The 61,057-nt window shown below is 34.4% G+C and overlaps 2 protein-coding genes across 2 annotated transcripts; both read left to right on the top strand.

Moving 5' to 3' along the window:
- Window positions 1–640: 640 nt before the first annotated feature.
- On the top strand, window positions 641–4,395 carry LOC141845620 (toMV susceptible protein tm-1(GCR26)-like). The gene is made up of 4 exons (XM_074733682.1): window positions 641–967; window positions 1,156–1,334; window positions 1,498–1,751; window positions 4,077–4,395. The coding sequence occupies exons 1-4, from the start codon at window positions 725–727 to the stop codon at window positions 4,232–4,234; spliced, it is 834 nt and encodes a 277-aa protein (XP_074589783.1). The 5' UTR covers window positions 641–724; the 3' UTR covers window positions 4,235–4,395.
- A 30,829-nt stretch (window positions 4,396–35,224) lies between these two features.
- On the top strand, window positions 35,225–36,564 carry LOC141844659 (DNA polymerase epsilon catalytic subunit A-like). The gene is made up of 2 exons (XM_074732663.1): window positions 35,225–35,970; window positions 36,194–36,564. Exons 1-2 carry the CDS (start codon window positions 35,478–35,480, stop codon window positions 36,262–36,264), a joined length of 564 nt encoding a protein of 187 aa, XP_074588764.1. The 5' UTR covers window positions 35,225–35,477; the 3' UTR covers window positions 36,265–36,564.
- Window positions 36,565–61,057: the final 24,493 nt, after the last annotated feature.

Genomic DNA, 61,057 nt, shown 5'->3' with positions numbered 1-61,057 from the left:
ACCTCTATTGCTTTGCTAGTTAGCGTTCTTAGATTCTATATTCCAAATTTAAAATAATGCATATTCTTCTTCTTCTTCTTCTACAACTTATGGTTTGAGAACTCTTATATATTTAATACTATAACCGAGTTCTCATGGAGATAGAGATGCAGCAATTTTTGTCGAGATAGACCTCTAACGTGATTCTTCCGGAGACCAACTTAGCATTAGTATAATAGTTTGATAGATCCATATATACATTTGCTTTTATTTGAAGTTGGTTGACAATATAAAATAACCCTTCTTTATCTGGGCTCGAGACCATGGCAGAGTGTATTTTGCCAAGGGCAAAGTTAAATTTATTAAATATATTAATTTAAATATCAATTATAGTTATAATGAGATAATATTTTAATTGTAGCTATATTAAATTAATATTAATATTTATATAAACATTATAAGTGTTGTGTTGAATGCATGTATTGTAATAGTATGTAAGTAAAATTATTTTAACAATGTGTCACCATACCTATATGTACAGAATTTGATCCTTGTTTTCTAAGTCCTTATATCCTTATTTGGATAAATAACAGTATGTTATGTAGACCCATACTTGTACCAGATACTCATGCTCATTAGAATACCATAGTTTTATGTTGTCGGAGCGTGGACAATGGTTTTTGGCTTACATGATTCAGCTTAAACATCTTGATGTTATCTGTTTCTTATCATTGTTTCAGAGACCATGAAAAGGACACTGAGATTATTGGACAATTTGAAGCAACAGATCATTAAAGGTATACCTATCATAGGAGCAGGTGCAGGGACGGGAATATCTGCCAAGTTTGAAGAAGCTGGTGGAGTGGATCTTATAGTCTTGTACAACTCTGGGCGTTTTCGAATGGCTGGAAGAGGGTCATTGGCTGGGTTATTGCCATTTGCTGATGCAAATGCAGTTGTTCTTGACATGGCCAATGAAGTGCTACCAGTGAGTTCCTTAGTCCTTTGAGAAGTTTGAGAAAACAGTTCACAATTTTAACTGTTTTGAGCATCATAATACTATGGTCGCTAACAATTATACATCAAACATAATAAGAAGAAAACAAAGCTACCATTTCCTAATGATGAAAACCACTGTTGATTTTTTACAGTAATCCAATCTTTATTGCAATGTAGGTGGTGAAAGGAGTACCAGTTCTTGCTGGAGTATGTGCCACGGATCCATTCCGCAGAATGGACTATTTTCTAAGACAGGTAGAAGCAACAGGATTTGTTGGTGTTCAGAACTTTCCAACAGTCGGACTCTTTGATGGTAATTTCCGCCAAAACTTGGAAGAAACAGGAATGGGCTATGGGTATGTTTCTCAGATGCTTTAAAATTAGATGTTATTTTGTTAATATCTCCAGGATCTGTAGGGTGAGATGAATCAACAACCACTTCCAATGACAATATGGCAATAGAAATATCCAACGTAGTCCTTTTTTGACTAAATTGAAGTGTACATGTTGCTTTACCAGGTTGGAGGTTGAGATGATTAACAAAGCTCACAAATTAGGGTTATTAACAACCCCATATGCATTCAATCCAGATGAAGCTGTTTCTATGGCCAAGGCTGGTGCCAACATCATCGTAGCGCATATGGGTCTAACAACATCAGGATCTATTGGTGCCAAGACAGCGATAACTCTTGATGGTAGTGTTGGACGTGTTCAAGCAATTGCAGATGCTGCAATAGGAATTAATTCTGAAATCATTGTTCTTTGCCATGGAGGTACTTCTTTACTCATAGTAAAAGCAGAAATAAATGGCATGCTACCAACATATATTTCAGTATTTGCAAATGGTAGTTTTTTCCTAGATAAAGCAAAAGACTAATAGCTAACGAACCTTGTTAACTATCTTCTTTCAACTCTCCCTATAAGGAACAAAGCCCTAGTAGTTGGTTGACACCCATTGCTAAGTTATATACATATCCATGGTCATATCACAATGATTAATTGTTTAGTGAGTAGAGTAACACTAACCTATAAAATAGTGTAATAGCTCCACTATTTGTGCGCTAGTGCTGATGATAAAAATAGGTAAGCGAGTGAAGAAGGGGAGAATTCTCTTTCCAAGTCTGACTCTCCCACTCTAGTTGCTTGTCTTTCATCTGAACAACTAGTAGATCCTTTCTAAGAATATAGGGATCAGTTGAAGGGCTGAGACATTTCATTTGCCATTCACCAAAAATATAAAATTACTTTATTTTGATATACCAACCTCAAAGTACAAATGATAGTTTTCCTAGTTCTTTTAACTTCAAGATAAAAGGTTCAATTTTCTTATCTATTGGATAGTCCCCCACTAAATATAATTCAAGTGAGTTCCAGATGAATTTAGCCTAAAGAGATACTTTTTTTATGGGAGTCCTATTTGGTTTCATTTCTTTTCTAGGTAAGTTCTGACACACATGAAAAGAACAACTACAGTGTTTAAAATAAATAAAATTATCAAACTCTGCCAATAAAAAGGGTTTTAAGGTTTTGAAACACTCACAAGTGAATAGAAATGATCCATATTGCATCTTTATCTGAATAGCCCTATCAAGTCCCTTAAGAAATAACTTCAAAGAAAAAAAGGTTTTCATTGGTTGAATATATTATTAAGGTGAACCAACTCTAGCATCTTAATGGCCATGCACATCAAAGGAGAAGCTCGATCAAGGTTCTTTTTCAATTTATTTGTTAGCATCCCACTTGCCTAATGATCCTTAATATTGTGAACTCCTGGGTGTTATCCATTGATCAGCTTTTAGCAACTGATTGACACCTTTCCATTCTACACCACAGATCTCCAAGGTCAACTTTCATCCTGCTTAACTAGTGGATCCCACAGTCAAACCCCCTTTTGCCTTTGCACTCAAGCGCCATTCTCCATCCTATCCAAGACAATCTATCAAGGATAACTAGTTGCCCCTCATTTCTAAACAAATGGATCCTATGCACCGTGTGTAACTCATTCAATACATGTTACTTCCTGTAACTGAACAACGTTGTTTGTCCATATCTGTAAATTAAATTGGACACTAAGTTAATCATATTACATATAGAATTGAGAAATCACTCACATCTTTGCATAAAATATAACTAAAAGGAACACAAGACTTGTAACCTAACCATCTAACATTTTTAGATAAAAATGACAAAAGGCAGTTTCTTCCCTTACAAAACTTGTTGATTTCTATGTTTACCACATCAAATATGAATTTAGCATATGAATTCCTACCAAATAGTAATTGTATGTGATTAGCAAAATTTTCAATTAAGATTAGTATATATGCAAATGAGTATAGGATTACCCTTATAATTTGAGCAAATAAATTGTATCTATTCCAGTTATTAGATAAGATGTGCAAAAGATTTCTTTCTTTCAACTTAGCCTTTACTTATCAATTATCAGTAAAAATGACTATTGGCATTAAGATACATGCAAATAATGCACATCATTCAAACAAAGTTAATTGTTTTTGGGCAAATGTATAATTAGTGGCAAGTGTGAAAGAAAAAAGTTATAGGAATATACCTAAAAATTAAACTATTATAATCCAAAATGGACAACATGGAAAACAACTGTCCCTCGCTGCTTTGTGTCTGAGAGGAAGAAGACAGTTTATGTATTTAATCACATCTAAGAGCATATTTTGTGATTCAACAGAAACTGATAGTCATTGAAGATCAGTAAAGGATAATGAAAGTGAAAGGTTTAGGACTTAAAGATTGCTCACAACAATATGAACCCTAAACCCTACAGCTTTTATTGATTGAGAGTAGCATCTTTTTAAATCCAGAGATATTGTTTGTATATTACCTGGAAGAAGAAAGAACAAATGACGAATGAAACTTCAGTCAATATATTATTTTTGGTGCCATTTATATCTTGATCAGATAATGGCACCATCAATAATTATTTTTTTTAATTTGTTGAATATCTAACATTTACAAGAGGCAGGATGATGGAATCCTAGATACCGATATATATTCAGCATTTCTTTTGCAATGAAATCTCACCAATAAGAGTCATGCCAAATTTAATTTTGGTTAAAAATTCTACACAGGTCCTATTTCGGGTCCAAAAGAAGCTGAGTTCATACTCAAAAGTACAAAGGGAGTTCATGGGTTTTATGGTGCATCAAGCATGGAGAGGCTTCCAGTTGAACAAGCTATTACAAATAATGTAAAGGAGTACAAAAGCATCTGCATCAAGAGAGACTAAAAGCTCTCAATATATTATCCTACGTGTTACTTATACTATGGCCGATTACACTTCTTTGCTGTTGGGATTTTGTCTTAAATTCTGCAACAAGAGTTGTTTGTTTGAGCACAATGTAATGTCTTCCATCTTTTTATTTATTTATTTATTTATATTTCCTCCCATTAATTTCGGAAGAGGGTAGCACCAATTATTGTTGTTAACTGGCAAGAATATTTTTACAATGGAGATTATCTTTCATTTGTTCGAGGTCAATGAGGTAGATCTTCCTAGATGAAGGATCCTAAGTCATTTATAATTGTTATACCCTTAAAGTTCGTACTTCAACTAAGTATCGAATAGCTTACGGCAAATTGATGATGTGTTCAATCAAAGTGAAGATCTGTTCAATCAAAATAACTATCTAAATCTTGATGATTGATCAAAATCTAAATCTAATAATATTAATTAAAAGGATAATTCAATTAATAATTTAATTAATCAAGATGACTATCATTTAATTAATTCAAATCTGATTAATAATTTAAATCTAAAGAAAAATTCAAATAATTTGAAATTAATGATAATGTAATTTTAATTGAAGATAATAAGAAATTTTCAAATTATAAAAATAGTCTTTAAATTTTAAAAATCCAAAAAAATAGGTTTTAAAATTTTAAAATTTAAAAAATCAGAAACTAATTTTCAAAAATAAAATTTATAATTTCAAGAATTTTAAAAATCAGAATTTGAATTTTAACAATAAATAAAATAAATTTTCCAAATTTTAAAAATCCTAATTTGAATTTTAAAAATGTTAAAAATCCAAATTTGATTTTCAAAAATCAGTTTTTGAATATTAGAAATTTTAAAAATCAATCATTGAATTTAAAACTTCAAAAGATAAGGTTTTAAAGTTCAAAAATTCAGAAAATATAATTTTTAAAAAATTATAAAAATAAAAAAATATTTTGAAAAATAAAAATAATAAGTTAGAAAAAAATATTAATTTTAGAAACTGTCAAATTATAGACTTGGGTTCCAAGTCGAAGTTAAATCAAAATTAAAAAATTAAAATTCATAAATCAATTTATAGTAAGTACTCTATAACTTTGAAACAAATTAACAAAATCATATCCAGGAAAGCAATAAAAAATATAAAATATAAAATATATCAAAGTAGATTGGTACATTTAAGGATTAACACAAAATGTATTAAATCAAAATTTTGATATATTATTATAAACTAATTTTCCAATTATGATATGATTGATATGAATTGTCATGATCGTCTTAAACTAATTGTTATATGTCATGTTATGCATTCTATCCACGTACTTAAAATTTATTTTAGAACGGATAGATAAGTCGATTATAGGAAAAAGGGATATAATCTTGATCAAAGCTATTGGATATGGTTGAGATGATAGTAGGCTAAGGAAGCTCTATTGATGCATGTCTAGGTTAAATCATGAGTATTCTATCTGGTGCAATTAACTTAATGGATCTAGCTGAAGCTATCTCAGTTTAATCTGAACTAGTTATACTAAGACTTTATATTAAATCTCTTGGGTGAGATATTTTGGAACAACTTTATCTAAGGCCCGTTGTTACTTTAATGATGTTCTTGGTGATTCACTACAGTTTGAAAGTTTATTTTAAAAATACTTGCTTGGTGCCAAAGCTAAATTTGAATCTAACACAAGATCAAACTATGTTCAAATCTAACAAGACGAACTATCAAAAAATTTAATTACACAATTAAAATTAAAAGATTCATCACACAACAATATATAAATTATCATATATTATGTGTACTAAAACACAAAATAGGTGAGATGCTAGGAAAAATAAATTGGAAAATTATTTTGGAAATGGATTTTGAAATTCTATAGAATTATTTTCTTAAAAGTATTTTCAAAATAGTGATTCACATAATAATATTTAATAATTTCATTGATTGAGTGTAATTATATATAATATTTTGAAAATTTATACACCTTTGAAAATGGAAATTGTTGACCAACACCTAAGCTTATAGCATCCTTATGTCAATCCATAATCTCCTAATCCCCATATATGTAGGTATGTGTTTCTTGTGGTTAATAAAAATGTCATAAGGAAGTGTTAGATTAAGAGAAATGTCTCATTGAAAGACCAAGTTTTACAAATTTGTAAAAGAAGAGTTTTCAAAATTAAATATTAACAAGATTTTAAAAAAAATTATTTTTAAAAAATTTTGAAAATATATTTTGAAAATATCTTTTAAAACTTCTTCAACAAAGGTTTCAAAATATTTTAAATATCTTCAAAATTATTTTGATAGAAAATTATTTTGAAAATAGATTTTAAATCTTTTTAACATATTTTTTTAAAAGACTTGGAAAGTTATTTTTGAAAAAGACTTTTCAAAATAATCTTGAATATGAGTTTGAAAAGGTTTTAAAAAAATCTTAGAAATAAATACTTGTAAAAATATTTTTTTCAAAATGATTTTAAAAATATTCAAAAATTAAGTGGTGGTTTTCAGATGGATATGTTGAAAATTTAATGGTCTTTCAAAAACGAAAGATATTTTGACTAAGGATTACCTCATAAATATTATCAAAAAAGTCCTTAAGATTTAAGACATCAAAAAGTAATTAGTATTCTTTTTCATATATGTTAAAAGGGAAGAAGATTCTTTTAATTTTGGCATAAGACCTGAGAAGTCAGGTAACAATAGGTTTAATTTAATCCGATTGTAAATAGGTTCACTTAATTAAAGGTTGGTTTAAATCAATAGATTAATTCCTCCAATTAATTAGATGGTTTGAATGTTTAATTGAGGAACGGATGAATGGATTTAATTAGGTTAATTATCTTAATTTATTAATTGCGTAATTAATAATGTGATTAGAAGTGATAGAAGCTGATTAATTAATTAAATGGTTATTGATTAGGATATGTATTGATAAGTGCAGATTTATTAATTGTTTAATTTAGTGCATTAACCTATTTAATTAATGTTAATAAGTAATAAATTGATTACAGATTTAATTACTAGTTGATAAACTTAAAAGAGTTTTTTTGGAAAATAAATTCCAACCTTTATAGGGCCTTTGCACTTGAGAATTCCAACCCTACTAATAACGTATTGTTTTACGGCTTGAGTAAGCTATTCGATTGCTTTTGAATTTTGAGAAGACTTTTTCAATGCTGCCCATTTGTCAAAGCTACCCATCAGTACAAAAATTTCCATTGCTCGCTTCCAAAACCTGAAATCATCTATCATGTACGGTGGTTGTTCGTAGATGTTCTGACTGACCTTTTCTTCGTGCTCTATTTTATACACTTTTGTATGAACAAAAATAATAATAAAATAAATAACAACACCTCTAGCTTGCTCCTAAGACAGTTAGTCTAGTGAAGAGCCTACCTGGACTCTGGTACCAATTGAAGGACTGAAAATACCATTAGAGAGGAAGGGTGAATAATGCTCACACTTTTCTTGTTCTTTCATGTTAGTTTTTCTCTACCAAACTAGTATGCAATGAAAATATAAACTAAATAGAAAATAAAGAAAGGCAAGTACAAAATAGATTTACTTGGTTCACACCACCAGGTGCTACTCTAAAGTCTATGCATAAGAGATGTCTGTTCCTTTTCGGATACCATCCTGTGGCGGACAATCTCTTATAGATTTTAATTAAAAACAAGCACAGTTAAAATTAAAAGCATCTATCAATAACAATATAACAAAATCGATGATCTGATGCGGAAGCCCTGATTGGAGCAGCACTTCTCCTAGCACTTCTTGGATAGTGTGAGCAAGGCTTTGTAAACTATTTTAAGGATTGAATGAGAGAATTGTTTGTTATTGAGATATAGAACCTTGAGCCTTCATCTCCCTTTTATAGAGCTTGATTCACCCTTTTTCAATTGATTGAAAAACCTATGCGATCAACTAAAAACTCGATTAAACTCTATCCAGAGATTGAGCTTCGCAATAATGGCGTTATCTAAGTTTTTAGGTCGACTAGAACTTTTTTGATCGATCATAAAATTTTTAGGTTAACTGAAAACTTTCGATCGCCCATATCCATGTCTAATCTCCAATCTTGATATGTCATCTAGCTCCAGCTTCCTACAACACAAACATGCAAAACAAACCTTACTAATTAACCAACCTAGTCCTTAGTCTACCTGACCTACTTACTTCTTGCTTGGTGTTCACTCCTCCAAGACTTTCCTTTGTTCAGAGTTTACTCATCTGAGTCTTCTTACTACCTAGGATTCACTTCTTTATGAGTTTTCCCTTTGTCAACATCCGATGACTCATAACCTGCTTAGGCTTTTCACATACTAGACATTCGGTTAACATTGACCTTCTTATATTTTTCCCTTACCAAGTCTTCGATCACCCTTGACTTGTTTGGAATTTTTCCTTGTCAAATATTTGATCATCATTGGCTTGCTTGGTCTTTCCGCTAGTCATCCAGTTAACCTTGACTTGATTGGAGTTTTCCTTTGCCTAGGTCAACTTTGACCTATCAAGATTTCTCACTTGCTTGCCTAGATCAGCCTTGACCAGTCAAGATTTCTTCCCAAACTACTAAGCTTTCGAAGAATCTTGACCTGTTTAGATTTACTACTTAGTCAACCTTAATTTACTTGGATTCTTTTACCAACTTGGTCAACCTTGACCAACTTACTTTGCCAATCTTGACCATATTCCGATTAAACATATTGCTTGTCAAACATTAAAACCCTAAAGGGTGCGTTTGGTTGAGGGTAATCTGTGATTACCTTGGTTATCCATCTAAAGTTATCAACCAAAACCTTGTTTGGTTTAGGTAATCGGTGATTCCCAAGTAATGTTTCATGCCTGACACGTTAGCATACGTCAGCAAAAAAGGGCATCTAACCCGGAATCAGAAAACCAAGGAAAATCAAGGTTTTTCTTGATTCCGGGGTTAAGGTAATTTTCTTTCCAAAATTACCCCGCAAGCCTTCCTCTCCGCGAGCGACACCAGAATCGTCGGCTCCAGCCTCTACGACATTCTTCCCCTCTCCGACACCCCCGCCGGTCCATGGAAGGTCTACGACGTCTCCCGCCGCCCTCCGCGGCAATCCTTCCTCTCCCCCAACCTCATCGACGTCGTCGCCCTCCCCGTCAAGCACGTCCATGGAAGGTGATTGCACCAACACATTGCACCATTAATGTCTTGAATTTCTAAACATTTAGGAAATTCTAATGTTTATGTTCCAACGTTTAACGATCCCTCTTCAAAATATTTTGAAAACTATCCTTTTTGAAAGAATTTAAAAAGCCTTCCAAAAAGTCATACTCCCCTAACTCTAATACTTCCCTTTTTTTTTTTTCAAAATAAGGGTTAGGAACACTTACATTCTTAATATTATACACCATAATTAAATATTTATTTATTTACTTATACTTAGGAGAAAATATTTATCGAATTAATAAATTTAAACTTTATTTAATTATAATATAAAAGAAAATTCATAATAAATAGAGAAATAAATATAAAAGAATATATATGATTTTATTAGAATTTCATCAGAATTTTCAAATTTAAAATAAATTTTTAATATATATTAATGGGGTAATTCGACTAGGGTTTAGAAAACATTGTTTAGGTTTTCCTATTTAAGATGGGAGTTGATTGACAATAAACTTAGCTTCTCGTTAATCAAACCCTAAGTTTTGGTTACAATCCTCTCCGCCGCCCGTACCCTCTCCTTCCGTAGTTGTTCTCCCAATCCCCCGCGCATAACGCAAATACGCCGCGTCTGTGTTGCCCCGCTGCTACATTGGGCACCAGCTCTCCTTCCCCATCGTCGCCACCGATTTCCTGTTCATGCAGCGATGGTCACTCACCGCCGTTGCCACGCACGCCTTTACCGCACCCCACCGCAGTTGTGACCTTACTACCGCTACCACTGCTCGTTGGACATCGAATGCAGGACGCAAGACGTCGTATCGTTCCCCCTCTCGACAGTGCGACGCCGCGGCTGTAGGACGCTAGGTCGCCGATCGAGAGCTACCGCTAGAGAAGAGGCTGCCGATTAGGGATTCACAAACACTTTGACTCGAACATACGACGATCTAATATAAAGGTTATACGGTAGAGGAGGATATGTCATGTCACTTACACTCTGTTTGGATGAGGTGAGGGAAGGTTCATTAACGAAAGGAAGGAAGGGGAAGGAAGGGAAAGGAAGGGAGAAGGGAGGTATTTATATTTTTCTTATTTGGGAGGAAGGGAAGGTTCATTAACCTACCTTGTTTGGGAGGAAGGGGAAGGAAATCGAAGGTTAAATATATAAAATTACAAAAATATCCTTACTTGTTAAAATAGATCTATAATAATTTAGAAATAATTGTTCGTTAGGTATTTTATTTTATCTAATGCCTTATAACTATTCGTTCAATGAATTCGTCAATCGAAATTATAAATTAAATATATAAAATTATAAAAATATCTTTATTTTTTAAAATAAATCTATATGTAAAAAATATATATATAGCTCATAAGATTAACAAAAATCAATATTTACAACTTAAATAAATAAAAAATTTTAAAAATAATAAGTAGATATATAAAAAATATGTGAAATACAGAATTTATACATTTTTGTACGATAAAAGATAAATCAATATTTTTATATATATTTTATAAAAATTTACTTTATATATATATTTTTATAAAAATTTATTGATGTAAAAATTTACGACGAAGGTTAACATTGAGGAGTGCGAGTGACGACTACGTTATGTGACGAGGAGTAACGGTGCAAAAATCTAATAGATAAGTTATTCCACGCTCCTCTCAGCACACTTATTATCCTCCTGTTGCAGCTCAGTCTCCGCTGTCTTTTTACCTGAAAATCAAGTGCGATAAACTGCCACAATACAAAGCCAAACCTTGACTCTCCCTGTTCTTCATTCGAGTTCAAACTTCATCTGCAAACTCATAGGTGTATTAGCAAAACCAGTATCAGAGTATCAGAAACAGAAATGAGCAGAATCAGAAATGGGCAGAAGCCCTGAACACGATCAGAAAAAGGCTTAATCGATCAGACCATCGATTAAACGTCACAATTTATTTCTCTGTAAACCGTGTAATCGATCAAGACTAAGCAGTGATCGATTAACACATAGCTTAATCGATCCGCTGATCGATTAAGACATGGTAATCGATCAGGTGATTGATTACCGATCGCTAATTCCATTCTCGTTAAAGCGTGTAGTCGATCAACAGATCGATTACCATTGGACATAATCGATTACCCAATCGATTATGGTGTGTTCTGTCGGTTTTCCAAATTCTTACAGAATGCTCTGTAATCGATCATCAGGTCGACTAACTAACTAACCTTTGGTTAATCGATTCACCCATCGATTACACTAAAGTGAATTTGAAACCTATGCAATCTGATCACTTGGTTAACTTAGGTCTCACTCGAGCCAACTGTAATACCCGCAATTTTCCTTCAATAATTCCTTGATATTAATGAATGATAGCTTAGAGAAAATTTAGTAGAAATACTAAATGGGCCTTGATGTTAAATAGGTTTCTACCTTTGATAGGCCATTAGTAGGATTTTTCCTAATGGGCTCTATGGTTTAATGTTTTTCATAATGGGTTTTTCTCTTATATGGGCTAGCTAATGACAAAAAGAAATGAAATTGGGTCTTAAGTAATGGATAAGTTAAATGGGCTTATCTCATGTGGGCTTTGCCTAAAATAAAAAGAAAAAGAATGGAGGAGCCAAGGATTGATCCTTGGACCTCAAGGAAATGGAAAGCCTAGGAGAAGCATGGGTAACCACTTGGTCTAGCAAGTTTTTCTTATGAAAATGATAGGGGAATTTCTACTTAAGGTTGAAAGCACATGAAAGGACACATGAACAAGTGAAGAGACACTTTGTTAGCCTTTACTTCATGATTAAAGGAAGTTCATGGAGGAGTTTCAAGAGGGAAGTGTAACTCCCTTCCCCACTCTTCCTTTTAATCCCTTCCTCACCGAATTCACTCTTTTTCCTCCACTTTTCTCACCGAAGCAAACCTCTCTTCCTCTCTTGTTCATCTTGGCCGAGAGCTTCTTGGAAGATTTCACCATCAACCAAGCTAAGAAAGCAAGGGAAGGGATCTAGGAGGGCTAGGAGAATCTAGGGGAAACAAGGAAGGATTAAGGGCTTCATCTTCTCTTCTCTCACTACAAAAAAATAGGTATTTTGCGACGAACTTTTGGGACGAAAATATTTCGTCACCAATTAGCAACGAAATTTGGGACAAATCCATATTTCGTTGCTAATCTGCAACAAATTTTGCGACGAATCCAATATTAGTCGCTAATTTAGAAACTCAATCAATTCGTTGCAGAGTTCATTGCAAAAAAAATAAATCGTCGCTAAATTAGTCGCAATTTGGCGACGAACCTGATTTTCGTTGCCAAATTGGCGATGAAAATCTTGTTCGTCGCCAAATCGACGACGAATATGATTGTTCATCGCCAATTTGGCGACGAAAATCAGGTTCGTCGCCAAATTGGCGACGAACAATCATATTCGTCACCAATTTTGGCGACGAATTTGATTGTTCGTCGCCAATTTGGCAATAAATGCTGGATTCATCCCAAAATTAGGGACGAATCCAGAATTCGTTGCGAAATTTTGGGACGAATTCTAGATTCGTCCCTAATTTTGGGACAAATTTAGGGACAAATCTATAATTCGTCGTAAAAATTAGGGACGAATTCTAGATTCGTCCCAATTTGGCAGTTAGGGATGCTATAATTTAGCGACCGAACGCCGGTTCGATCGCTAAATTAGCGACCGAATTCCAGTCGATCGCTAAATTAGCGACCGAACTCCGATTCGGTCGCTAAATTAGCGACTGAACTCCGATTCGGTCGCTAAATTATAATTTAAAAAATTGAATTATAGGGATGAAATTTTGCGACGAACGGAGAATTCGTCGCCAAATTGGCGACGAAACTCGTTGTTCGTCGCTAATTGGCGACGAATTTTGCGACGAACTATGTTTTGTCGGAAAAAACCCTACAGCCGAATAATTTTTCTCATTCCACGCTAAGTTGGCGACGAACATCGTATTCGTCGCCAATTGGCGAAGAATTTGGCGACGAACTGTGTTTTGTCGCAAAAACCCTACAGTCGAACAATTTTTTCCTAATTCCACGCTAAGTTGGCGACGAACATTGTATTCGTCGCCAAATTGGCGACGAATATGCAAATTCGTCGCCAAATTGGCGACGAATAAGCTGTTCGTCGCCAATTTGGCGACGAATCAGTTTTCGTCGCAAAAAACTTAATTAAACCCTAGATCCAAACTTTCCTTTTCTTCTCCCACGCGAAGTTTCTGCTGCCGAAGTCTCTCTCGCCGAATCTCGCTCGCCGGATCTCTCCCTCTCTCCCTCGCCTGATCTTTCCCTCGCCGGAGCTCTCTTCCTCGCCGGAGTTCTTCCTCGCTGGTTCTCTCCCTCACCGTAGCTCTCCCTCGCCGCCGGATCTCGCTGATTTCGCCGGATCTATCCCTCGCCGAAGTTCTCCCTCGCCGGATCTCCCTGATTTGTCGCTGAGATCTCTCCGAAAGCTTTCCTCCTCATGTGGTAACCTTCCTCCTTCCTTTTTCCTCTTTTCTTCTGTGTTTTTCGCCGCTGACGCCGTTGGAGGGACATCGCCGGACGTCGGGCGGCGCTGCCTGTCCCTTGACTTGTGTAGTCATTGACCTTATGGTACCAGTTTAGGTCATGTTTTACTGCTACCATTTCAATTGATCCTCCATAATCCTTGCTATTGTCATGGCTTTGGTATACTATTGCCTCAACAATGAACTTAGAACTGCCACTATCTTTCCTACATATCAAGTAGTATGTATTGTCATATTGATCACATTGATTCTTGAATACATTGCAGTTTTATTCGGCTTCTTTTACAGAAGATATTCATCAGGTTGTTACTCATGTTTCAACTTGTTATCCTAAATCAAAGTTGTATTCTATTGGCTGGTCTCTTGGTGCAAATATCCTTGTTCGCTATCTTGGTCAGGTATGAGCTCTTGTTAGTTGTCAATAATCATTGTTCATGAGTTTTTTAAAAATTATTATTAATATTGTATAATATTGTTGTTATTATTATGATTATTAAAAATAGCCTCTGTAATAAGATCCATGGAAAAATCACTAAAATATGAAGTCACTTTCTCTGATCACAGAAATCTCAAAATTGCCTTCTTTCTGGAGCAGTATCGTTGTGTAATCCTTTTAACTTAGTAATTGCAGATGAAGATTTCCACAAAGGTTTCAATAATGTATATGATAAAGCTCTTGCAAGAGGTTTACGAAAAATTTTCAAAAAGTAAAAACTTTTATATTTTTGTTTTATGTCGGTAAGTAATATTTACAAATTCAATCAATGTTTACTTAACAGAGATGTTCTCCTTGGATTTTAGGCATGCACTTTTATTCGAAGGTTAATTTTTCCTTGTATAGGTTAATTTTCATGTTAAAAAAATTTTCCTAGGTTAATTTTCTTGATGCTTATCAAAGATAGTTTCTACCTCATATGCTTAGAAATGTTATGGTTGGTATTAGATTTTTGGTAGAATACATAATATTTTTATTGTGCTAATGTTGCTATTTAGATTGCAATAAATGTGGTAGGGCAAGTTGTGTATTAATTAATTTTTTTCATAATTAGTATTGCTTTAATTTTTTTAATTTATAAATATTTTATTTTTTATAGATTAATATTGTACTTTTATTTTGAACAGGGTTGATGAAACCAAGGATGGCTAAGAAGTAAGTTTTTACATTTTATACTTGTACAAAATAAAGTTATAATATTTTTGTTTTCTTATGTAGAAAAAGAAAAAAAAACTACGATGAAGAAGAAAGTGATGCAGAAAGTATTATCCGAGGCCGATGCCGTGGACGGTGATACTTTTTGTTTCTTATCATTTTGATACTTTATTATGAATGGATGTTATGTTTGGATGATGTTATGAATTGTTTGATACTTGGGAGTAATTGTTATGTTGTTATGGATACTTTTGTTATGTTAGATACTTTGGATACTTTTTGTTTATTGTATATATGATGTTATGGATTGTTATGATAATTAGAATGTGTTTAAATGTTGATATGTGAGTAATTGTAATATAGGATATGATAGGATGTGAATTATGTGATGTTTATAATTTGGAATGTTTGTATATGTAAACAGGATCCATATTTTGAAGAAATAAATTGAAACTATGATTTTTTTTTTAATTTAGCGACGAATTTTGTGACGAATCATGAATTCGTTGCAAATATATCGAAAAACACTTTATATCGTAATTTGGCGATGAAAAACTAAAATTCGTCGCCAATTGGCGACGAAAAGTAGTTTTTCGTCGCCAATTGGCGACAAATTTTAGTTTTTCGTCGCCAAATTAATTCTGATTTTCGTCCCCAAATTGGCGATGAATTCTGATTTTCGTCCCAAAATTTGGCGACGAATTTTTATTTTCGTCCCCAAATTGGCGACAAATTCTGATTTTCGTCCCCAAATTTGGCGATGAATTCTGATTTTCGTCCCAAAATTTGGCGACGAATTCTGATTTTCGTCCGTAAATTTGGCGACGAATTCTGATTTTCGTCCCAAAATTTGGCGACGAATTCTGATTTTCGTCCCCAAATTGGTGACGAATTTGGGGACGAAAATATTTTCGTCGCCAAATTTGTAACGAATTCTGATTTTCGTCCCCAAATTTAGCGACGAATTCTGATTTTCGTCCCCAAATTGGCGACGAATTTGGCGACGAAAGATATTTTCGTCGCCAAATTTGCAACGAATTTATAATTTTTCGTCGCCGAGAGTTGCGACGCGCCATTTGCAACGAAAAAAAATTCGTCGCAAATTTCGTTGTAAAAAAATTTGGCGACGAAAATTTTTGATTTTTTCGTCGCCAAATTCGTCGCAAAATGCCTATATTTTTGTAGTTCTCTAGGGTCTAAAATTCTCTAAGGAACCAAGAGTAAGACTCTCCTCACCTTGCAACATAATAGCTATGATGAAGTTTTCCATGAATTTCTAATGTTTTATATGTTGTTGTTGAAAGAGCATGAGAAACCTTGTTTTTAAAGTTTCGGCCATGTTGATGTTAGGGTTTCTAAAAACATGTTTTTGAAGAAGCTATGTTACATATGATTCATGATGATGTTTAAGAATAAACTTGGTTGTTTTCATGTGGTTAAAGTTAGGGTTTCATGTTGTAAACTTTTAGAGTTTCGGCTATGGCATGTTTAGGGTTTCAAAGTGATGTTTTTGACCATGCTATGTTTGCAAAAGAATCATGATGATGTGTTATGAGGGTTTAGGTTTTTCCATGTGGATAAATCTAGAGTTCCATGCTAAATTAGGGTTTCGGCCATGTAAGGAAAACCTAGGGTTTTTAAGTTATGCTTTTAACCTAATGGTTGTACATGTTATGTGATGCTTTAACATGGTTTTGGGGCTCATATGGTTGGATCTATTCCATGCTATTTGCCTTTAAAGTTTCGGCCAGATCATGTGTAAGAGAGTTAGGTTAGGGTTCAAACTTAATTATGGTTGCAAATGCTATGTAATGGATTCTTAACATGATTTAAGGTTTCATGAGGTTAGATTTAAAGCTAATCAAGGGTTTCATGTTGAGATAGGTTTCGGCCAACCATGAAACAAGGAACCTAGGTGATGTTCTAAACCTAATAAATGGCTTCAAATGTTAGAGAAACTTTAACATGACTTAGGGTGTCATGAGGTTAAGCCTAACCTAGGGTTTCAAGCCCATGAGGTTTCGGCCAAGCCTTGTAGGGAGCTCAAGTGGTGTATAAAAATCTAGCTAATGGTTTTAAATATCACTTGATGTTCTTTTATAATGATATAATGGATTAGGGTTATGATTGAGTTGAGAATCTAAAGGAACTCTAAGATGATTCGGCCAACCTTAAGAAATTAGGGTTTTGGTTGGGTCTAGGGTTTCGTATATGATCAACCATGAAATGGATAACTATGATTAAACTTGTTTAAGTTTCAAGTAGTAAGAACTTGCAAGATCCTAAGGAAAGGAAACCTATAAGTTTTGACTAACCCTAAGGAAAGGTTAGGGTTTAGGTCAAATTAGGGTTTCAATAATGTTATCCATGATGTATGTTTATCTCATGCCAAGGTTATGAAATGAGATCATGTTATGTTATATCATGCTACATGAAATGATGTCTGAATGTTCACCATGTTAAATGGATGATGAAATGATAAGGAACATTCATGATAAAAAGGAAATGAAAGCATGTACATTAATTTACTTTAATGAAAGGCTTGTACCGGAACCTGAAAGGGATCCAAGGGATGGGCACCTAAGAACGCCCCTAGGTCGAAAGACAGAAGACCTAGTTACCAAGTAGTCGAGACTAGCTATCTCGTACTTACTTGAAGGAAGGCGCGCAAAGAATGAATGGGTACAAGCCGGGGACCCCAAATAATGATGATGATGATTATGTTTATCTATTATGATAATAAGTTTTCAAAGGCATTTTCATCATTTTATATGCATATGATTTCAATGTTAAGGTGAAGGAATGTTTATGTGCTTTATGCAATGATAATGTGCTTTTATGCTTATGTGTTTATCATATGATGTAAATGTTATGCTTGAAGTGACGATTGGTTTTTGGTGAGTAGGAAAGGAGCTTACTAAGCCTTGTGCTTATAGTTTTCTTTCTTATGTTGCAGAGCCAAACAGAAGTCACTAAGCAATGGGAGGCAGCAGGAAAGGGCTGACTGTGATGTGTGTGGTAGTGACGTGACAGAGTTCCTGGCAATATGAAATCTTATATTTGCATGTTGATTGTCTGGATTGTTTATGTTGAATGTTTTGGTTTAAAAAAAACTGATCTGCTAAGTTGTTTAATTAGAACCTAATATCTAGACATTACATGCATATTATGTTTTTATTTATCATATATGAAATCCCTGTCATGTTATATATTTTATGTTTTTCCGCTGTAAAGTTTTGGGATTTTCGTATGTGGTATTAGTATGAATGAATGAAAACAAACTGTAGCGTCCGTCAAGGCCTATGTAAGGGCGGGCGTTACACTATGCATAAAAGAAATAATATGCAATTACATAAACATAAGGGATATAATAAAAATAGCATAAAGAATAAGCAATAAAAATATGGAAAAATAATTTTCCAACTATTATGGCCTTTTTCAATATCCGCCGTTCTTCAAGAAGCCTCCCTTTGACGTAGTCGCGTCTTCCTTGTTCCGCTGCGCATCCGGTTCTCACCACGCAAGAAGAAGTCGCAACAATTATAGAAAAATTTTACATCTTTTCGATCCTATACTCCACAAAGGAGTTTACAAAAATTCTAGATCGAACAGTAAAATAAATCTATACAGCGTCCCGCTGTGCTTAAATTATTACAACAAAATACAACCTCGACAAACCCGAGGGATCCAAACACACACATCACATCATAAAATTTTCTAGGCCATAATAGTTGGAACCTAGGATGCCTGCAACCAAAGAGTTATTCTACTGCACATCCTACTATTATTTTGCCTAATTTTATAAAAGTGCATGTAAAAACTGAAACCAAACACACAGAGCCCTAACCAATGCTCTGATACCATTGATGGGAAAGTCTTGAAAAACCGTTCCGGTGAATTCTTGCAGAACAAAAATTTTCTGGAAACGATTTCAAGTTGCCCTCATAGTTAATCAAACCAAGGTTTGATCAACGCATTTAGATCATTGGGCTCTTGTGTTTGGTTTACAGGATCCGAGATAAAAGGAATAATTTAATTATAGCGGAAACATTAAATTATACCTCTTCTTAACGGGATGTCTAGAAGGAGTTGAAGACCTCTCGATCTTCTGCTGTATATCCTCTCCTCTTCTCGAACGTTGTGTGGACAACGATCCTTCGAGATGATTCCACCAAGTCTCTTCTCTCCGATGGCAAGAATGCAAGCAATGAAGCAAGCTCTTCTTCCTTCTAGTTTTCTCTTCTCCTCCTTCTTGTTGTTGGCCGCCGGCCCTAAAGGAAGGGAGGGCTTGGATTGCCGGCCACAAAAGAAGAGAAGAGAAGAAGGAGGGTGGGCGGCGGAAGGCAAGAAAAAAATTTGCTTTGATTCTCCTTGGCCGGCCCTAGAGGGGAGGAGAAACCTTTTGTTGTGTGTTCTTTTGCCTCCCCTAAACCCCTCTTTATATAGTTATGTCATCTCACAAAATTTGGTATGATTATAATCAAATCAAATCTTCTTATCCAGATTTGATTAGAAAAATCATAACCAATTTTGTCTGCGGAAGAGATAAAATTATGATTCTAATCAAATCAAATCTCATCCAGATTTGATTAGAAAATTCATAATTAATTTTGTCTGCAAAGAAATAAAATTATGATTCTAATCAAATCAAATCTCATCCAGATTTGATTAGAAAAATCATAATTAATTTTCTCTGCGGAAGAAAATTAATAATTTCGTAACGAAAATTTTAATCAGAATTTCTTAACAAAATTTTTCTCCAAAAAAATAATTTCAGAAATTCTTAAAATTTCCTATCCGAAATTTCATATAATTTTCTTAGGTGGATACGAGGTTTTATCCAGAGGCTACAGCAGGGACCTAGAGGAGAAATTGGTTTTGGCCTCCTGATGGACTTGGGCTTCCTGTGTTCTCCCTGAACACCCAACTTCAAGCCCATCAATAATAACTCATTCCACTAGAGAGTTATTATTGCACTACCGCACCAATCCCATATTATAGTATGGGCTCCTTCTTACTATAAGTACATTAATCTCCCTGTGTTTAAGATATCGTATGTCCGTTAATTAAATGAGTTACTGACAACTCGAATTTAATTAACTTCTGATTCCGAGAGTAGTACCACTCATCCTTTGTTATCATGCGGATCTGAGTCCACCTGCAGGGTTTACATGATAATCCTTTATGAGCTCCTCAAGGGGACATCATCAGCCTAGATTATAGGACACAGTTTCCTTCTATAATCAACAACACACCATGTACATAATACTACTTCCCAACTCATCGGGCCTTTTGATCTATCGCTCTAAATCTCACCCTTTGATGAATCAAGGAAGTATATACTAAGTACATGTGCTTGTTATTATATAGGGATTAAGAGCATGTACATTCATAGCAACAGAGGTTTAGTTCGATTATATAGTCAGTATAAATCGAACAATCCTCAGATGGTCCTGCTCAATACACACTGAGTGTACTAGTGTAATTCTATAGTCAAGACAGACTAAGACCAAATTACACTACAACCAATCCAATGGTTTGTCCAATTCATCTTGGTTGTGAACACTGTTTATAATCTATAAGGAACTGATAACATGGTCTTCTGTGTGTGACTCCGCACACCATGTTTATCTACAATATAGATTAAATGGACACTTGCATAAAAACTAAATGCAAACATTGACCAAATGTGATTCTTATTTCAGAATGTTTATTTACATAGATAGCTAGGATTCTGGTATACATCCCAACATTAGAATTTATAATCGAAAACCCTTAGCTCACAAAACAAATGTAATATAGGGGTCACGAGTCATAATTTCCAAGGACAAGTAGAAGATTTGTATGAATCAAGCTAAGATGTCGTTCTTTTTTTTGGGTTTTTCTATAAAAATGGGGGTTTGGTGTTTTTCAAATAAAATATAAATTTAAAATCAGTAAATGAAATAGAATGCAAGCATAAATGCAATTCATGAAATAAATGGCTATGGACCTAAGTGCAAGCATAAAAGTTTAACAAGGCAATGAAATCAACAGTTAAAGAAAATGCAATTCATGAGACAAAGAAAGAAATGAAACTAGGCTAAGGCAATGTAATCCAACTAGCAAATGTATTTAACTAGCAACAACACCAATTCTTTAGCTAAACATGACACAATTTGATTCTAGAACTCCAACACTGATACGAAACAGTGCTAAATTCTAAAACATCACAAGTGCAGATTTAATCTAATGAATTCAAATATAATGAACCCTTCATTACAATGGAATCAATCACTTTCCCATAAAATTCAAATCAATTGCGGGAAATCAGAATTCAACACATGATTCATGAATTCAATATACACATGATTAAGCTTCTAAACAAGTCTGATACAGAATTTCAGAATTTACACAAATCAGAAACTGTAAACTCAATTCTGATTCAAGATCCCTGATACGTAACAGTACCCTATGCTGAAACGAGTAAATTTGTAAACCTAAGAATTAGGGAATGCAATTAATCTTTAACAGATGAATTAACCAAATGAAAATGAACTCGATGAAACTTTAACAGATCTGTTTATCAATAAAAATCAGAATTGAAATGAAATCAGTTACTGAAACAGAAATAACAAAACAAACTCATTTCCTTCCCTTCCAAATCCATCTCCAACTTGCCGTCACACACGTTCTGATAAAATCATCAGAAATCCCACTAGAATATCACTAAGCTTAGCTCAGAAACCTTTGAATCGAATCAGATCTGATGCGACACCGAAACCCTCAGCAGAAACACAGAACAGAGCCGATCCATCTTGAAACTTGATTTGATGCTAATCCTTGAAACCGAACTGGATTGTTTGTGATTTTATCTCAGAAATAACTCAGATAACTTAAAGAACCCCTTCAATTTCTCCAGATTTCTCCGATTCTCTTGAATTCCAGATCCGTATCAAGAAGTCGCGTCATAGGCAAATCAGCTGAAGAAACCCTCATCTAGCAGATCTTCCTTCGAAATGATAGTTGAACATTACTCGTGATCTTCCTTAGAGATCTGGAAATCAAATTTGAAAGGAAATGAACTAAGGATCGCTGCGCGAGATTGAAAACAGGGGAAGAAATGGCGATAACGAAGCTATCTACAGTGTCCGTGACAAATGCTACAGTGATCTTTCTCGTTATAACTTGGATTTGAAATCATTGTACTGAGCCGGGTTTATTTGTGGTTTAGCGCCGGTTCAGCTCCAAATCAAGCCCAATTCAGCTCCAATTCGACTTCGGTTCGACCCATTCAACTTAAATCTTGATCATAAAGTTTGGTTCAATAGGTTTGATCAATCTTGGCTTGATTTGATCCCAATTGGCTCGAATCATGATTCCATTCGAGTCCTACAAAAATTAAAATCAATTAATACCAAATTAACCATCAAAATCACAGAAATTATATCAATCATCCAATTATATCACATACCATAAATACAATCCAATTATGTTGATTAAACATTTAATTATCCACACTAAAACCCAAAATGAATCAACAAAATACCGTAAAATTCTAGCTCATCAAATTCCCCCACACTTAGTCTTGTGCGTCCCGCTCAAGCCAAAATAATAAAACTAAGAAAAACTCCTACCATCGTACCCCCCTAGATCATCCTCAATCATAATTAGAAACAATTGAAAGAGAATTACCTAAAGTTGTAGAATCTCAAAAGCTAAAGTCCATAAACTAAACTCTTGTACTTGGTTAACCACCTAGCAAGTTTCATCCTTCATGACTAATCAAGATAAATGCACTACACTCAGTCTCACAAGGTTGTTTTCAATAGATAAATCAGTGGCTCTCACCCTAATTCTAATTCATGTTCAAGTAAAGTAGGGCTCACTCAAGCAACTTAAGTTTCATGCACTTCCATAGGCTTGCTTGTTTTCTACTCTCCACTAGCATTCTTGATTGGTATCCACACCTATTAAGGATTATTGAAGACAATAGGAAATTATGAACTGATATCAATGAAATGAATAATTTTTAAGAAAGAAAAGTTTAAAACAAAATGCTTAAAGGAAATTCAAATGTAGTGGTAAACATGGATACAATTAAATGCTAATCAATGATTTCTTGCCCTCTTTTCTATTTCCTTTCTTTTGTAACATATTTGTTTTTGTTTGTTCTTCAATTCCATGAAACAAATCTGATATAAATCCATATAATACTTCTCCTTGATACATTCTCCTCTTTCCTTCTCCACTTTGCTTCAATGTTGCCACATATGTGCCATCCTTTCGTTTTCCTTTTTAAAACAAGCCCAATTCCTTCACATTTAATTTTCAAAAGAGCTAATAAATAGCAATCAATCATCAGCCATCAAAATTCACTGCACATGAAACCATAATCTCAATGTATCAATGGCACATTAAAACCAAAAACCATTAAAAATCAAAATGATACTTTCTTTGTTCTCTCCATTTTCTCACTGTTTTTATCCATTCTTTTTCCTTCATGAAAAATGATTACTAATGCTCATCATACTACAATTTTCCTGCAATTAGAGTGCATATCAGTAGCTCAAACAATTCTCAAAACAACATAAAAAAATTCAAAACAGAATTCTATTTTTTTCTGATTTTCTGGATTTTTTTCTTTTCTATTTCTTTTCTTTTCTTTCTGCCATCAACAAATCTGATTATATTCCCAACTTGTTGTCCAATAAGTGCTTGAATTTCATCAAATTTCACACGAATTTATCACCTTATCAATGCTTTTGGTACACTCCTATCTCTTTGTAACAATTTCTGAAACTCTGTTTATTTTTTTTCATTCTGTTCTGCTTTTTGATGAGCGTAGATCATATATGATATTTAGCCTTGTTTTAACGCTCATCTACTTATATTTCATTGCATATACTACACTTTGTCACTCCTTATTCTTTTACAATTGGATATTTGTACTCTTTTGCTCGGAGATATGCTTTTTGTATATTTTGCTTAACAGGATGTGATTTAGAGCCAAAACGATGCATTATTGATGGTGGAACAAATAGTGGAAAAAAGAGGCTCGCACTGGCCGTGCTCGCTGTCACGGGTTAGTCACGGCCGTGCCTCACATACCCACGGCCTAGACACGGCCGTGTCCCTCCAACAGAGCGACGACAGAAGGGGTCGTGCCTATCAGGCACGGCCGTGCCCACTTCTTCAGCCTGATCCAGCAGCAGCCAGGACATGGCCGTGCCTCACAGGCACGGCCGTGCCTCCCAACAGAGCCGCGACCTTGTGAGACCGTGCCTGGCAACAGAAGCGCGCCCTCACCAGGCCGTGCCTCAAAGGCACGACCATGCCTGCCCAACAGAGCAGCGGCTGCACATGGCCGTGCCTCCTAGGCACGGCCGTGTGACGGGAGCGTACTGGGGCGTGTCTACCTAACATTCTGGATAGTTCTGTAGATTTAAAATAAAACGGGCATAACTTTCATCTCCGATTGAACCACAGGCCGTGCCACCCCTCAAAATGGATCTAACTTCAATATCTACAACTTTGCTTTAGGGTGTACAGAAAGATGACTGCTCTAGGCCGTGCTAAATGGCACGGCCGTGCCTCTTGACCGCCGCCGCGCTGGCTGCTCTGTCCAAACTGCAGACCAAACTTCGAACCAACATAACTTTCGGCTCAGATGGAGTTATGGGTTCGTTCACCACCCAAATTGAAGATAATTTAAAGCTCTACAACTTTGGTTCAGGGTCTAATTGAAGAAAATCGGATTTACTTGGTGAAAAACCCATTGAGGCGGAGCCTTGTAAACCAGGGACAATCTGGGCAATTTTGGGTGAGTATAAAAGGTGGAAACAAACCCAATCTTAGGTTATCTTGGGTCATTCTCCAAAACCCTTGGTCTTGGCTTGGCAGCGGCGCCTCTCCCTCTCTAGGGGAGGCCCTAAACGCTCCATCCTTCGCCGGTCCACCTCGCCATTCATCTCCACTGATCCATCCTACACCGGAGCAAGAAGATCTTCAAGAGGATGCTCATGCTTCAAAGATAAGTCTTCCCCTCTTTGGTGGATGATGTTTATTATGCATACTTATTGTAACCATCTTGTAATGGAGTAGATCCTTGAGTTTAGAATGTAGGATGAACATCTATGTGATGATGGTGATGTAAGAACTAGTTTATGTGATTTTCCCTATTCAATGAAATGTGTACACTTGTTTCATGTACTATGTGCCTTGAATGTGTTTGATGAAATGTTTGTGTGAGCACATATACAGGATTATGAGGGGTAGATTACTTTGTAGGGAGATCCTAGGATCGTATACCCGGGACGCCTCGTGACAGGAGGAGAGTCTTAACCGGACCTTCCGAGGTGATTCCTACATAGTGGTAAACTCCCATAAGGGATATCTAATGGTTGATGGCCACTGGGACAAGGTCTTTAACAGGGTACTCTGTGACAGAGGGTAGGCATTGGATCGTACACCGGGGCGCCTTGTGATAGGAGGAAAGCCTTAAACTGGACTTTCTGGCGCACCATTATACTAGAGGGTCACAACATAGGACTTCAAGGTCAAATGCCAACAAAGCCTGACGAGGTCGAGTTGGAATTTTGGTTAGAATTCCTACAAGGTGGTGAACATTGAGAGTAAGGGAACAAACATGGATTAGGGATATCACCTAGCATTGATGTGAAACTGAAGTCCTAAACTTATCCATCTCACCCATAAACCCCAAGCCAATCTATAACACCCGCAATTTTCCTTCAATAATTCTTTGATATTAATGAATGATAGCTTAGAGAAAAATTTAGTAGAAATACTAAATGGGTTCTATGGGCTTAAGGTTTTCATAATGGGCTTTTCTCTTATATGGGCTAGCCAATGACAAAAAGAAATGAAAATGGGCCTTAAGGAATTGATAACATAAATGGGATTATCTTATGTGGGCTTTGCCTAAAATAAAAAGAAAAAGAATGGAGGTGCCAAGGATTGAACCTTGGACCTCAAGGAAATGGCAAGCCTAGGAGAAGCATGGGGTAACCACAAGGTCTAGCAAGTTTTTGTTATGAAAATGATAGAGGACATGCTACTCAAGGTTAAAGGTACATGAAGGGGCACATGGACAAGTGAAGAGATACCTTGTTGCCTTTACTTCATGATTTAAGGGAATTTAAGGGAGGAGTTGCAAAGTGAAGTTGTAACTCCCTTCCCCACTCTCCTTTTAACCCTCTCCTCTCACCGAAATTCATTTCCCTTGCTTCTCTTCACCAAAAACCACCCTCTTCCTCTCTTGTTCTTCCTTTGGCCGAGAGCTTCTTGGAAGCTACCTCCATCAACAAAGCTCACAAGGCAAGGGAAAGGGATCTAGGAAGGTTTGGAGGATCTAGGGAGAACAAGGAAAAGAACCAAGGAGATTTCAAGGCTTCATCTTCTCTCTTCTTTAGGGTATAAACTTTTCTAAAGACCTAGGTAAGACTCCCCTCACCTTGCAACATAATTGCTTAAAGATGTGCTCATGGGATTTATGTTTTGGCTTTATGTTATTGGAAAAACCTATGATAAAATCCATGTTTTTGCTTGCTTAAAGTTTCGGCCATGCTTGATTTTAGGGTTTTTAAGACATGTTTTTGAATAAGCTATGTTTCCATATGACCTATGATGATGTATAAGAATAAATTTGGTTGTTTTCCATGTGGTTAAAACTTAGGATTTCATGATGCTTAGGTTTCGGCTAGATAAGGAAGATAGGGCTTTTAAGTTATGTTTTTATCTAGCCATGTGTTGCAAATATTGCTTGTTTATTTCCCTTTGATAGTTCAAGGTTTCATGTGGTTTAAAAACCTAGGTTTCATGATGTGTAGGGTTCGGCCATACAAGAAGACTTAGGGCTTTAAGTTATGCTTTAACATGGAAATGGTTTGCATGAGTTATGTGATATTTTATTATGTTTTAGGGTTCATATGATTAGATCTAATTCATGTTACTTGTTTTTAAAGTTTCGGCTAAGTCATGTATAAGGGAGTTAGGTTATGTTACAAACTTAACTATGGTTGCAATTGCTATGTGATGAATTCTTATCATGGTTTAAGGTTTCATGTGGTTAGATCTAAAGCTAATCAAGGGTTTCATGGAGATTAGGGTTTCGGCCAACAATGAAACCAAGGCTTAGGTGTTGTTTTTGAACTTAAGAAATGGCTTAAAATATTAGATGAACTTTAACATGACATAGGGTGTCATGAGGTTAAGCCTAACCTAGGGTTTCAAGTTCTTAAGTTTCGGCCAAGCCTAGTTAGGGGCTCAAGTGGTGTTTTAAATCTAGCTAATGGTTTTAAATATCACTTGATGTTCTCTTATGATGATATAATGTATTAGGGTTTTATGATTTAGGTTGAGAATCTAAAGGGACTCTAAGATGATTCGGCCAACCCTAAGAAATTAGGGTTTGGTTGGGTCTAGGGTTTCATGTATGATCAACAAACAACCAGATGATAAGAAACATGGTTGTATCAAATGTAGCTATTGTCACAAGCCTAGACATAAAGCTGTAGATTGTTGGTTTAAGCAAGAAGATGACAAGAAAACTGAAAGTGGCTTTATTCATCAAAGTAAAAATGAAGAAACTTTGTTGCTTGCTTCCCATGACAACAAAATTCATGAAATGTGGTACGTAGACAATGGGGCTAGCAAACACATGATAGGTAACAAAAATCTATTTTTTAGTTTATCTAAAATTGATTATGATGAAGTGATGATTGGTGATGCTAGTACTCACAAAATTGAAGCAATTGGTTATATTTGTTTTAAAACTAAATATGAAAATATTGAGAAAATGTCTAACGTTTATTTTGTTCCGGATTTAAAAAGCAACTTAGTGTTGGTCATCTTATGAAGAAAGGGTATGATCTGCATATGCATCATAATGCTTGCACTATATCAAAAGACAATCAGGTTATTGCAAAGATTGGTGTGACTTCTAACAACTTATTTCCTCTCAAACTTGAAACCACAAATTTATCTTGTTTTGCTGTTGTTGATAAAAAGATTTCAAAGTTGTGGCATGATAGGTATGGACATTTGAATTATGGAAGTTTAAAGTTGTTATCAACAAAAGAAATAGTTAGAGGACTGCCAAAGATCTATCAAGTTGAAGAAGTTTGTGAAGCATGTCAACTTGGACAGCAACACAGAGATCTGTTCCCACAACAAGCATCTCGAAGAGCAAAAAGGCCATTAGAGCTTGTTCATTCTGACCTCTATGGATATATGACAACAGAATCACTTGGTGGGAGCAAGTTCTTCATTACTTTCATAGATGACTTCACAAGGAAGGTATGGATTAAGTTTTTCAAAGAAAAATCACAAGCAATACAAGCTTTTAAAGATTTTAAAGTTGAAGTCACTACAAGAAAATTGTCATATACCCACGGTAAGTTTTAGCTACGCATATATAAACTGTAGGTAAAGGTAACATATAGCTATAGATATATGACATTGTCACTATAAGTTATAGGAACAGATATCAATACTGTGGCTATTAGATATTTATACCTACACCTATATTTTACTGTCATTATAAGTTTTTTTTACTGTGGGTATAAGTAGCATATACATATACTTATAATTTACTATCACTATAAGTTTCACTATTATTATAAATAATTTTTAATGATATTTATCAAAATAAATTATTTTAAATATTAAAGTATCATATTAAATTATTTATGATGATAAATTTTATTAATGAAAAATTAAATCATAACATAAACACTATAAGAAAACAGACTTCAGAAATAGATTTTTGAGACGGAATTAAAATCTATTTCAGATTTAAATAAATTAGTAACAGATTTTGCCACAAAATTTCTAATCAGTTCCACTTTAATAAAATATAATATTTGAAAAAAAATTGAGATAAAATTTGAAATGAATTTGAGACAAAATTATGAATAAATTTATATAAACAAAAATAAATACAGATTAGAAATAGAATTTGACCCCGTATAATTTTTGTCATAAAATTTATTTAAAATTTAATCAAAATTTAAGATAGAAAATAATCCATTTCAAATTTATATAAATTAGTGACATATATTTTAAATGGAAATAAAATTTATTTTAGATTTAAAAATAATATATATTATTATTTAAAAATAATAATATATATATAAAATTTTAAAATGAAATTTAAAATAATTTAGAATCGAAGTTTATAAATAAATTTTTATAAATAAGAATAAATACGGATTAGTAAATATAGAATTATATTTATCTATAAATATGTTTAAAATATTTTTAAATAAAAAATAATCTGTTTATAAAATATAAAATTTAAAAAGAAATTTATTAAATTATTATAAATTTATATTATTGAAATTCATTAAAATCCTAAATAAAACCCTAAACGACTTCCGAGTTTCGCTATTTTTTTTTTGGGTTTCCACCGAAGCTCACCGAGGCGGTGGAGACAGCGGCGACTGCGGCGGAGGTAGGGCTGGGGAAGAAGAAGCGCCAGCTGAGCGTGGAGCAGGTGCGGGCGCTGGAGAAGACCTTCGAGGTGGAGAATAAGCTGGAGTCGGAGCGAAAGTTGAGTCTGGCCGAGGAGCTCGGCCTCCAGCCGCGGCAGGTGGCGGTGTGGTTTCAGATCCACCGCGCGCGGTCGAAGACCAAGCAGCTGGAGCGAGGACTACGCCGCCCTCCGCGCTGGCTCGGCTCGACTACGACGTGCTCAGCCGCGACAAGGAGGCGCTCGTCGCCCAGGTGAGCGCGATCGATCCATTCATCTTGCGATCAATCTAACCCTCGATTCCTCAAATATGAAATTTTGATTTGGGATCGGTCATGTGCTCGATCCAGATCGAAGAGCTTGACATTTTGTTCACAATATTTATCTGGGGTAGAGACAAGGCTAACTAGACCGAACTGCACTAAAATTTGGTTATTCTATGTTGGCCTTTTGAGATACGACAATGTTTTAACCTTCTCAAACATGTAGATTCATCTATTCTTTTCTCACAACTTCTATTATGTCAGTTAATTATTATGACTTAAGGATATTGTACTTTCTGTTTAATTATTATGCTCAGGTATCTTTGCTTGCAATTATGTTCCCTTTTTCTTTTAGAGAACAAAATGCAGACACAATTACCTTAATATAATATCTTTCTTTTTTTTTTAGTTGTTAAGTAGACAAAATCAGTTGTTGTGAGGACAAATTAATATCATGGTGTAGTGAATTCAATATTTATATTTTATAGGCACTTCGAAAGGAACCTATGACTGTCTATGATGATGGAAAGCAAACTCGGGGTTTCCAATTTGTTTCAGATTTGGTATTGTACTATGTTCTACCTTTATATCTGACATTGACTTCAATTAATTCACTCTCATATTTAATGGGAAATTGCCTAAGTTATCTACTTCATTTTGCATGATTTATTTTTGGTGAGCCTAAACCTTTTCATTCATCAAACAAATAGTTTTCTCTAGTAATGTGCCTCATTTTTTTTTCATTCACAAATTCTGTTTCTGGAAACCGCAGTTAACACAGTCCCAAAAATCTAGTATGACACATAATATCTTCAGAGGAGATTTTCATTAAGGAACCATAGCATGTTTGTTCATCCTGTGTTTTACATGTATGCCAGGTTGATTTGAAAAGTTATTGCATTGTAGTTCATCTCATTGAGTTTCTTGACTCACTTGTGATGTATTTTTCTTGATAACTTCTTTGTCTTGAAAATAGTTTTCTATTTTCATTTCCTGGAACTTGTTGTTGAATGCATCCTTTCATAGGCAGCATAACACAAGCTGCATCATAAACATCATTTAAAACCTCATTTTGTCACCAAAAATCAACACTTTAGAAAAATATTTCACCTCCATATGCCAAGCACATGAAAATTCTTTTCATTCTAAAAAATTCTTTTCATTGGATTCGTGCAGGCCGCAAAAAGATTGAAAACAATCTGCAATTGAAAAGGAGCAATTTCTCCACACCTTGCTAACTGGTAGGACTTTCTTTAGCACATCATGTAACATAGGTCAATGGGAAGACGAAGAAAATTAAACATTGTTAATCATAGTAAAGATCTGAATCCAAAGAATGTTTCACAAAACAATGAAGAATCTCGGACTACTCTGAATTCTACCTCAAATCAAGTCCAATCAAGTCATAATGAAGGAACACATTGTGGTTCAATTTCTATAGAACATGTCATACATGAATCTGTTCAGTCTCACTCTGTTGCATCTGACACAGAAGCTTTTGAAGAAGGTATATATATTGCTATAATTTTTATTCAGTTATGTATATATATATATATATATCATATTTATGTCTCTTTTTTTAATTAGTTGTGACACCACCTAAAGCAACTAGAGGCCCTACCAAAATGTTAGATGTGTGGGACATGGATCCTGAGGATTTTATAAGAGTTAAGTTAGATGAACTTGGTCGACCTATTGGTGAAGAAGCAAAGACTCTTACTCGATTCATTGGAAGTGTAGTGCGAAGGCCCCAATATGCTCCAATCAACTATACAAGTTGGAAATCAATGCCAAAGAATAACAAAGAGGAGATGCTTAAACTAATAGAGGTTCCATGATTGCTATTTTTCTTTTACCTATGCATTCATAATTTATATTATGATTAAATTTATATTCATATTTTTGGTTTAACATTTTTTATTGTTTAGGGTAAATTTGAGTTCGCCCCTCCTATAAATGATGCTATAAGGAAGATGTTGAAATCCGAGATGAATGACAAATGGAGACAATGGAAGCATGATTTAAAGAGAGCATTTGACCTCAGTAAGACAGAAGAAGAAATTACTTCTACATTACTTGATGATCGAGTTGATCCAGGTCAATACCGTGCTTTAGTTCATCATTGATTTTCAGAAGAAGGGCAAGTAAGTTGTTTTACATATATATGTATTTTATATAACATTATACACATATGTGACATTTCCTCCTTATGAATTCTTGTTTTGTATAGAAAATAAGTGGAACTAATAAGCAAAATCATGCTAAGCTTGAAGATACCCATTGTATGGGTACAAAAAGTCTTCCAGTAGTGATTGATGAGAAGGTTTATTTGCATTCATTGTTATTGAATTATATATTTTTATGTGAAACTCATAATTTATTTGGTTTTAGAAAAAGAAAAACAAAGGAGTGTTGTTTGAACGTCATGTGGTATATATTGATACTCGAACTCGTAAGAATGGAACAATTGTCAATGACAAAGCTGTTGGTGTTATTATAAGATTTCATTATATATGTTTTACCTGAACGTCTGTAATTATTTTGTTGATTTTTAATTTATTGTATATATGTCACACTCTTATAATTATGACTTCTTTTTATATAAATGGTGTTTCAGGATGAAATTAAAAAGCACGTACCTGAGGGTGAGACATCGCAAGCATCGCAAAGTAAACAAGGTTCCACATTTTGGAAGGATGACTTGCTTGTAAAAGTACAAGGACCTGAAAATGAAAAAAGATTCCACCCGCAAAAAAGTCAAAAGTTTCATCATCTACAGACGTAGATTTGCGTGAAGAAGATGTGTACGCTGTTTGGGCAAGATTCAAAACATCCCGTAAAAAAGTCAAAAGTTTCATCTTCTTCTGGCAAACGACTTTGTAGCAATTTCAGCATATTTGTCAACATTTGTCACCCCTTAATCTGCATAACTTCTTCACGCAAATCTGTTGAGATGACTTTTGACTTTTTTGCGGGTGGAATCTTGCCCAAACAGCGTACACATCCTCTCTTTTCATTTTCAGGTCCTTGTACTTTTACAAGCAAGTCATCCTTCCAAAATGTGGAACCTTGTTTACTTTGAGATGCTTGCGATGTCTCACCCTCAGGTACGTGCTTTTTAATTTCATCCTGAAACACCATTTATATAAAAAGAAGTCATAATTGTAAGAGTGTGACATATATACAACAAATTAAAAATCAACAAAATAATTACAGACGTTCAGGTAAAACATATATAATGAAATCTTACAATAACACCAACAGCTTTGTCATTGACAATTGTTCCATTCTTACGAGTTCGAGTGTCAATATATACCACATGACGTTCAGACAACACTCCTTTGTTTTTCTTTTTCTAAAACCAAATAAATTATGAATTTCACATAAAAATATATAATTCAATAACAATGAATGCAAATAAACGTTCTCATCAATCACTACTGGAAGACTTTTTGTACCCATACAATGGGTATCTTCAAGCTTAGCATGATTTTGCTTATTAGTTCCACTTATTTTCTATACAAAACAAGAATTCATAAGGAGGAAATGTCACATATGTGTATAATGTTATATAAAATACATATATATGTAAAACAACTTACTTGCCCTTCTTCTGAAAATCAATGATGAACTAAAGCACGGTATTGATCTGGATCAACTCGATCATCAAGTAATGTAGAAGTAATTTCTTCTTCTGTCTTACTGAGGTCAAATGCTCTATTTAAATCATGCTTCCATTGTCTCCATTTGTCATTCATCTCGGATTTCAACATCTTCCTTATAGCATCATTTATAGGAGGGACGAACTCAAATTTACCCTAAACAATAAAAAATGTTAAACCAAAAATATGAATATAAATTTAATCATAATATAAATTATGAATGCATAGGTAAAAGAAAAATAGCAATCATGGAACCTCTATTAGTTTAAGCATCTCCTCTTTGTTATTCTTTGATATTGATTTCCAACTTGTATAGTTGATTGGAGCATATTGGGGCCTTCGCACTACACTTCCAATGAATCGAGTAAGAGTCTTTGCTTCTTCACCAATAGATCGACCAAGTTCATCTAACTTAACTCTTATAAAATCCTCAGGATCCATGTCCCACACATCTAACATTTTGGTAGGGCCTCTAGTTGCTTTAGGTGGTGCCACAACTAATTAAAAAAAGAGACATAAGTATGAGACAATATATATATACATAACTGAATAAAAATTATAGCAATATATATACCTTCTTCAAGAGCTTCTGTGTCAGATGCAACAGAGTGAGATTGAACAGATTTATGTATGACATGTTCTATAGAAATTGAACCACAATGTGTTCCTTCATTATGACTTGATTGGACTTGATTTGAGGTAGAATTCAGAGTAGTCCGAGATTCTTCATTGTTTTGTGAAACATTCTTTGGATTTAGATCTTTACTATGATTAACAATGTTTAATTTTCTTCGTCTTCCCATTAACCTATGTTACATGATGTGCTAAAGAAAGTCCTACCAGTTAGCAAGGTGTGGAGAAATTGCTCCTTTTCAATTGTAGATCATTTTCAGTCTTTTTGCGGCCTGCACGAATCCAATGAAAAGAATTTTTTAGAATGAAAAGAATTTTCATGTGCTTGGCATATGGAGGTGAAATATTTTTCTAAAGTGTTGATTTTTGGTGACAAAATGAGGTTTTAAATGATGTTTATGATGCAGCTTGTGTTATGCTGCCTATGAAAGGATGCATTCAACAGCAAGTTCCAGGAAATGAAAATAGAAAATTATTTTCAAGACAAAGAAGTTATCATGAAAAATACATCACAAGTGAGTTAAGAAACTCAATGAGATGAACTGCAATGCAATAATATTTTCAAATCAACTTGGCATACATGTAAAACACAGGATGAACAAACATGCTCTGGTTCCTTAATGGAAATCTCCTCTGAAGATATTATGTGTCATACTAGATTTTTGGAACTGTGTTAACTGCGATTTCCAGAAACAGAATTTGTGAATGAAAAAAAAAATGAGACACATTACTAGAGAAAACTATTTGTTTGATAAATGAAAAGGTTTAGGCTCACCGAAAATAAATCATGCAAAATGAAGTAGATACACTACAATAAATTTGACATTCCGCAGCACGTCATCAACGACGCACAATTATAGTGTGTTGTATATAATAGTTTTTACGGCGCGCCTAATCAAGTGCGTTGCGGATAATATTTCATATTTTACAATTAACAGCGCACAAATAATAATGCGCTGCGAATACCATTTTTCACGGCGTGCAAAAATCATACGCTGTGAATATTAAATAATATTTGTAGGTATTTACAGCGTGTATTCAATATATACCGTTAAAAATGTACTATTGACAGCGTGCATGATATATGCTGTTAAAAGGGGTTAAAAAAATATTATTGACAGCGTGCATAGATGCACGCTGTTAAAAGGAATTAAAAAAATATTATTAACAACGCGCATGGATGTATGCTATTAAAAGACTAAAAGATTGTTAAAACCAGATAACCTAAACCCGTTACGAATTTCTGTTTTAAAACCACGAATCGCGACTGCCCTAACTCGCGATCCCTGTCGCTTCTCCTCTTCCTTCCCCGCGATCTCCTCCTCTGCTTGACGCCACCACCGCGCCGTTCGTCGTCCTGCCAGCAACCCTCTGCCCAACCGTTGCCTTCCCCTCTCCCTCCCGATTTGGGCAATGATACTTCCTGCTTCAAAAGCAAAAGGGATATTAATCAAGAAAAGATATGCAGTTTTTAATCATGATGGCTCTCTTGCTGAGCTTAAAGGCTTTGAGATCAAACGCAGAGGTGAGCTGAAGCTTGTCAAGGCTTTCCAGGCAGAAGTTTTTGATAAATTTCTGGATGGTTCAACCTTAGAAGAATGTTATGCAGCTGTTGCGTCTGTTGCAGACAGTTGGTTAGATCTATTAGATAATCAAGGCATTGATATTGCCGACAGTGAGCTTCTTGATTACATATCAGAGTCGAGCACGATGAGCAAGTCTTTGGTCAACTATGGGGAGCAAAAATCATTGGCAGTAACTACTGCAAGAAGGCTTGCTGATTTTCTGGGAGATGAAATGGTAAAAGACAAAGGACTTCATTGCCAATACATAGTTGCCCGGGAACCACAGGGTTCTCCAGTAAGTGAGCGTGCAATACCTGTTGCAATATTTGAAACAGAACCAGGTGATTTCTTTTCCTTTTCTTATCTTCACATAATAGTATGGCATAGTGCTTGGTGGTATCATTTTGTAGTGTGTGGTATCATTGCAAAGAGTACTGTGATACCATTGCAGAGTTTTTGGAAGATTAATGATCTAGATGATTCCTTCTTGTACTATGATAATGTTAGGTAGAAATTATGTTTAGTTTAAATGGACAATTGATTGTGCAATTCATCTGTTTTCAGGGATTGCTAAATTCTATCTACGCAAATGGTGTAAAATATCTTCTGACCATGAGCATTCGGACAATCGTTGATCAAGGCATCTATTTTCTAATATCGATCGAGAAGCAAGATCTCTTTGTTGAAAATTGTTCAATTGACATTGTGAACAAGGCAACTAACTATCAGGCTTGGCTTGAAATGAAGAAAGAAAAGAAAAGAAAAGGCGCAGGTAATCTGCTATCTTGTTTCTATGTGATCAGCATTTAAAAATCAATGTGTTTTTTATGTGAATATGGTTGACTCTTCTGTTGAATTTTAAACGGGACAACGAGCAGCTGCATATTACTGTATATTGCATATGTGCTTTACATGTGCAGTTCAAAAACTTTAAATTTGTCCATTTGAAGCAACTTACTAAGCTTAAATACAAATGTTGCAAATAATCAACATTTTAGATTTATTATATCAATATTACCCATATATATCTATTTTGCATTTTTGATCGATAATAATTGATACTACACATGATTATCTTAATTAACATTCAATATTTCATGTGTTTCACATTTTGTGATTGGCATATATTATTTTTTATTTGGAAGTATTAATTGGACGTGTTGATAAATATACTTTATTGTATATATGTTGGTCACTTTTAGTAATATAAATATTTTTTTTAACATTTACAATATTAACTGCATATTTCTGTGTTCCTCGTATCAACTCTACTGTGTATATTCTGGCTACATATTCTTTTTGAAACCTTATTTTCTTCTAGTTTTTTCTCTTCCTTGCAATGCTTAATCCACTAATCATGACATTTATACTAAACAAAAAAATTCTTCCTATATACGTTGAGGGCCAACTGTATATGTTGAGTGGATAAATCTGGAATGGTTGTTCTTATATGTAACGAATTAGCAAAACTAGGTCACACATTTGTTGTGACATGAGAAGGAACCTAGGTTGACATAAATGCTTCCAATTGACATGATATGGATTGCATTGCTTCCAATTGCAAGAGGAAGAAAGGATGTCTCTCTGTATTGTATCCATCAATTTGCTGGAGAGATGTCCTGGGAAAAAAAAATTGAGTTGCTACAAAAGGATGATATATCAATACCAGATAAGTATCTTAAAAACTAATTTGTTTTTCCTATAGAAGGTCTATTTCTTTTGTATTAGACTAACAATAACTAATTTGTTTATAAAATTAGGTTGCTAGTGGTGGTATTGGTAGCGATATTGAAAATTATATTGGTCGCGATCGCAATGTTGCAGCTCAGGTAACTATCTTAACACAATATTATACTTTCGTTTATTATTTATAGCATGCTTTATTATAAAAATTTGTTTGATCATTAATTACTTTATATTGTTATATAGTCAAAACTAAAGAATGTGAGTGCTGGAGATATCAGTGTTAATGCTAAATGTAAGTTGCTTCATTGGTCTGTTGATGGAGCTGTTGCAGAAGGTTGAATTGCATCCACAGATCCAAAAGCAAAAGCACATCACGTTCCTCTTAGTGGATCTTATTGGATAGTTTGGATTGATAGAGTTTTCATGGAGAAGGTGGAGCTAATTCGACCAAACGAAGAGATATTTTTTCTCGAGGATGCAATAGGAAGCATAGTCGTTTGAGCATCAATGTTTATAGTTTTGTCTGACTGATATAGATGCTAATGATTTTTGTAGTAAAAATGAATTTTTGTTACTAGTTTGGATTGTTTTATCTAACTAAATGTTGATGGTTATCTCTGATATATATTATAATTGTTTGAGCTCTGATTTTATAATTGTGAATGTGATATTATAATTTTATATGATATTTGTATGTGGTATTTGTGTGTTGAATTATAAATGTTAGAGCTTTAATTTTATAATTATTTGTATTTATATTATATTTGTGTATATAGGTATATTGTACCTTAAGAATGTAATTATCCGCAGCGCGCCCGCTGCGGATGCAATTTTTCGCAGCGCGTGCATGCGTACTGTGGATGTAATTTTTCGCAGCGTGCAGGCGCGCGCTGCGGATGTATTATAAGTTTCAACAGCTTAAAGTTATGCAGCATGGGATGTGCGCAGTGGATAGATTAATTACACGTTGTGGAAAGTCAAATTTGTTGTAGTGATAACTTAGGCAATTTCCCATTAAAAATGAGAGTGAATTAATTGAAGTCAATGTCAGATATAAAGGTAGAACATAGTACAATACCAAATCTGAAACAAATTGGAAATCCCGAGTTTGCTTTCCATCATCATAGACAGTCATAGGTTCCTTTCGAAGTGCCTATAAAATATAAATATTGAATTCACTACACCATGATATTAATTTGTCCTCACAACAACTGATTAATTGTCTACTTAACAACTAAAAAAGAGAAAGATATTATATTAAGGTAATTGTGTCTGTATTTTGTTCTCTAAAAGAAAAAGGGAACATAATTGCAAGCAAAGATACTTGAGCATAATAATTAAACAGAAAGTACAACATTCTTAAATCATAATAATTAACCGGCATAATAGAAGTTGTGAGAAAAGAATAGATGAATCTACATGTTTGAGAAGGTTAAAACATTGTCATATCTCAAAAGGCCAATATACAATAACCAAATTTTAGTGCAATTCGGTCTAGTTAGCCTTGTCTCTACCCCAGATAAATATGTTTTCTTGTAGTGTTTATGTAATGATTTAATTTTTCATTAATAAAATTTATCATCATAAATAATTTAATATGATACTTTAATATTTAAAATAATTTATTTTGATAAATATCATTAAAAATTATTTATAATAACAGTGAAACTTATAGTGATGGTAAATTATAAGTATATGTATATGCTACTTATACCCATAGTAAAAAAAATTTATAGTGACAGTAAAATATAGGTGTAGGTATAGATATCCAATAGCTACAGTATTGATATCTGCTCTTATAACTTATAGTGACGATGTCATATATCTGTGGCTATATGTTACATTTACCTACAGTTTGTATATGTGTAGCTAAAACTTACCATGGGTATATGACAATTTTCTTGTAGTGAAAGGTGTTTGGGAGTGTTGCTTATTCACTCATTCCACAAGCAAACAGAAACAAGTTTGATGACAAATCTGAAAAATGCATCTTCATTGGATACAATGAAAGAAGCAAAGCCTACAAGTTATATAATCCAAAGGCCAAAAGGATAGTGATAAGCTATGATGTTCGTTTTGATGAAGATGCAAGTTTTGAAGATACAAAATGCAAAGAAAATGATATCTATATTCCTTTAATTAGTGAACAAGAATTAGAAGAAGATAATTCTCCTTATTCACCAAGAAATTCACTAAGTTTTTCAACAAGTCCTCCTCTAAGGAAAATGAGAAGTGTGCATGAACCCTTAGATTCAACAGAGCCTATTGAATATCATGATTCTATATTATTTGCTTTCTTTAAAGGAGAAGAACCAATTTTATTTGATGAAGCAAATCAGAAAGAAGTATGGAAAAAAGCCATGAAAGAGGAGATAACTTCCATTGAAAAAAATGGAACTTGGGAGCTCACTGATCTTCCTCCACATAAAAAATCCATTGGTGTTAAATGGGTATACAAGATCAAAAGGAATGTAGATTGTTCCATCAATAAGCATAAAGCAAGGCTTGTAGCAAAAGGATACAAGCAAAAAGGAGAAGATTTTACAGAGCTATTTGCTCCTATATCGAATCTTGATACTGTTCGATTAATGATCTCTCTTGCAGCTCAAAACAATTGAAAATTTTTTCAAATGGATGTCAAATCAATATTCCTGAATGGTGTTCTTCAAGAAGAGGTCTATCTTGAACAACTTCCTGAGTTTGTTAAAAAGGGAGAAGAAGATAAAATCTACAAGTTGAAAAAAAGACTTTGTATAGGTTAAAACAATCGCCAAGGGCTTGGTATAGTTGCATCAATTATTACTTTGAGAAGAATGATTTTCTAAAATGTCTATTAGAGCACACTCTCTACACCAAATCCAATCCATATGGAAGCTTCATATTTATAAGTCTTTATATTGATGATCTTATTTTTACTAGTAATGATTTGAAGATGCTAGATGATTTCAAACTTTCAATGAAAAATAAATTTGAGATGACTGATTTGGGAGAATACACTCATTTTCTTGGAATTGAAGTTTTAAGATCTAAGCATGGAATTTTTATTACTCAAGAGAGTTATGCAAAAGAAATTTTGAAGAAATTTAGAATGGAGAATGCAAATCCTATTTCAACTCCTTGTGTTATAGGATTAAAGTTGAGCAAGTATAGTGAAGGAAAACTGGTTAATCTAATTACGTTTCGAAGTTTAGTTGGAAACTTGATGTACTTGACTGCTACAAGGCCATATATTATGTATGTTGTAAGTTTGGTGAGCAGGTTTATGGAGAAACCATTTTCTAATCACTGGGAGGCAGCAAAAAGAATTCTTAGATATGTGAAAGGAAATCTTGATTATAGCATCTTCTATCAAATAAATATACCAGTATACTAGTTAATCTTATTAGTTATACTGACAGTGACTTAGCAGTAAGTATCGATGATAGCAAAAGCACCTTAGGTTATGTTTTTGATCTTGGAAGCGGAGCTATAGCATGGTGTTCAAAGAAGTAGTCTACTATTGCATTCTCTACTACAGAAGCAGAATACATTGTCGCTTCTTTTGAAGAATGTCATTTACTTTGGTTGCATGGAATTCTGGAGAATCTTAAGCATGTTCAAGAAGATCCAACAACCTTGTTCTGTATAACAATTCAATAATTTCAATTTTGAAAGATCCAGTTCTTCATGGAAAAACAAATCATATTCGAACTTGATATCATTTCTTATGGGAGCTTGTGAATGAAGATATTGTTCATGTTGAATATTGCAGGACCAATGAACAAAAGGCTGATATCTTCACTAAACCACTCGGAGGATCTATTTTCAAAAAAATTGTAGCAAGCTTAGGAATGAAGAATAAGTTTGGTTTGCGGGGGGCATTGTTGGAAGTCTAAATCAAAATTGCATTCTTGGAAGCCTAAATCAAATTGGATTATTGAAACTCAAAACCAAATTGCTTAAGTTTTCATAAGTCAAGTTTGATTGATTATGTAATGACTAATTAAGTTGTCATGATTGTAAGTACATGTATTTGATTTGAATAATATAATAGGATATTTAATGTAGGAAGAATCAAAATGTCTTTAGACTTTCTTTGTCATGGCTATATAAGCCAACTTGTAGCAAGGATACAAAGCATTGAGAAAAAAAAATTCCTCTTCAAAATTGTTCTACTCCTCTTTTATTCCCAAATATTACATCTCCTCTCCCTTCAGGCTATGGACAGGGCGGGCATGCTCATGGAGTTCGAGTTTAGTGGTCGTGTCCATGGAATCAATAGGCCGGATTTGGAGTATCATACATGAGATATTTAGTTATATTTACAAGTAGTTAAACAGTTCAATTATATCCACAAATTAAAGAAAAAAATATGAAACAAGTATTTTTTTAAAAAATTATAGATAGTATTTTTTAATAAATAAATTATTATTTTATAACACATTTATTTTGTTTCATATTTTTGTGTTTATGCTATTTGATATTTACTTAATTTTAAAAATTTCACTGCGGGTTTGAGTACCCATTTTATATAAAGTTAAGTACTTAATTTAGTTAAATGGATGATATATATTTCAATTTTAAAATTTTATATGGGTATTTAATGGATTGAGTATTTATTAGTTAAAAAAAGAATAGATTTAAACAGTGGGGTAAGCCACTCCGTAGTTTGGTTATGCATTATTCATTAATGAAGTTGTACGATCGATATCAACCCCACTATAGGTTAGCATAACATGCCTACATGACCCTACTCTTGGTTAGATTAGGCTCTTGAGTGCCCTGCATGACTCGACATCCTTAGTTCCTCATATAACTCAATTTTCTAGGCTCCTCATCTCCTCTCTCTTCAGGCTATGCACAGGGCGGGCGTGTTCATGGAGTTCGAATTCAGTGGTCGTGTCCATGGAATCAATAGGCCGAATTTGGAGTATCATACATGAGATATTTAGTTATATTTACAAGTAGTTAAACAGTTCAATTATATCCACAAATTAAAGAAAAAAATATGAAACAAGTATTTTTTAAAAAAATTATAGATAGTATTTTTTATTAAATAAATTATTATTTTATAACACATTTATTTTGTTTCACATTTTTGTGTTTATGCTATTTGATATTTACTTAATTTTACAACTTTCATTGCGAGTTTGAGTACCCATTTTATTAAATATATAAAGTTGAGTACTTAATTTAGTTAAATGGATGATATATATTTCAATTTTAAAATTTTATATGGGTATTTAATGGATTGAATATTTATTAGTTAAAAAAAGAATAGATTTAAACAGTGGGGTAAGCCACTCGTGTAGTTTGGTTATGCATTATTCATTAATGAAGTCGTACGATCGATATCAACCCCACTATAGGTTAGCATAACTTGCCTACATGACCCTACTCTTGGTTAGATTAGGTTCTTGAGTGCTCTGCATGACTCGACGTCTCGAGTTTCCCATATAACTTGATTTTCTAGGCTCCTCATGCGACACGGCTTCGAGTTCTCCACATAGGCCATCATCTAAAAACCTCATGTGACTCAATACCCAAGTCCCCTAGCTAGCTCTCCTCTCCGAGTACCTAGAGCTCCCCCAAGCTCTCCCATCTAAGCTCCTTGAGTTCTCTCCTTTGAGCACTCTAAGCTCTCTTCTGCAAGGTGGAATCCGCCACCTTAGCGGCTCCACACGATCGGCTCCACGACCATCTGTGAGGAGGTAAATCGAGAAATTGTAGTTGGTCACGACGCAGGACTAAGCTCTCTAATCCAAGCACATAGATGATTTGGGTGTAGATCTTCTACAAATACCTAGGGCCTAATAACCCTACGACTTGGGATTTTTTATATTGATCATCTATAAATATTAAAGTTGATGGTGGTATAAGTATGTAATCGTAACCTCTCTTGCTAGTGAATACTTCCTTCTTTATTATTGTTTTATTATTTTCATTGCAACATCATGACTTAAGTATTTGAGGGATTTTTCAAATAACTTTGACATCCTCTGATGTGTTCTTTCTTGTCTATAGGATGATCTCCATCCCCAAATGAGATGTCTACGTCTATGTTCAATAGATAATGAGGTGCCAAATTTTCATTATATTATTTTGGCATTGTATGTGGGAAAAGATTAAATCCTCCAAGAGACAATCTCTAGGATATCGAGCGTGGTAGATTTTATATGGAATTATTTTGGCATTGTATGCAGAAAAAGATTAAAGTCTTGAAGAGCTAATCTCTAGGAGGCTTCGACTCCATCCACAACGACCATGAAAACCCTTGTCACCATGGAAGCCCTCATCACCTCTGTCCCCTTCCATGGTGGCTCTCCGATTTGTATCTCGTTGAAGCCCTACTTATATTCCCCAAATGACCCTATGCTTCTCTGCTTCTCTTCTTCTAGGCGCCTTTTCAAGAGGTCACAATGGCAATGTGTGTGTTTCATGCATAGGTTTTTATACTATTTTGCACGTATTTTATTTCATCACATGAGTATATTTTACATACTTTTATTTCTTTTGTATTGATTTCATCCTTATAGTTCGCAGATTTTCTCTGTGTATTTTTATTGACGACATGAATTTGGAGCTTAAACGGAGTAAAAAAAAAACCTTGGAACATGATTTTCAGCATGAACCACAGTATGATTGTGTCTCCTCACATGGTCATGCTTCATTCTAAGAGTTAGGCACAAAAATAGAACAAAGTTTGGACCTCCCAAGACTAACACGGATTGTCCGTGCTTTTAGGCATGGTCGTGTTCGTCTCGATTGCTTGCATAGGTCAGTTTCAAGCAGCTTACACGATCAAGCCATGTTTTTTCACACGAACATGGTACAGAGTAGCCGCCCCCAATATTTTTGAAAGGTTTCAACGAATAGAGAAGGCTTGGAAGGCTTTAAAAAGACCCATGGGTCATAGAATTAGGAGAGTGTTTCCAAGGAGCTTTTGGAGATTTCATCCACCATCAAGCTTGGAGACCCTCCCGAAGATGACGACAACCACATGACCGAGCATTTTCTTCTCTCTTTCTCCTTGATTTTGAGTTGTAGAATTTCTTCTTTCTTGTCTTCGTGTTGTAACTCCATCTCTATGGAGTAGTACTCTTAATTCTAGAATAAGCGAGTAGTCTAATGTATTATTGACACCTATTTTATGCCATTTCATATCCTTTTTATCATATGACGTGTTTGGTTTATGATCTGGCTTTGTATGTTGGTGCAGGGAGCACCAAATGATCGAACCTCAGTTTTGATAATGGCAAGAAGTTCAAGTTAAGTATGTGGTTATTTATAATGTGTTGATCTAAGTGTGCAAGGAACACAGGAAATTCCTAGTTGAGGCTAGGCACAGACAAGTCCTAGTGGAAACTAGACAATGGAAGTCCTAGTGGAAACTAAGCAATTGAAAGTCCTAGTTGGAGGCTATGCAGCGAAAATCTTGATCTAGAGGACTAGGCAGAAGTCTTGGCGGATCAAGTGCACCAGGTGAAAGTCTAGGTAGGTCAGGTGGATCAGATGCATGGCGGAAGTCCAAACAGGTTAGGTGGACCAGATGTGGACCAGATGGACCAGATGTCTAGCAGCAAATCCTGAGGGTCGAAGATCGAGGGTAAGTAAAAAGTCCAACAAGTCTGAAAGACTTGTTGGCAAACAAGTAAATTCTTAATTCTCCCAAGTGGAGTGGGTAAGGGCGTGTTTCTAGTGTAGGAACAATAAGCGTCAGTTTAATCCAAGATTTCACTGAAAATCCTAAGTTAAGACTATAAACAGTTCAAAAACTATTTAACTCCTTGTTATCTTTGTTTTGTACTAATTTGTAATGCAGGAAAGAAGGGGCAGGAACTTTGATTCCAGACACCCTTATTTGGAATCCAGACGATTGGAATCCAGGCGCTCGGATTTGGTCCAGATGATCGGACGTCAGTGGAACTAGGCCAGCGAAGCAGTGAGGTGGCGGAGTCCCAGTGGTCGGGACACCTCAGCTTCCAGGCACCCGGATTGGTTCCAGGCGCCTGGATTCGGATAAGCGTTGCGGAAGTTAAAGTTCATCTGGAACCTCCACGTCAGCATACAGGCGCCCGAAAAGGGATACAAGCGCTTGGAAGTGCCAAGTCAGCAGCTGATGGTAGATCAGCAAATAATGTGGAGGTGCCTGGAAAGGGTTCCAGGCACCCGGAAAGCCCTATATAAGAGCTTCGAAGGAGACCCCTCGAAAATCAACTCAGAGACAATCGACGACTGTCTACGCACGAAGGAACACCCAGGAACGTCGTCGTAACGCCGAAGTGCTGCACAAGAAAGTTTGTAAATCTTCTACTTCGGTAATATACTCATTCGATTTTGTACTTATTTCTAAGGATGGTAATATTTTTACCGTTCTGATATTTTATAATCGATAAACTCCCTTTTGTAAAGGGGAGTTACTTAGTGGATTGCGCAATATAAACGATCGTGGACCTTAGAGTAGCAGTCTGTGGCTGTAAACCAATTAAAAAAATATCCTTATCTTTGTGAATCTTTGTGTTTGATATTTTTCGCTACAATTTACTTTACTCTGATCGAATTTGCAAACAATTTTACGAAAAATGAAAACACTACTAATAGCGCTATCCACCCCCCTCTAGCGCTCTCAACAATCCTACATTGTATGCATACATGATTATAACACCAACGTGCATCTTCATATCTCACGAGATCCGAGGATTGACCGAGAAGTGAACCCAATTCTCCGACCCCTAAAGTTCAAGACTTGAGGGGTTGATTATGAAAGTAGTTCAAAATCTCATGAGGACACCTTTAACTATCATAAAGCTTAATCGGTTTATCCCAATTCAGCGTTATGAACTAGGGGATAACACCTATAAGACCGTGGAGCATGATGATAGGAGCCTTCCTAAAAAAAGTTATCTTGAAAGTAGGTATCGCATTTGGGTAGACATACCGATATTGTTCTAAAAGTCTATATTTGGTACCTCAGATACCACATTAATAATTATCAATCACAAAGGTAAAAGAGTAAATAACATTAGGGTGTCATTAATCATCGTGGTGAAACTGAAATCCTAGAATTGCTTCCCCAAATCGATTTCTCCCCACAAATTCTCTTGCTTTCTTAATTCATTTTCTTTCTCTTATGAATTCTCTCGATTGATTGATGTAGATAGTCTACTTCGTGATTATAACTAGTACTCAATTTGCAATCCCTATGGAATTGATCTTTTATTACTTGATAACAACCATGCACTTGTGAATTTCGCATATCAAGTTTTTGACGTCATTGATGAGGACTATTTCAAATCGATATAAGTTCAATTGTAATTTGGCTAATCTAGATTTTTATTCCTTATTTGCTATTTTTTTCTTTTTCTCTCTTCTTTCCTTTTCTCTTCTTTACAACCTTTTCTTTTCAGATGAATAGGTTTCCTTTTATGCTAAGATCTGATAAGTTAAGAGATCTTCTTCCTATAGATTCTGAAATTGATAGGACCTTCTATAAAAGGCGAAACCTACAAAAATAACTAGAGGCGGAGCAAGGACAAGTTACAACAATCATGGCCAACGAAAATAAGAGATTGAAGCCTAGCGCAAGAGGACTAAGGTCTAGCATCACGAGGCGTCGGTTGATGCTAACAACTTCGAATTAAAGCATGTGTTAATACACATGGCCCAACAAAGTTAGTTTGGAGGCACACCCATGGATGATCCCAATCTACACTTGGAGATATTTTTGAAAATTTATGAAACCCTAAAATATAATGGTGTCACTGCAGATGCAATCAGGTTACGCCTATTCCCTTTCTCGTTGAGGGATAAGGTGAGAGCATGACTTTGTTCACTTCTAGAGGACAACATCGCCATGTGGAATCAATGTAAGAATAAGTTCCTCGATAAGTACTTCCCTCCAAGCAAGAGAACTCACTCGAGAAATCTCATAACAAATTTTAGGCAAAAAGATGAAAAATATTTATTCAAAGCGTGAGACCGATTCAAATGACTCTTGCAACAATGATGCATCACAGACTTGAGAAGTGGTTGATTATCCACACTTTCTACAATGGTGTCTCTTACGTAACAAAGGTATCCTTAGACTCCACAGCAAGTGGAGCACTAATGAATAAAAGACTGGACGAAGCCGAGGAGATCATAGAAAGTGTGGCGCTAAATCATCACAATGGGCAACTGAGTGAAGTAACCCCACAAAGACGATTAGTAAATATGATATAAACACCCTTGATCTAATTGCAGCAAAGATGGATGCGCTCACCAAAAGGTTCAACTCTTTCAATGTTAATCCGGTGAATGTAACTAATGTTTCTTGTGAGATTTATGGTGTTACAAGACATGCAGCTAATAGTTGTCAACTTGGAGTTGCTCCTACAAAACAAATCCAAGGAGAGCAAGTAGATGTCATCAACAACTTTAACCAGAGGCAAAATAACCCTTACTCGAGTACATACAATCCTAGTTGGAGAAATCACCCAAACTTCTATATGAATAATCAAGATCAAGGAGGGCAAAACAACTTTAGACAATCATTAGATTTCAACAAGCATAACCAAAGTCCAGGCTAGAGAATATAATTGAAAACTTCATCACAAAACAAGACCAACTGATTGAGGGATTCGAGCGGCGACACTCGACCAACGAAGAAGCTATCAAACAACTCACTTGAAAGTTGACAATCTTATAAATCACACTAAAATGCTTGAGACTCAGGTTGCATATATTGTTAGTTCATCATCAAAAACTTCGGGGAGATCTCTGGGGTAACCCGAAATGAACCCCATGGAACACTACAATGTTATTACTTTAAGGAGCGGTAGGGCTTTAGTGGAACCATATGAACATAAAGAGGATGAAGATGAAAATGGCAAGGATGGAGTGACTCAGATATCAGTCAATGAAGATGACTCCCCTAAAGAATACGAGAAGAAGATTGAAGAACTAAGCTTCAAGACTTTGGTGAAGACATGCATACCACCAATACCCTTCCCTTAGAGATTGGCTAAAGCAAAGAACGGTGAGAATTTTGAAAAAATTTTGGAAATGCTCAAGACGCTTTGCGTGAATGTACCCCTCTTGATATTTTACAACAAATGCTAACATTCGCAAAGTTCACAAAGGACATTCTTTTGTACTGAAGGAAAGTAAAAGACTTTGAGACGATTGCTCTGACTTAGGAGTGTAGTGCACTGATTCAGAATAAGCTTCCTCTAAAGCTCAAGATTTTGGGGAGTTTCTCCATCCCATGCACGATCAATAAGACCAAAATAAGTAAGGCTTTCTGTGACCTTGGTACAAGTGTAAGTCTCATACCTTTCTCGATCTATAAGAAGTTAGGGTTAGGGGATTTTAAGCTAACAACTATAACATTACATCTCATCAATTACTCTCTTAGATACTCATTGGGTATTCTAGAGGATGTGCTAGTAAAAATAGAGAATTTTATAGTTCCTATTGATTTTGTAATGTTGGACATGGATGAGGGCCCTAAGATGCCTATTATATTAGAGAGACCTTTCTTAGCTACCGTCAGGTAGTGATTGATGTAAAAAATCATAAACTCTCCTTAGCGATAGGCGAGGATAAAATTTAGTTTAACCTATCTAAGTTCACTTGTAACGCCCAAAAATTTTTAAAAATAATTTTAGGGGGTGAATATCGTTGTTTCATGTTTTCACTCTTTTCATAATTCATGCATAAAATAAAAGTATACGATATCAAAAAGTGCAGTGGAAATAATAACAATGAACACGTTTTTTTTACTTGGTTCACAGCCACAAACTGTTACTCCAAGGCCCACCATCCATAATCATTTTCAATAGACAATTCACTATAATAACTCTCCTCTTATGAGAAGAGTTTATCGTTTTTACAAATATGTTAGGATCAATAAACTTATACCGTCCTAAAAATCTTAAGTACAAAAAGAAACACAAAGATTATCGACCGAGAGTAGTAGATTTGCAGTAGTCGGTGCAGCTCCTCGATGTTACGACGACGTTCTAGATCGAAGATTTGTGCGCAGGAGGTCACATAGAAGCGTATTGAATTGATGTTAGGGTTCCCCCTCACAGCTGCTTATAAATCCTGATCCGAGCATCTAGAAGTCCTTTCGGACGCCTCCACGTCATCCCATCAATCCACTTTCGATATTGACTTGATCTTCCGAGCATGCATGTATCCCTTCCGGGTGCCTAGATGTTGACGTAGAGGTTACCGGATCAACTTTGACTCCGTAACGCCTTATCCAGATCTGAGCACCTAAAACCTCTCCAGGCGCCTGGAGGCTGAGGTGTCCCGACCATTGGGACTCTACCACCTCATCTACCTCACTGTCCCGTTCGACTGACGTTCGATCTCTTGGATCCCATCGTGTGCCTAGACTACCCGATCGCCTGGATTTAAATAAGGGCATCTGAAACACAAAGTTTTAGCCCCTCCTTTCCTGCATTACAAGTTAGTCCAGAATCAAAATATAACAGGAAGGATAATAGTTTTTACAAACTGTTTGATCTTGACTTTAGGTTTCTAGTGAAATCCTAGGTTGGATCGACGCCTACTATTTTCCTTACCGAGGAACGTGTCCTCACCCACTCCACTTGAGAGAATTTACCTTTTGTCAACCAGGTCCTCCAGACCTGTTGAACTTTTGCTCAGCCTTGATCCTCGGCCCCCAGGTCTTCTACTGTTAGACGTCTGATCCTCCAAACCCGTTTAGACTTTTCGCCTGATGCTCTGATCTGCCAAGACTTCCTACCTAGTCCTCCTGACCAGGACTTCCTTGCCCAGTCCTCCAAACTAGGTCTTCCGCCCAATCCTCCAGATCAAGACTTTCTTTGCTTAGCCACAACTAGGACTTCCTTTGCCTAGCCGCAACTAGGACTTTCTTGTGCTACCTGCACACTCAATTCAGCTCATTAGTATCACTTCTCAAACTTAACTTGAACCCTTTGTCATTATCAAAACTTAGGTTCGATCATCTGGTGCTCCATGCACCAACAATCTCTCCCTTTTTGATTATGACAATCTAAGTTCCAAGTTAAGTAAAATATTTACTTTAACAGAAATAAGTCATGGCATATTTACAAAGTCAATAACAAGAATTTAGAAAATTAATGTTTTTGACTCCCCCTTAATTCAGGATTCTCCCTCTAAAGTTAAGGTCTACTTAGAAAAATTTTTTTAAAAAAAATTTTTTTTCTCTTCCCCTGAACTTGACATGGTTTTTGCTTTTGTCAATTTGATTAAACCCATCCAAGTCATATTTAAAACATTTTTAAAAATATTTTTGCAACATTAAAATAATTTTGCAAACATCAAAATAATTTTAAACTTAATTTTAAAAATTTCCAATCAAAAATACTTTGAAAAATATTCCAAGGTAATATTTAGAAAAAATTTCCAAGTCATTTTTTCTAAATTATTTTCAAAAATATATTTTTTAATTTAACTTGACCTTGATACTCTCCCCTCTTTGACATAATCAAAAATATTTATTAAAAACTTTAAGGTGTTTTTTTGATAAAAAAAACCTTAAAATTTTAATTATGTAAAAAAATTGAGTTTGAGTCCAAGCATATGCATATACTATATAAAAATACTTAGACAAAAAAAAACTATCATTCTTTAGGCACATGTCTAACTTATTGGTATTGGTTGATTATCAAAAGATAGCAGCTTGACCAAGTTAGTCAAGTTTAAGTGTATCATTTCAGTTTTACTAAGCAAGAACACTTAATTTGATCCATGATTTTTGTTTTTAGCCTAAGTTTTGATTTGATGCATGGACATAAGCATCGGAAACTCCAGGTTTTGACCCCTATGCATCTCATACTATTCTAGGTTTCACAATATACAAGCAAGTTATCTAGTGTGCTTTGTGAGATGCAATAACCGAAGTCTATAGGTGCATAATCTCTATTGGAAGTGCCTAGGCTAAGGCCAAATATTTTTTTTACTTTTGAAATAAAAAATTTGAAACTAAGTTTTTCAAAGACAAATAAAATTTTAAAAATACTTTTGAAAAACTAAGTAGTAGTAGATTTGAAAATCATGAATTTTGAAAAACTAAAAAAAATTTGTACTTAGTCTACCAAGCACATTCCTAGAGTCAATGAGAAAATACAATAGGAAAATGTAATAAAAATATAAAAATTAATGCACTAAATAGTAAATAAGTCAAAATTAACACTAGAGTCATAAGCAAAGTCAAAATACAATTGTTGAGGTTTACTGGGGCAGGTGTGAGCCCATGCCCCAAGATCTAGCATGTCATAGAGTGCCTAGTCCTTTCTTCTCCTCCTGACTATCAAACTGGCTAGCCATAGTCTGTTGATAGGTGACAACTAACTCATGTAGATTGGTAACTCACGTTCCATGACAGACTGCAGATTGGTGACTGACTCCTAAGTCTGAATCACTCTCTGCTCCAGAGTAATAGGAGGTGGAGGTGGAGGTGGAGATCTGTAGGAGGTCAGCTAGGTCGATGTTGTCCTTTGTCCTCAGCTGCTGGTTGTGGCTGAGGCTGGTTCCCTGTCTCCAAGATAAAATCTCATCCTCATCTATATGAACCCCAGCTAAGGAGAAGCTCCTAATGCTTAACATGTCAAACTCACTAGTTGGTTTGACTTCACCTGAGGTGATGTCAAACCCAAGTGATGCTAGGAGTAAAGTTAAAATGTGGCAGTAGGGCATATGTACCCTCCTGCTAGTGGTGACACTAGATGAAAAGATGATGCCATGGAACATATGTAAACTAATATCTATATCTAACCTATGATGTAGTGTATATAAAAGGAATGTATGAAATGGTCGCATCATCGCGACATCCCTAGTAGTCAAGGGTAGAATGCAAGTCACTAAGACTCTATACAGAATATAGTCCTATACTCTGAGTCTGATTGATGAAAACTGGGTCACTGTAGGGACCCTTTCCTCTCCAAAAAAAGTATGAATGCATGATGTCTAATGTGATATGTGAGTAGGGATCATGGAAAGGTCCATCCCTAGGGGGTAGCAAGTAAATGGGCATAATGAATATCTAAGTCCTAAGTGCTTTCTAATCATGGTGGGAGATAAGATGACATCTCTCCAAGCAACTCGGGTGGAGTAAGTCAGATCGTCATTCTGAACTAGGTTATTATACAGCTTGGCACACAAACCTGTGTTAACTGAGCTAGTATAATACACTAGTCTCTCTAGGCCATAATGCTCTATGACCTTTATGGAAGGTATGCATGAATGTGCAAAAAATATCATATATAAATATCTAGAGTATAGGGGTATAAATGTCAATGATGCAAATCTAATCCTATGCTCCTCAAAAGGGAATCTGAGATCTGTACTAGGGGTATTAGAAGTCTCAGCCTCAGTGGTCTTCCTCTTAATCCTAATGCATAAATTAAGATTTTAACTAAGAAAAAATAACTTAATTGACTTTAGGTTTGTTCAGGGGCTTACCTAAGGATATTGGGTTGAAAAATAAAGAATTGGTGACCTAAAAACCTTTGACGTTGGTGCGGGAAGAAGTTTTTGGAGGTTGGAAGGAGGTTTTGGGTGGCTTGGAAACTTAGGTCTCGGGCACCTATATAGACGTGATTTGGGCTTCTAGATTCTAATTGGGGCATCTGAATTTCATGCAGTGCGAGATGCCTGGATTTTTTCCAAGTGCCTCGATTCTAAAATCGAGGGCGCCTATACAAAACTGTAGGCGGTGTTTGGGAAGAGGTTTGAGCACTTGGATTTGTATCCGGGCTCTCAAATTACGTTGAGCCAAGCTTACCATTGGAATTGAGTTTTATTAAATTAGTTAAGTTTACTTAAGTTAAGTTTAAAAATTAGTTAAGTTAAATTAATTGAGTTAAGTTTAAAAATTAATTAAGTTAAATTAATTGAGTTAAGTTTAAAAATTAATTAATTTAAGTTTAAAAATTAGTTAAGTTAAATTAATTAAGTTAAGTTTAAAATTAATTATGCTAAATTAATTGGTTTAAATTTAAAAATTAATTAAGTTATGTTTAAAAGTTAATTAAGTTAAATTAATTGAGTTAAGTTTAAAAATTAATTAAGTTAAGTTTAAAAATTAATTAAGTTAAATTAATTGAGTTAAGTTTAACAATTGATTAAGTTAAGTTTAAAAATTAATTAAGTTAAATTTAAAAATTAATTAAGTTAAATTAATTGAATTAAGTTTAAAAATTAATTAAGTTAAGTTTAAAAATTAATTGATATGGTTTTAACGTGCCTAATTCTATCTCACCCATTTCTAGTTTATCAAATAGTTAATGCTATAGATTGTGTGAGATTATTTTCAATTTTATCTTAATTAATTAAATTATGATTATCTAAGATTTAATTAACTATGAGTTAGATTCAAGTTTAACTGTTTGACTAATTAAGCATATATCTCAAGAATTAACTTCCAGGTTGTGGCGAAGCACAAGTGCCTTCTTGAGTATCGAAAAATAACCACCTTCTATGACAAAGCTAGTTTGAAAAATTATACAGTTAGTTAATTTAGAAAAAAAAATTAGTCTAACTAGTATAGGGTTTGGTGAGATAGCTTTGATTAGTTCCACTCAACTAAGTAAACCAAATAGGATACTCCTTACTCCACTTGACTACATAAACAGGGCTTCCCTAGTGTACTATCATCTCGTCCCACTCTAGTACTAAGTTGAGTAAGTATTATCAAATCTATGTCCTTAACTAGCCTAGGTTCAATCTATATTCAATAAGAATAAAATAAAAAAAAATCAAATCAAATAATTTTTATCTAACATGTATGGTTTTGGATCCCCCTAGATCATGACTCCTATTGGGTATTGATTAAATAGTGTATTTCATCCTTGGGAACCCAGTATTGGTTCAATCCAATTAGATTGGCCAGGTTGGACTTTGGAATCCATGCATGGACTCAAGATTTCTTGGTTCGATTTACAAGTGACAAATAAGACCTATATCTGGCTTTGTGTCCAAGCCCAGATATGTTATACACTGCCCTTTGAGTTTCAAGCATCATATCAAGATACTTGGAGCCCAAAGTGAACTTTTCTAAAGATTTTTTTAGATCGTCAACTTGAAGTTTCAGATTGAAATTTTCTGGCTCAAGTTTGACTTGAGTTGAAATTCCAACCTGAACATTTTCAGTTGATATGCTGATGTTAACTTTCTCCTTAAGGAGTGCTACCTCCTTTTAAAAAGAGTTAACTTGGGTACTAGACTTTTCCAGTTTAGTACTGGCCAAGATGAATATTGTTGTCCAGATTAACCAAATGGATGAAATTCATCTACTGAAAGTCCCAATCTTATATTATGTGGTTCCATTACAAAGGAGGAAAATGTTGTATCAAGATGTTTATATATAGGGGAGTTAGAAGGATGACACATTATATCTCCTTCATATACATGCTCATGATGCCACCTTATATGGCTTGCTTTTGTGGCAAAAGCATACAAACATTGAAGTCTAGTAGTTAATGGGAAGTAATACATAACTTTCCATGGTAAATTCTTCTTCTTCTTCCATGATATCTGACTACGCTACTTATAATGAGAGTGGTTACACATTTTACATTCAATAAGTTCACCGTCCTCATTTCAAAAGATTATGCAATTATTTATACAACAATCTATTTTTTTTCATAGATAAACTTAAACCCCTAATCAATTTCTTTGTACTATAGAAGCTATTGGTCATTATGTTATCAACAGGGAGAAACTCTAACATCAGTTGACAAATGTCATCATAACATCATTTTGATAAATGATGTTCTACCTTGATGTTCAATAGCTTTGCAGTAGTTAATAGTTGGGAAAGACTAGAAGAAATGTCTTCCCACACTTCTCTTACACTAGCCTTTAAAATGTTATATAGTTTTTGAACTTCATGTGTTGGTACCTTTAGGTCTATATTTGAATAATTAAGAGCATTCATCGTGTCATAGACCATTGATTGCATTGCATTTTCATTAGATGATGGTTCCTCTCAAGCCATAGAATTAGATGATGAATTACCAGAATGTCCAATTGGCTTAAACACATAAGGATATCTATGATAGTAATGTTAATACAAGGAGCACTAGTTTATCCCCAGGGTTTCGATGTTTGACAATATACCTAGGTTTAATCAGTTTGACCAAACAGGACTTGATGTTTGGATGTGAGTGAAGTCTAGTCAAGTCAGTTTAACCAGATGACTAGCAAGAAGTCCTAGTCAATTAGATCGGACAAGGAGAAGTCCTAGTTGGAGGCTAGGTAGGAGAAGTCTTAGTTGGAGACTAGGCAAAGAAGTCCTAGTTAGAGGCTAGACAGGAGAAGTCCTAGTTAGAGGCTAGGTAGAAAAAAGTTCTAGTTGGAGGCTAGGTAGAGCAAGTCCTAGTGAGTGAAGCTAACAGGAGGTTAGGCAAGGAAAAATCCAAGCAGGTCAAGGGTAACCAGATGCTTGGCAGGTGGAAAGTCTACCTAGTGACTAGGCCTAACTAGAGGTTAGGCAAAGGAGAAGTCTAAGCAGGTCAATGGTGATCGGATGCTTGATAGGTGGGAAGTTTATCTAGTGACTAGTTCTAACTAGAAGTTAGGAACGGGTAAGCCTAGTAGCTTAGAACTATAGGGTAAGGCTTAGGTAAGGCTAGTAAGTCAGACAAACTATAGGGACTTAGGTTGTTTATTTGTATGCTTATCTTACAGGAACTAAAAGTTAGAAGAAAGCATAAAAAGAGCAAATAGAAGCAATGGAACCAAGCATGAAAGTCAACTCAGGTCAAGCCTGGTTCACTGGTTTCGGGCGATCGGAATGGTCTAGGCGCCCCTATATGGTCCAGCGCCCGAATAAGGTAGAATTGACCTCAATAAAGACCGATGGAACTAGATCAGATCAAACTAGTTCAGGACACTCAGAAAGGGATCCAAGTGCTCGAAATGTCTTTATATGGCCTATATGCCTAGCACCAAGATACAACCCTAATGTCCATCCATCTTCATACTGCAGTGCTGCAAGATACCGAAAAATTTGGCTATGGATACGAAAAGATGTGCCTCGTGAAGACGAACCAAACAAAACTTGTTTGGACGAAAACGGAGATCGTTTGGTCACTGAACCAGGTGAACCAAAACATAAACCGGTTCATTAATGATTGGTCCAGTTTAGGTCTGGTTCGATGGGGGTTTGATCGGTTCAGTGGTGGGGTTCCGGTTTGATTGGGTTCGGGGGCTAGGTTAAAAACAGGGAAATTCCTCCGCCAACTTCTCCTTCGTGCGATCCGCCTCCGCCGCCCCCTCTCCCTTGTTCTCGCGCCGACTCCGCACCAGCCGAAGCCACCGCCGCGTGCCGCCGGGGTTGCTGCCTGGAGAAGGAGCCACCGTGATTCCCCTCTGCCTCGCTGCGTTCGCCCGACGCCGCTGCCTCTTCCATCTCTCCTCTTCCCCATCTACGCCGACGGGAGACAGCCCTTGCAATGACGAATCGAAGGGGAGAAGAGGAAGATCGAATTGTTGGATTCGTTGGTTTGGTTGGAGATTTGGAGTTAACCGACTGGTGGAGTTCTTGGCCTTCGGTCGGCAGCAAGCTAGGGCACGGCTAGATTTTGTTAGGTGAGGTTTCTTCATTTGAACCCAACTGGTTTTGAGTTGGAATTAGTAGGAGGATGTTGGTTTATACCGATTTTGTTTGATACCTATGATCTGATTATTTACCTGTTAATTAGTAGGAGGATGTTGGCATGTTTATATTATGGCATGCTGGCCAGCATAATTTAATTTGGATATTGATCAGTGAATTGTCGTTTGATGTTGGTTATGGCAGCTGTTGAAACACGAACGAAGCCAAGCTTGTGCGACCAGGGAAGCACCAGAAAGGGTGCACTACGCTATGGACTTCCAGATTAGTCTACATAAATGTTTGTTAATTTTTATATTAAGTCTTATTATCTTGTTGTTTATTTCTATTATATTTTGGATTGTAAGATGGGTTTCTCTTCCTCTGAAAAAAAATTCAAAAAGGTAACCATTAGTGGACGGGTGCCTTCCTATGTATAGGCCTTGGACATACTAACCCTTCGGGGTTATAAACCAATTAAAAATCTATGAGTCCCTTGCTTTGTTTTCTAATATCCGTTGCTAGTATTTTGATAGAACGAACAAATGACAAGCATTATTCACCCCCTCTAATGTGCATCGGTCCTATAATTGGTATCAGACTAAGCCAGCTCTCAATAGGACTAACCACCATGAGAGCAAGAAGACAAAGATAGAGGGGGAGCGAGATATTATTATTAATGTTCATTTTAAATTTTATATAATTTTTTTTAAGTACAGGGAGAAATAGCACTATAAAAATCAGTGTCCTACTCATAAGACTCAGACGACACCACCAGCGGTAAAAGAACAACTAATAATAGGAGGTTGATGATCCAAAAAGTACATCACATACTTCAAGTGTCAAAACGTGGACACTACAAAACTCGATGTTTGAAGAAGAAAACAGAGAAGAAATCAAAATTAGGGATTGCAATTTCGATAAGTGCTTCAATTTATGAAAATACCTCTAGGTTTTGTATGCTAGATTTACTTTAGCTGAAAATTTAGATAACTTAAAAAATTCAAATTTAAAAAATACAAATTTAAGTGATTTGAAAAATTCAATTAATTTAAAAAATTTAAAACTATCTAATTTGATAAATTTAATTAATTCAAAAATTTTAAAATTATCAAATTTGACTAATTTAAATAATTTAAAAATTTTCTAATTCAAATAATTTTAAAAATTTTAAATTATTTAATTTGATTAATTTAAATAATTTAAAAAATTTAAAATATCTTAATTAAAAAAGTCAATTAATTCAAAATTTTTAATTAATAATAATTTAACTAATTTAATTAATTATAATAATATAATTAATTTATATTTAATTTAAATAAATAAAAAATTAGATCAATTTTTTAACCTATTCAATCAAGATAATCTACAATTAATAAATTTAAATTTAATTAATTTAATAAATCTAAAAATAATTAATAATTCAATCAACAAAGATAAAATTAATAAGAATCAAGATAAATCTAATAATTTAAATTTATTTAATAACTCAGAATTAAATAATTATGATAATTTAAATAATAAAATAAATTTGAAATCCACAAGAAAAATTTTAAAATTAACAATCTAACCAATAAAAATTTAAAATTAAATCTTTAAAATTTTTATAATAAATTTTCAAACTTCAAAAATATTAATTCAAATTTAAATATTAGAAATCAAAATTTAAACAATCAAATTAATTACAATAATGTACCATTTATTTATGAAAAGATAAATCCTTCTAAAAAATCAAAATTAAATATGAAAAATTCAAAAATAAATCCTAAAATTCAAGAAAATAAATTTATCAATTTTAACAAATCAAATGTAAAGTTTAAAAACTCAAATTTAAATTATCATTAAGTTCTATTTAATTATGGAACATAACTTAACTAATAATTCAAAACTAAACTAATAATTCAAATAAACCAACATAACTAAAAGAAACATAATGAAAATTCATAAACTTAATTATAATAAAATATTTATGATTATGAAATTAATTTTAAATATTACTAAATGAAATAAAACTTAATAAAATTAAAAATCTATCAAAGTGGATTCACACATATATGGGCACATACAAAATATATCAAATCAAGAATCTGATACATTATTAGAAAGTAAAAATTATGTGCCTTGATTGACTCATGCATACCAGTCATATATATGCATACAATTTATTATTTATGCATATAAATATCATGTCATCATGTTTAATTTGTGCTTAACTTGGAATGGTTTGTTAAGGACAAATGACTGATTGATACTTGCTCAATATAGTATCAGGGTGGGGTGAAATGATAATATGTTAGGTAAGCTTGATTTAGTTAGTTAGTAGTGTAATGAATACCTTGCTTGGTCTACTTAGCTAAGTGGAACTAATTGAAGCTACTTCACCACATTCTAGACTAGTTAGATCAGGATCTCTCAAGAAGTTGGTGAAGGATATGATTTCTTAAAAAGACTTTGTCTAAAGAAGTGGTTGTTGTTTCGATAACTAAGAAGGTCCCTACCTCGCCACAACTTGGAAATCAAATTTTGAAATGTAGATATAACTAACTGATAGTTAAACCTAAATCTAACATAAGGTCAAACACTCAGTAGAATTAACTTAAATTAATAAAGATAAAATTAATAAATCATCTCATAAAACCTATAAGGCAACCCTTGTATATCATGTACTGAGGCACTTAGAATGGGTGAGATGATAAGGATAATTAAACTATAAAATTTTGAAAATATTTTTAAAAACTATTAAAACTATTTTTCTAAAATTATTTTTAAAAATTTGATAATTACTTAAGATTCATACTTGTTGAGTGTACTTATATGCTAAAATTTTTAAAACTATATATCTTTAAAAATTGATTGACTAATACTTAGACACAAAACTTTTAGGTCAATACCATATCTAAAACCGTAAGACACAAAGGCAAAAATTCCTTGTGATCAACAAGGATGTCTTAAGGGAGTGTTTAGTTCAGGAAAAGATACTTCTTGATAGATCTTACTTTTAAATGACCTTTTAATATTTAATTTTAAAAATTCTAACTTTTTAAAAATATCTTTTTGAAAACTCATGTTTAAAAAATATTTTAAAAATTATTCTTTTAACTTGAAACAACCCCTAAGACACATTGGGAGATTATCTTGTGGTCAACAAGGAGCCCTAAGAAAGTGTTAGATTTAGGGGAAGTCCAAATTGAAAGTTCAATTAAAATTTATATTTTGAAAAGATTTTTAAAAATCATAAGTTACTTGTTCTATTGACTTAGATTAACCTTGAAGACACATAGGAAGTTTGCCTTATGGATAATAAGGAACCCTAGGAGGTCCAAATCAAAAGAGCAATCTATTTCAAAATTTATTTTTTTAAATATTTGAAAAATATTTGACTTTGAAAACCATTTCAAATTCATATCAAAATTATTTTAAAATTATTCTTTTAATTTAGGTAAAATCCTAAGACACATAGAGAGGTTGCTTTGTGGTTAACAAAGAATCATAAGGACTTGTTACTTTAAGGGGAGATTCTAATTTAAAAGAGTAATAAATAGTTTTTCAAAACTCTCTTAAAAATTCTTTAATAATTTAGGTTAAAAACTCTTTGAAAAACTATTTTAAAACATATTTTAAAAATGCTTTGAAAAAACTAGTTTGAAAATTCTTTCAAAACTTATCTTGAAAACTTCTTTCTCAAAAATTATTTTAAAATTATTTTTAAAATCTACTATAGTGTTTCAAGACATGTCAAGACTAAATTGTAACCATAAGAAATACATTAATTATTGGTGCAATTCATTTTGATATATGAAAAGGGGAAGAAGAGAACTTAAATTAAAAATATAAAATTCTTCCAGATTCATAAAACCCTAACCTAATTTAACTTAAAAAATTATTGAATATAAAAAAAAGGAGATTGTTGATACAAGAAGCACTAGTCTGTCCCCAGGATTTCGATGTTTGATGATATACCTAGGTTTAATCAATTTGATCAAAGGTTGATCCAAACAAGACCTGATGTTTGGATATGAGTAAAGTTTAGTAAGGTCAGTTTGACCAGATGACTAACAAGAAGTCCTAGTAAGTTAACCAAGCAAGGAGAAGTCCAAGTTGGATGCTAGGCAAGAAAGTCCTAGTTGGAGGCTAGGTAGGAGAAGTTCTTGTTAGTACCGATGGAATCA

The sequence above is a fragment of the Curcuma longa genome, chromosome 14 (genome assembly GCF_044706935.1).
Source record: "Curcuma longa cultivar G26 ecotype Majalengka, Jawa Barat chromosome 14, ITB_CL_G26_1.1, whole genome shotgun sequence".
Taxonomy (NCBI): Eukaryota; Viridiplantae; Streptophyta; class Magnoliopsida; order Zingiberales; family Zingiberaceae; genus Curcuma; species Curcuma longa.
This window is presented reverse-complemented; position numbering and strand designations above follow the sequence as displayed.

Excerpts from the sequence above, each read along its gene's own strand:
- LOC141844659 (XM_074732663.1), top strand. The coding sequence starts at position 35,478 with ATGATACTTCCTGCTTCAAAAGCAAAAGGGATATTAATCAAGAAAAGA. Across the intron at positions 35,971-36,193 it reads AATATTTGAAACAGAACCAG|GGATTGCTAAATTCTATCTA; the intron begins GTGATTTCTTTT and ends ATCTGTTTTCAG.
- LOC141845620 (XM_074733682.1), top strand. The coding sequence starts at position 725 with ATGAAAAGGACACTGAGATTATTGGACAATTTGAAGCAACAGATCATT. Across the intron at positions 968-1,155 it reads TGGCCAATGAAGTGCTACCA|GTGGTGAAAGGAGTACCAGT; the intron begins GTGAGTTCCTTA and ends ATTGCAATGTAG. Across the intron at positions 1,752-4,076 it reads CATTGTTCTTTGCCATGGAG|GTCCTATTTCGGGTCCAAAA; the intron begins GTACTTCTTTAC and ends AATTCTACACAG.